The 72089-nt window shown below is 42.0% G+C and overlaps 1 protein-coding gene and 1 non-coding gene across 2 annotated transcripts; one reads left to right on the top strand and one right to left on the bottom strand.

Annotated features, from left to right (window-relative positions):
* The first annotated feature begins 33046 nt into the window (after window positions 1-33046).
* Window positions 33047-55419, top strand: VCAM1 (vascular cell adhesion molecule 1). The gene is made up of 9 exons (XM_075558822.1): window positions 33047-33206; window positions 33734-34009; window positions 36355-36675; window positions 37553-37819; window positions 42350-42625; window positions 45029-45349; window positions 46431-46697; window positions 48421-48687; window positions 54426-55419. The coding sequence occupies exons 1-9, from the start codon at window positions 33143-33145 to the stop codon at window positions 54581-54583; spliced, it is 2217 nt and encodes a 738-aa protein (XP_075414937.1). The 5' UTR covers window positions 33047-33142; the 3' UTR covers window positions 54584-55419.
* On the bottom strand, window positions 51253-51314 carry LOC142438343 (U7 small nuclear RNA). Its single transcript, XR_012782733.1, has one exon. It is a non-coding gene; the product is annotated as a U7 small nuclear RNA (small nuclear RNA).
* Window positions 55420-72089: the final 16670 nt, after the last annotated feature.

Raw genomic sequence — 72089 nt, forward strand, 5'->3', positions numbered from 1 at the left:
AATGAAATACAACACACATATGGAAGAGATCCTACTCCTCCTGAAGACGAAACTAAGGAATCCTGCCACTCTGATCTTGAGAACAGTGCACAGGGAGCTCCTGGTAGCCCACGCCGAGCTCCAGGAGATCGTCCTCGACAATACCGCGCCGTCCATGTCCCCACGCGGACTAGTTACAGACTCCGGGCACCCAAAGGGGATCTGATGCAGTCTTTGTCTCAAGGCCCTTTACACTCTAATCGGGGAAAGAAAATTAATAGCCCCTTTCTTGCCCAACCCAACCCCGATTGTTCTTTATATTTTTGAGAAATCCGTAATACGGCTCATTTGCCTTTGTAGGTAAAGGTTAAACAGTATAAGATTGTTTTTACTCTCCTCTCACCTTCTGGTGAAAGGTCAAAGACTGAAATGTGCTACCAGGTTACTTGTGTAAAGAGAGCTTAGTCGTATTTTCATGCTTTGTGTTTGGTTTCCTTCTCCTTCTGGTTTCCTCACTTATTGGCCCCAGTACGGGGTAGCCACGTGCTTTGGGGAGAAAATGGTAGTGTCCTTTTGGCGGCTCGTAGACCAGCTTACTAGTCTTTGATGGGACGCCCCCCCTGTTTTCTCACGACAAGGCTTAGCCACAAAATGTCCTTCCTCAGACTCTCCAGCCAGTAAGTGGTGTAACGATGAGATCTCAGCTGGCAAGCTAACGGGACTGCCCACTCCTTTGTCCCGCACTCAGGAAAACTCCTGGCTGGCATCAGTCCTGAGAGGTCATCGATTAGGAAGGACCCTCCGTTCCTCCCACCCAAAGTACCTTAATAATTGTTTTATTGAGAGATTGGGTTTTTCTCAGTCAACAATTAGAGCTGAAGGAAACCTTTTCTTTCTGTCTGTCTTTCACTCGTGGTTCAAAGGATGAAAAGCAGATTTGTAGCTGGTGCTGATGCGGGGACAGGAGGATGCAGAGACCGGAGGATGCGCGGACCAGAGGATGCGCGGACCGGAGGATGCGCGGACCAGAGGGTGCGGCCCGCACGGAGGGACCAATGAAGCGTTCCCAGGACGGAGATCTTAACCTGTGAGATGGGGAGAAGGAAGAGTTTACAGTGACTGCCTCGCAGTCTCTACTAAGCTTCGCCCTGCAGTGGATAGTGCACTCTGTTTACAGCCCTACATGGCGTCCAGAGGCACGTCGATCCACATTCTCCGTAGTCTGAAATCGCTGCCAATAAGCAGCCTCTGGAGCATAGTTCTACTCAGACACACCTGGGATCGCCATCAATGGGAATTGGGCGACTGGATTGGGGTTTTGGGGCATCTGCTGCAGTAACGTGGGGGGATGGTACTTGATCGATGCCTTGAGTCTACTTTAAAGTAACCCCTCCACGGAGACTTCTTATTCTCTCCTGCTCGCCCAGACCTGCCTTTCCCGCCCTGAGAGACAGCAGGGCTCTGGAGGCTCTTCAAACACCCGGGGAGAGTGCACACCCAGGGGATGCCGCTGCAAAGAAAGGCTGTGGCTTTGTTTCAACATCTGGTTTTGTTTCGTGCTTCCTGGGAAAGCTCCATGAGTAGGCAAGAAAAATATCGCTCATATTTTTCATACATTTCTTCTGAAATAGCGCATTGTGTGCAACGGTGGACGGTATAGGGCTTTCGATCCTTGGCTAGCAACTCGGGAAACTGATGTCTTGTTATGTTTATAACACCGGTTCTTGAATGCCTTGAAGTGCTATGCATGCTGCCTGCATCTCGAATTACTTCCTTATACTCTCCACAACTATTTAAGAATCAAGAGGACATTTCCTTTTCATGTCCCAATGCTGTCCAGTGTACCTAGTCACTGTTTTCTTAGCATGTTTATAACATATATTTTATTGGTGACTGTAGTATGTGAATGCATTTTATCATAGGTATTGGAGAGATGAGGGCTCAATATCAGCACTGTCAATTTCTAACTGGGTGACCCAGGTCAAGTTCTGAAATCTTGCTAAACCAATTTTATCATCTTTAAAGTGATGAAGTTCAAGGGGGGTATCCTCCAAACCCTGGAATGGTGCTGGGTGGAGCAGAATTTTTTCCATACCCATTTTTCCCATTGGAGAGCATCGAGCAACTTGCTCAAATTTGATGCGCTCAGTGGCATTGCCTAGGAAGGTTCTCTCTGGTCACAGTGAATTTTTTTCATCAAAGTAATTGTGCTTTAACCCTGTTTTTTTTGTGATAGCCAATTTAATAAAACTGTGTGGCTGTGAAATTTTGTTTCCTACTATGGGAAAAATGCCACAGAAACTATTGTGATGTTCATTGAGCATAGCTTACAGGGATAGCATTATGGAAAAACTCAAGTGTACGAGTGGTTTCCTCATTTCAAATAAAGGTGAAATGTTGATTGATGGACGTCTGTCAACTTCCTGAATGGACGAAAATATTGACTCATGGCGCATTTGGAGTTGGTTTCACCAGGTCAGACTATTAATCAAATTTTCTATTTAAAGGTTCTGAAAAGATTGTGTAACAATGTGCAACAAAAAAGGCTGCTTTGTGGCAGACGGGGGACTGTTTCTGCCACCACGACAATGCACCTGCTCATGCAGCCATCTCAGAGTGCCAGTTCTGGCAAAAAACAGCACGCCTCTCTTGCTCCGTGGACCTTATTCGCCTGACTTTTTTCCGTGTGACTTCTTTTTGTTTATGTTAATGGAGGGACACGAAAGGATAGCGACTTGAAGATGTAGAAGACTTGAAGAAAAAAACAAGGGAGGTGCCGTGAACCATCCAAACAGGTGAGGTTGAAAAATGTTTCCAAGAATGGAATCGCAGATTTCACAAATGTCTTAAGTGTAATGGAGAGTACTGTGAAGGTGATAAAATTGTTTTGTAAAAAAATTTAAATGCATAGCTTTGAAAAAAAATCTGGTTTCTTTTGAGGTTTCGTGAAATAGAAAAGCAGAGGGGCAGTGAAAAAAGGGAAGGGCCTCGGCGAGATGAATTGACACAGTGGCTCCTCATCTGTGCGGGTCCTTCTCCCATAGGAACCCAACAACGGGGGCCATTCTCCCACAGGAACAATTGTGAGGATGGTGCCGGACTGAGCAGTGTTTCGTTCTGTTGTGCACAGGGCGCAGGTGGTCACTGTGGGTAGGAATGGGCGCAGTGGCACCCAACAACAGCAAAGTGGAGAAACCAATACCTTACTCTTTGTGAGTGGTGGAAAATGATGGAAAAACATATACTCATTCAGTATTTACACACAGAGAACACCCAGGACCTGATAGTATTTTCACAAACAAGTGCTTTAATTTTTAGGAAGGTACCATGAAACAGTGAGCAAATTGCTGCCATAATGACAATAACAATGGCAGTAATAATAAGGTTAAACGGATGTAACATTTTGCCAAACATTTTTCTGTACATTCTCTTATTTGAGGTTTATCAATCTGGTATCAGAAAAACTGGATTATGTGAAGAAGAATTCAGTGTCGGTGATATGCAAATGATGCATCTTGGCTTGCTTAAAGTGAGGAGGACTTGAAGCACTTGCTGATGAAGATCAAGGATTGCAGCCTTCAGTGTGGATTACAACTCAATGAAAAGAAGACCAAAATCCTCACAACCGAGCCCCTAGGTAACATCATGATAAACAGAGAAAAGTTCGAAGCTGTCAAGGATTTCATCCCACTTGGATCCACAGTCAATGTGCATGGAGCTGCCAAGAGATCAAATGATGCATCCTGCTGAGTAAGTCTGTTGTGAAGATAGCAAAATGACACTGAGGATTAAAGTTAACGTGTCAGTTTGGCTGGCCATGATTCTCAGTGGTTTGGCAGTTTTGTAATGATGCAGCCATGTTCCATTTTGTGATCTGATGCGACCATCTTTCATTTTTGCATAGTATCAATTTTCACATTAGGACCTTTGTAACCTAACCAAATCAATAATGGGAAGTGGGTGCTTCCCCCCCCCCCATTTATTGCACTTAATACTTTCTCCTAGCCAAGTAGACAACAGTCTTAACAAGCAAACAAACCAAAGCTTTTGTTGTCTTTAATCTCTTTTTAAGGATAACCATAAACTTCAGTACATTTGTTAACACATGTAACAAATAGTTATATGTTGAAAAACATATTTGCATTTCTCTTAAAAAATATGAGTCTAATTTCCCTCCCCTGGAATGTGAATTGTATTAGGGACTCATTCCTTTGTTTAAAAAAAAAACAAAATAAAAAAAAGTTTTACTGAGATATTGAGATACAATTGACATATACAATAAGTTTTGACATATATACACACCTGTGGAATCAAGGTAAAAAATGTTGTCCATCACTTCCACAGTATACTCCTTTTCCGTCTTTACAGTCTCTCTTCTCCCTGCACCCTACCTCTCCCCAACTGCGTCTACAGCCAACCACTAATCTCTGTTTTAAAAACAAAATTTTCACATTTTGACCAATCTCTTATGTGTTTTAAAAGAATTTTAGATAAACTGTGTTCTAGAGGCTGTGTCTGTAGGCACTCCTTTTTCTCTTAAGGACTGAAACATGTAACTTGAGCTAACTTTATAGTTTATATGTTTTGTAGGTATTGATCAGTAATTCATTTCTTTTTATTGTCAAATCGGTTCCCATTGTATTGATACACCACAGGTCATCTGCTGATGAACTTTTACAAGCAAAGTTGTATTTGTAGTTAAGCCTTTATATGTTTCATTTCTCTTGGACAATAACTAGGAGTGGAATGACTGGTTTGGAAAGTGTGGGCTTCCCTTTTAAAGAAACTGCCAAATAGTTTGTTCCATTTTACATCCTCACTGGCAGCAGATGCAAGTTGAAGTTGCTCCATATTCTCTCCAGCGCATGGTAAGGTTAGTCTCTATCCTGGACACGAGTTTTTCATCAGATACGTAAGTTGAAATGGTTTCTTCATATGACACGCCTTTCATTCCGTTAGCATCAGCTTTCTAAAAGCAAACACGTTAAAATTGTGACGAAACCTAATATAATTCTATCAGTTTTTCCTTTTATGAATTACATTTTTGATATTTCTCTTAAGAAAGATTTGCCTAACCCAACTCACCAAGATTTGTCTTCTTTATTTTCCTCTAGAAGCTTTGTAGATTTTGTCTTTAAATTTTAATCTATGGTTCATTTTACTAAAAATTCGTAATAGAAGGTGGTATGTAGAAAGGTTTCTGCTGCCTCTCATTCGTCCTCCCCTCCCTTTCCAGCGTCTTTGTTGTTGCCCATGGATAACCAATGGTTATGCACATCGAGGGTGTTTCCAAATAAGATGACATCCTGACTGTTTCAGTCTTTTCCCCATTTGTCATGATGTTATCTATTGGTCTAGTTGTGGAGATTTTTCCTTTACATGATAAGTTATAATATATATTGAAGGCTGTCATCTTTGATCTTCAACAGCAAGGGCTTCAAGTCCTCCTCACCTTCAGCAAGCAAGCATGTGTCATCTGAGGATGGCAGGATGTTACGCCTTCTTCCAATCCTGATGCCACGTTCTTCTTCTATAGTCACACTTCTCTGATGATTAACTCAGCATCCAGACTGAATAAGTATGGGGAGAGGATGCCACCCTGGCGTACACCTTTCCGCATTTTAAACCAAGCAGTATTCCTTGTTTTACTCAATCACTCTTGATCCATGTACAGGTTTCACAGGAGCATAATGAAGCATTTTGGAATTTCCATTCTTCTCAAGATGATCCATAGTTTTTGTTCTGTTTTGTTTTAAACATAGTTTTTTTAATGATTCACAAAATCATGTGCTTTAGCATAGTCAATAAAGTACAAGTGAACAACTTTCTGGTATGCTCTGCTTTCATCCAAGATCCATCTGACATTAACAATTATATCCCTCATTCCATGTCCTCTTTTGAGTTCAACCTGAACCCCTGGCAGCTCCCTGTCAATGTGCTGCTGCAACCATTGTTGGATGAACTTCAGCAAAATTTCACTTGCATGTGATATTAATAATACTGTTCTACAGTTTGAGCATTCTGTTGGGTCACCTTTCTTTGGAATGGGCACAAATATGGATCTCTTCGAGTCAGTTTACCAAGTGGCTGTCGTCCAAATGTCCTGGCATAGATGAATGAGTGCTTCCAGTGCTTCATCAACTTGTTGAAACATTTCAGTGGGTATTCCATGAATTCCTGGAGCCGTGTTTTTTGGCTAATGCGCTCAATGCAGTTCCAACGTCTTTCTTCAGCACCCCTGGTTCGTGCTCATATGCTACCTCTTTAAATGGTTCAATATCAACTAGTTCTTTTTGTACAGTTACCCTGGGCACTGCTTTTATCTCTCCTTTGTAAGGCTTCTTGCATCATTCAATATCTTGCCTGTAGAATCTTTCAATATTGCAACTCCAGGCTTGAATTTTTCTGGAGTTCTTTTAATTTAAGATATGCTGAACATGCCATTCCATTTTGGATTTCTAATGCTAGATCTTTGCACATTTCATTCTAACGTTTTACTTTGTGTTCTTGAGCTGCCCTTTGAAAATTTCTATTCTGCTCTTTGGCTTACTTTCTTCCTTGTGCCTTAGCTCCTCTCAGATTTGGTGCACCTTTCAGAGTCTCTTCTAACATCCACGCTGATCTTTTCTTTCTTTACTGTCTTTTTAATGACCATTTGGTACTTTTAGGCATGATGTTCTTGATGTCATCCCACAAGTTAACGGGTCTTTGGGCACTAGTGTTCACAATGCCAAATCTGTTCATGAAATTCAGGTGGGATATACTCGGCCAGATTTTGGCTCTTGTAGACTTGTTCTCATTTTCTTCATCTTCTACCTGAATTTATATACGAGCAATTGAATATTTGTTCCAAATTCAACCCCAGTCTTGCTTGGACTAATGATCTTGAGCTTCTTCATTATCCTTCCTGTGTATTCCTTCTGGTAAGGTGTATGTATAGATTCATCCCTTGTTCATGTTGTTGTTAGTTCTGACATAGCAACCCTATACAACAGAACAAAGCACTGCTGAGTGAGATAGACTGATACGGTGACTAGAACAATAGCCTTATGCAAAAGAAGAGTTCGGAGGATGGCATGAAGGAGGCAGTATTGCATTCTCTTGTATACAGGGTTGTTATGTGCCAGAGCCAACCTGACAGCACCTGACAACTACAATACAGTATGCAATGGCTTGCTCCTATTTGATGTTATTAATACTGCGCTCATCTTTTTGAAAATGAATACAAGTGCTTATTTTATTTATCTATTTTGTTTAGTAGACCTGCATTATATGATATAGGTTTTCTTTTCTTTTTTTAAAAATCCTGGTTGAGGAAATTTGATGTGTCAATAGTTTACTTGTCAGCACATTTTCCGCTGAAGTATCAGCTAATGTTGAGGGAAGCACTAAATTCGAGACTCTAAAGGGCTAAGGAGGGATTTGGGAAGTTACACCCCAGAGTAAAACCAATACTCGTCCATACTTCTTTGCCATTTTCTCCTAATCCCAAGCAGTTGATCCTGTCTCCTAACAAACCTCACTCACTCATCTATCTAGGGGATTGGTCTTTCTAAAGTGTTTTCATTGATTGTCATGTGATGTTTCTTTCTATCAGTCTAGATTTGACTCAATCCTGTCTCTCTATCTATATTCACCCCTCCATTAATTCATTTTCCTATCTATCTACTACCTATCATCTATCTATCTATCATCTATCTATCTATCATCTAATTATCTCTCTTCAGTAAGAGGTGTGTCTCAGGGATTTGAGCTTTAACAGTTGAAGTAGCCGGCTAACCAGTCTCTGTAAAGTTGTCCTCATGTCTCATGCTGGAGTTTGAAGTCTTCAGAGAAGGAAGTCAGGAAAGAAAGATGGATTCAAAATCTGGCAGAGCAAATTCAAATGGAAGTCCATGAGCACCCTTTGGCACCCACACTAATGAAGTGGGGCCTATCTTAGTTCTGACTGCTTTCCACACTGAGGCACTGAGAAGTTAGAACCCCCTCTAAGCCAGGAGTCAGAGAAACTGAAGAACTTATCCCAGGGAGTCGGGACAGATAAGGTAGCTGTGCAGTAAGCTGAAAAGCCACAATGTGCATGAACTTCAAAAGTTCTTGGTTTTCCTGCTGTGGATTTATGGCCATATTTTTTTTTAAAGGCGGGCTAGGAACCGTTGAATTTAACTTTCCAATATGTACAAAATATGTCTTTCGACATATTTGGAAACATACAATAAAGTCTTGGAAATGTAGTTAATCTGGGGCACGTTGACACATTAAAAAGACACCATGACCTCAATCTATGGAAGGGGACGAGGCGAGGAGAAAGGTTAAGTGGAGCCCCCAGAAGCTGTTGCCCTGTCTGGGTCTACTGTTGCTGGATTTTCCCCAATGAGGATCTCAAATTGCCTGTCATTATCTGGTTGTTCCTCGGCAGTACTGCATTTGTGTGACACTTTTTTCTGTTCTACAGTAGTGACACAGGAAACGAGCACGTGTCTTTTAAGGCTAGAAGAGAGTGGGAACCCAGCACTGGAAAGCTTGTCCTCAACTTATTTCTCAGCCAGACCTCTTCAAGCCTGGACTAATTCTTTCCCCTCATCCTTCTCCACAGTATCCTCACCCATTGTAACACAATGCCTTCCAATCGGAGCTTCTCCCATGCCTCACATTGTCACTTCAGTTCCATTCTCCTCCCTTGTCACACAAGTGGCAACATCAGCGTTGTTTGAGGTAGGTTAGCAGCCTGGGCATATGCTATCCTATCAGCTCTGCTAGCATCGCAAACACAATTTTGGATTTTCATTGAAGTATTGAAAAGAACATACTTTTAAGAAAAATGGGTGCATAAGCAAATGTGGTGAAGAAAGCGGATGGTGCCTGGCTATCAAAAGATATAGATAGCATCTGGGGTCTTAAAGGTTTGAAGGTAAACAAGCGGTCATCTAGCTCAGAAGCAACAAAGCTCACAAGGAAGAAGCACACCACCCTGTGCAATCATAAGGTGTTGAAGGGATCAGGTATCAGGTATCGTCAGAACAAAAAATCATATCATTGTGAATAAGGGGGAGTGCAGAGTGGAGACTCAAAGTCCACCTGGAGGCAATTGGACAGCCCCTTACAGAAGGGATGTAGGGAGGAGACCAGCCAGTCAGGGTGTGATGTAGCAATGATGAAACTTACAATTTTCTTCTAGTTCCTAAATGCTTCTTTCCCCCACTCCCCCCACTACCATGATCCCAATTCTACCTTACAAATCTGGTTAGACCAGAGGATATGCACTGGTACAGATAGGAACTGGAAACACAGGGAATCCAGGGCGGATGATCCCTTCAGGGCCAGTGGTGAGAGTGGTTTTACTGGGAGGGTGGAAGGAGGGTGGGGTGGAAAGGGGGACTCGATTATAAGGATCTACATGTGACCTCCTCCCTGGGGTACGAACAACAGAAAAGTGGGTGAAGGGAGATGTTGGACAGTGTAAGATATGACAAAATAACAATTTATAAATTATCAAGGGTTCATGAGGGAGGGGGGAACAGGGAGGGAGGGGGAAAATGAGGAGCTGATGCCAGGGGCTTAAGTGGAGAGCAAATGTTTTGAGAATGATGAAGGCAACGAATGAACAAATGTGCTCTACACAACTAATGGATGTATGGATTGTGATAAGAGTTGTATGAGCCCCTAATAAAATGATTTCCAAAAAAAAGAAACGAGCATGCTTTTGAAACATCACTGCCTTTGTTATTTACTTTAGCTTTTCTGAAGAACTCTGTGGCATAGTTCGCTTTCTCTTTCTGATGAATCATTTTGAGGGAGAAGAGGTTAGCAGTGTTATTTGTTGAGTCAGATGGTTTAAAATGGTTGCCCATTCTTGACCCGTATGCCTGGGTAGAAATGCGCTCAGAAAAGCTGGTTGTGTCAATTCGTCTTAAAGTTGATGAGGAAAGGCTGCACCATGACCAACAGCTACACTTAATAATTTGGAATGTCATTCAGCGAGCTAATTCTTTCCTTTGGCTCAGTAAGCTAAGTTATAGGAGTATTTCCTTAGAAACCCAAAGAGACCAACAATGTCCTTTTGCCTTTAATTTCTACCCCTGGTTCATCACTGGTTAGAACAGCTGGCAACGTCCGACGTGGCCTCACATTTCTAGATGTCTGAGATGAGTTTTCCAGTGCCCTGCAATATTCTATTATAGGATTTCAGGCAAACAATATAGTGTGGGTTTTATGCTCACGTAAACACCATAACAGGATTTCAAACTCAAACCCAAACTCAGTGCCATTGAGTTGTTTCCAACTCATAAATTATAAGCTGCTTTACAGGAGAAAGGTGAGTCTTTCCACTCCTGTAATGATTTACGGTTTCAGAAACCCACCAAGGCAGTTCTGCTCTGTCCCATAGCATTGCTATTAAAACAGAATTTGAGCTCTTACAAATGACCAAAATTAAATTCAGCTTAAGGCAGGATACCAGAAATAATCATGGCTGAAGCATATTACTTGAGTAACCAACAACTCAATATATGGATCTTTTTGGAAGCTACAGAACAGACTGTCCATCCAATCATTTCAGAAATGCTCCGAAATTCAGTCAAGAAAAAAGGGAAGCGAAATGCTCTCATTGGTGAATGTTTTTCTTGTTCATTGTCTTTGGAAGTTGGAACGTTTTAAATTTTTTGAGGGGAGACCGGGTGCTATCCTCCTTCCTTGCCTTATAAGATCTGGGAGCTGAATGATCAACACTGAGCAAAGAATAAGAGAAGTGTCTGCCACATTTTAGATTTCATGAAGTTAAAGGACGGAGGCGATAAATGAAGTGACTTGATGTTCCTGCTAAAATACCAGTGTCCTGACAACGGCCAGGAGAGCCGGGTGACCCTTACCATGGCATGGAACAAGGAGTCAGCAAAACAAGGGAAAATGTTACAGGGGGAGTATAAGAAACACAAAAGGAAGATGACAAGGTGACAAGTTAAACATAATCCACAGAATAAGAAACGTCAGAAGCCTCCTCCGCAGCACACCTACAAACACCTGCCCTTTTGTTAGCACATAAAGAGAGCCTCTCCCTGTCAGCCCCCCTGCCCCCCCCCCCGCCCTTCCTTGGTGCAGGTCAATGAGGTGACTCGGCCAGGTGAGGGGCCTGGTGGGAGACTGTCCTGGGCATCTCTCTGGACATGGTATCTAGTAAGCTGTATTTGCTTTAATCAGCTTTTAATTTGTGACCTCTGAACCCTGGTAATTCAGTTCTTCCCATTACCTCATTCTTCCTTTGATTGCCCTGACAAACTCTCAAAGGAATTAATAGATTACAGCACACGGTTCACTGAATAATTCATTTGTGTGTTGTGGAACATAGGTAGGAGAAACTTCTTGACCTGAAAACTTCTGATTTGAGTTTTAAGAGAATCTAAAGATAAGAGAATCAGTCATGTGATATTTTTTCCTTAATTATATGGATCCTGTTCAATTTTTCAATTCACGGTTGGCACTCTCTGAGTCCACGACCTGGTGACAGTAGATTGCTCTCCTTCCCCACAATGGTTTGCTCATTTGCCTTAACATTCACCGGGAATGGGGAAACCTTTTATTTTTAACATTATTTCCTATCAGGGAATAAAAGATAATATTACTAATAGTATAAATGAGGCAACAGGCTACTTTACAAATGAGCTTTTTTACATCAATTTCTCTAATGAAAAAAAATGCAATGGGAGGGGACGAAAAAAAATCTTCAAGAAGGACTTAAAACAGAAAGAGTTTGTGATTGTGGAGTGATAATTAATAATGATCTTCTTGATAAATACTATTTGTTCAGTATTTTCTCCCTTCCTGGGCATCAAATGCAGACAATTGATTCAATCATCTTCTCAATTCAGGGCCCTTTACCATCACTGGCTAAAAAGAGACCCTTTTAAAAATTGCTTCTATGTCATCCTCCATTTCCACACATTTTAATGTAGTAAATATGTATCTTCCTGTTGGTTGGCTTGTAGTCTAGCAAAAATGTGTCTTGTTTTGTGTTCATTAATTTTCATAAATGCCATGATGCTATATATATCTTAATATATTTATTAATGTTCTTTTATTCAGAACGATATGTCTACATCCATCTATGTTGCTGTGTGTAGATCTATTCCTTTGCTTCTAACCACTACATAGTACCCACTGTGTATATTTTTCCTGCCCACTCTCCCATGACTGGCATCCAGATTACCTTCAGTTCCTAGACCCAAAAAACATTGCCATTAAATCAATTCTGACTCACAGTGGCCCTGATAGGCCAGAGTTAGGCTGCCCATAGTATTGCCAACGCTTTCAATCTTTATAGAAGCATTTTGCTCTACTCTCTGCACCAAACCATCTTTCCTCCACAAACTTGACCTATCCTGGAATTATAAAAAAAATTGGATTAGATTAGTTCCATTATGTTTCCTATGAACCCGCTAATCATTTTTCTCTTTGTGAATATGGTGTAATCAGTGACTCACAGAGCTGGACGAATGATGTAGGAGTATAAATTCTCTATCGGCTCATGGCAAACCTAGTGACCCGAGTGAACTTTTGTGTATGTATGTGTGTGTGAGAAAGAGGGAGGAGGGGTGTGCAGTAGGAATGATGCCTTTGTGTTGAAATCAGAGACAACCATATTCCTGCAATTTGCTCACAAACATCTCAGAAGTGACCTTCCATTGGCCCTCAACTCCAAGGCGGGGACATGTTGGCTTTGAGCTGGGACCCCTTGTAAGCGAGACAAAGGAATGGGCTGACAAAAAAACGAGTAATGGGAGACTGGATTAAATCTGCCGAGAAGAGAAAATGGTGCAATGCCACCTTGCGATGGGTTTCTCAAGAATACCTTGTAAATATTAATGATAATGAATCTGAATGTCAGGGCACTGTATTTTTCACTTCCCATAATCATGAGTAAACGCACTGCTATGTTTTGAATTGTTAGTCACACAAGAGACCCCACATTCTTCAGATACTGTCACTGCTGTCCCCGTGGCTACAATGCAGTCCCCGTCTTATCGATATGAGCTTCTCAGTCCCCGGCTAGCCCGACACTGTCATTCCAGACATTCCCACGCGGATATTTTTGTCTTTTACAAGGGTGTTGAACTTCGATGCTAACTCAAAGGATCCCCTTACAAGGGAGCATGTGCTTGTACCTTCTTTGCAATGATTTCCCATCCTTTTATTCCCTATGTCTTTGAGGACAATTTCCTCCACGACTATTTGAACAGTTACTTTCTATAGATCATGACATTATCACTAGTCATTTAAGCAAATAAGTTCTACACTGTCAGTAAAGCAAATTTTAAGGAACTAGGTTAAGTGATAGAGAACATTAGGATATTAGAAAGAAAATTCTTGGATTCACAATAGTCAAAAGGTAGAAATAACCCAAATGTCCATTAATAGATGGATGGGCAAACCAAATGTGTTATAGCCTTACAATGGAATATTATTCAGCCATAACAATAAATGAAATTCTGATATGAGCTATAACATGGCTAAACCTTAAAAACATGATACCTAGTGAGAGATTGTTGTATGATTTCACTTACATGAGTGTTATGAGAATGCAGATGGCCACAAATGTACAAATGTGCTTGACACAATGGATGGATGGATGGATTGTGATAACAGTTGTACAAACCCCCAATAAAATGATAAAAAAGAGACATATTTAGAAAAGGAAAATATATAGATAGAAAGAGGATGGAGTTTACTAGGGGCTAGAGGGAGGCGTGAACGGGGGGAGGTGGGCAGTGGATGGGTTATTGCTGAGCAGGCAGGCTTTCTGTTTGGGGTGATGAAACAGTTTAGGAAATAGTGGTGCACAACATTGTGACTATAAGCGATTCCACAGGATTATATTCTCAAAATGACAAATTGTATGTTATATAGTTAATCCAAATTTTAAAAAGAAATATTTTAAAAGTCTCTTCCATTCCTCCGATTGCCATGACCTTCATTCTGCAAACTGCAGGGCAGCTCATGGCGGTCGAATGGATCCAGCTCCTAGAGACCCCACAGGACCCAGCGGGGCAGCCCCACAGGTTCCCGAGACTGTCAATCTTCGAGGAAGTCAATCATCATCTTTCTCCTGTGGAACTGCTGGCGAGTGTGAGCCCACCCCCTACCTGTCAAGTAGCAGGTAAGCTCTTTCAGCAAGGGACACGAGTGGGCGATCCCGCAAGGAAAATAAGCACAGGCTTACTTCTGCTTACTTACTGATCAGTAGTGAACAATTTCATGTGGGTTTCACCCATGTGAAGCTGTTCACAATACAGATTAGTAAGGAAGCAGCAGTAACCCATGCTTACCTTACTCCTGGGGTGATGCTGCCATGGTGCCACCGGAGCTCTGTAAAGTACACTTGCCTGAAAAAGTGTGGAGTTAATGAATTTTGGACCATAAGTCTGGCCCCTGGTTGTGCACTCTGCTGGAAACAAGAGATGTGTCACAGAGTGTGGATCTGGAAGCATGAGGCTTCCTCTGCTCTGGGCTTTCCCTGGACTGGGCAAATGTCACGATCTTGTCCCGTTCAAACAAATCAGGCTATTAAACCTTCCAAAAGCAAACTCACTGCCACAGAGTCCATTCCAACGTATTGCAGCCCTGCAGTTGCTGCTGTTGGCGCCTTTGAGTCGGTTCTGCCCCGCAGCGACCCTGTGCGCAGCAGACGAAACCCTGGCAGTCGGCGCGCCCTTCACAGGTGCTCCCGTGCCTGAGCACGGCTGCAGCCACTGTGCCAATCCAACGTGCTGCGGGCCTTCCTCTCTTTTGCTATCCCTCCATTTTACTAATCGTGATGTTCTTCTCCAGTACTTGACACAAAGTCGCACCATCCTTGCCTCTAAGCAAGGAGCATTCTGGCTGTACTTTTTCGAAGACAGAAATGGTTGTTCTTTTGGCACTGCATGGTACGTTCCGTATTCTTCCCCAGAACTGTAATTCAAAGGCATGATTCTTCTTCTGTCTTTCTTAGTCAAAGTCCAATTTTCACATGCATATGAGGCCATTGAAAAATGGCTTGGGTCAGGTGCAGCTCATCCTTAAAGGAACATCCTTCCAATAGGAAAAGCAAGCATAGCAACCCGAGAGGGGGACGTTTGGATAGTCCTTCTCATTGCTCTCATTACCCACATCTTGACCCTTAATATAAAATGCTCTTTCCTTTCAGCTTGGCACGTCTTTCCATGGGATTTATTCTTTTCTGGAGTGAAACTATTCCTGCCTGCAGAGGTTCATGTCTGAGAAGTAGGTTGGGCCAGGGAAAAGGTTTCCAATTCCTTTCGTGGCTAGCCTCTGGCACCGTACAGAACAACAGCCCCAACCTCCCGTGGCATCAGAATTACACAGGTAGATTGCTGGACACTGTCTTCTGAGCTCCTGTCTCGGTACATCCGGAATGGGGCTGGGAAGCATCTAATGAGCTCAGGGTGATGCTGATGATGTTGATCTGGGGTCCACTCTTTGAGAACCACTGTTTTGAAGCATCATTCACTCAGCCTGGAGGCAATCATCCCAATCTCCCCATTTCAACCTCATCTGCAGGATATAATATGTGATAGGCTTTGAACTGATACTGGAAACCTTCTCTTTCTGATTCAGTAATGATCACCACACAGAGGAGGAAACTCACAATTGAGAATAAGGCAACTTCACGTACAGCCATTCAGTTTTATGGCTCAAAACTAGGAATGGACTAAGAAAGGGGCCCCTATCTGAGGAAGCCTGAGGCAGTAGCCTAACCCAGCAAATAGAAATGTAGGGTGCAGTGGGGGTGAATGAGTCAGTTTAGAGGCAGAGATCCAGTAATGTGATAGATAACAGTTGGTGATTTGAGATAAAACCCAAAACCAAACTCACTGCCATACAGTGGCTACCTACTTAGGGCCACCCTAAAGGACAGGCTGGCTCTGCCCCTGTGTGTGTCCCACACGGTAACTCTTCATGGGAGTAGAAAATCCGGTCTTTCTCCCGAAGCAGCTGGTGGTTTTGAACTGCAGACATTTTAGATGGCAGCCCAACATGTAAACCAATCCTTGTTTTTGTTTGTTTTTTTAAAACATTTTTAGGGGCTCATGCAACTCTTATCACAATCCATACATATACGTACATTAATTGTATAAAGCACATCCGCACATTCCCTGCCCCAATCATTCTGTGGCTCAGAACCACAAGGGCGGGTGACTTTTCAGCCCTCCTCCAACATTAAAATCCCATGTATGGCCTCAGAACTTTTATCTTCTGGACCTTTGGAGTGATCTTCCTGGATTTTCTGCTTTAGAGATGAAATGACTGCACAAGTCTTTGAAATTTTGTCCAGCTTGAAAGACAGAAAAGAAAGGGTGCTCCGGAGACACAGTGTGGGAATTGCACCTGACCTGATCCCACCACACCGAGGCAAATCACTGGGGGAGTGCAGCGGAACAGCAAGGGAATGGAGTGGCAAGGTCCCCAGGGAATGCTGAAAGTGGACTTTGGGGCCAGGGCGTGGTGCCCCAACAGACTGGACTGGAAAACGCTCCTAAGGGCCAGCAAACGATCCCTGAACTAACTACAAGCTTTTCTCTTGTGAACTGTTTTGTTCTGTTCTTTTTCAGTGGTTTGTTTTTGTTGTTTTGTTGTCTGGTTGTATACTGTTGCTTTGTTTCCCTCTGTCTTGTTTTCGTGCATGTTAGTGACTCCACAGGTGGTCTGAATAGGACAGGCTGGATGAACTATCTGGAGGAAAAACAACGGGACCCACAGTTCCGGGGGGACTTGGGGTGGGGGGGGTCGGGGGGGTAAGGAAGTGGTGTTAACAAACCCAGGGACAAGGGAAAAACATGGGACCCCAAATGGTAGAGAAGGGGGAGTGGCAGGCATGGTGGGAAATGATCAAGGGTAAGGTTGCTTAGAGAAGAGGTATACTCTAGCCCAGGTGGCAATGAAGCATGGTAGTAGGGCAGGAGGAAAGTCAAGGGAGATGGAGGAAAGAGCTAGGAGTCAAAGGGCACTCATGGAGGTCTAGACAAAGACATGTACATGCAAGTATATGTAGGAGGATGGGGAAATAGATCTATGTGTCTATATTTATAGGTCAAGTATTAAGGTGGCGGAAGGACCTTGGGCCTCTACTCAAACACTCCCTCAATGCATGAATACCTTCTTTTATTAAATTGGAACTCTATGATGCTCACTCTCCCGACACAACGGCTGGAGCCAAAGTGTGTGAACAAGTAAATGTGGTGAAGAAAGCTGATGGTGCCCGGCTATCAAAAGAGATAGTGACTGGGGTCTTAAAGGCTTGAAGATAAACAAGCGGCCATCTAGCTCAGAAGCAACAAAGTCCACATGGAAGAACACACCAGCCTGTGTGATCAAGTGGTCCCAAAGGGATCAGTTACCAGGCATCAAAGAACAAAAAATCATATCATTGACTGCACACCTCCATGATAGGATCGCTGAAGACAAATGGGTGCATAAGCAAATGTGGTGAAGAAAGCTGATGGTGCCCGGCTATCAAAAGAGATAGTGTCTGGGGTCTTAAAGGCTTGAAGGTGAACAAGCGGCCATCTAGCTCAGAAGCAAATAAGCCCACATGGAAGAAGCACACCGGCCAGTGCGATCACGAGGTGCCCAAGGGACCAGATATAAGGCATCATGCAAAAAAAAAAAGATATAAGTGTGTGTATGTATGTGTATATATGTGTATATGTATATATGTATGTGTATATATGTATATATATATCATATTAAATAAAGGGGGAAGTGCAGAGTGGAGACCCAAGGCCCAAGTGTCGGCCAATAGAGTTCCCCTCATAGAGGGGTTTAGGAGAGGAGATGGGTTGATTAGGGTGTGAGGTAGTACCGATGAAGAACACAGCTTTCCCCCAGATCCTGGATGCTTCCTCCCCCCAACTACCATGATCCGAATTCTACCTTGCAGGGCTGGATAGGACAGAGGCTGTACACTGGTACATATGAGGGTTGGAGGTACAGGGAATCCAGGGTGGATGATACCTTCAGGACCAAGGGTGTGAGGGACGATGCTGGGAGGGTGGAGGGTGAGTGGGTTGGAAAGGGGGAACTGATTACAAGGATCCACATGTGACCTCTTCCCTGGGAGAGGGACAGCAGAGAAGGGGGGAAGGGAGACTCCAGATAGGGCAAGATATGACAAAATAATGAGGTATAAATTACCAAGGGCATATGAGGGAGGGGGGAAGGGGAGGGGGGGGGGAAAGGACCTGATGCAAGGGGCTTAAGTGGAGAGCAAATGCCTTGAGAATGATTGGGGCAGGGAATGTATGGATGTGCTTTATACAATTGATGTATGTATATGTATGGATTGTGGTAAGAGCTGTTTGAGTCCCTAATAAAATGTAAAAGAAGAAAAGAGAAAAAAATGATTAGGGCAAAGACTGTACAGATGTGCTTTATACAATTGATGTATGTATATGTATGAACTGTGAAAAGAATTGTATCAGCCCCAATAAATTGTTAAAAAAAAAAAAGCAATCATACTATAAAAAAAAAAAAAAGAAAGGGTGCTGTAGCAATTCCCTGAAACGTAACTCTGAGGAGAAGACAAAATGCGTCCGCCTCTGTCATCTCTGCTACAGAAATCCGACAAGTCTGGAGAATATCAGGCTGGGTGGTGCCTGATGGTTTGAGAGAGTCATTGCCTTGGGGGCAAAAGTTGCCGCCCTGGGAAGGAGAGGAGAATGGAGTGCACTCTCCCTGAGGGGTACAGTCTCAGAAACCCTACTCTGTCCTCCAGGTGGTCTCTACATCAGAACTGGCTCTGTGGCAGCAAGTCAGTCTCTCAAATCGAGAAACGCTTTGAATCTCTAGGTGCTGCCTTCATTTTCAATCTACAGCTCTCCCCAGTTATTCATCGATGATCACTCCTTGGGATTCTTAAAAGACTGCCTAGGGAATTTTTAGAAAATATTTATAATCTCCTGAAGTATGATGCAATATTTGTGTTACATTTTCCTTTTTTAAATATCTTAATCATTTAGCATTTGCCCTATTTATCCTGGCAAAAAAGATGTCAAAAACAGGATATTCTTCTTAAATTTCATTTTAGCTATAATGTGGAAATCACAGGCAAGCTTGTGTGATTATTTATATGGGCGTCTTGGAAATTCCAATGTGGTCTTCTGGGCCAAGGAAAATAAATGGAGCTAGAAAGCAGGGAAATTTTAATTCAGGTGATTTACTTCACATTACCTTTTGTCGATGTACTTCCTTAAACGAGCCATGAAACCGAGTTTGATTTGGAAATGGATAACTTATTTTTGAGAACTCAGAGGGGAAAAGGTTATCTACAAAGCTTTCTTCGACAGCTAATGAAGAAAGGAGACCAAAAAAGGTCTGGGGTGGGGCTGAATTGAGACCGTTCTGGAAGTGGGCAGTGTCTAGGGTGGAAAGAACACTGAATGGGAAGTCAGGACGTTTAGCTTTGGGTCTTAGTTTTCCTAGTAGCTGCTTGCCTTCGAGAAAATCAGTTGACCTCTCTGACCCTCAGTTTCCTCCTTCTTCTAATGAAAAATAAAAATACACACCCTGCGTACTTCCTGGGATTGTTAAGAGATCCACGCTGAATAAAATATACTAAAATATTTTAAAATCTATAAAGCTACTTCATATTCATTTTTTAAAAACATTTTATTAGGGACTCATACAACTCTTATCACAATCCATACATATACATACATCAATTGTATAAAGCACATCTGTACATTCCCTGCCCCAATCATTCTCAAAGCATTTGCTCTCCACTTAAGCCCTTTGCATCAGGTCCTCTTTTTTTTTCCCCTTCCCTCCCCGCTCCCCTCTCCCTCATGTGCCCTTGGTAATTTATACATTGTTATTTTGTCATATCTTGCCCTATTCGCAGTCTCCCTTCCCCCACTTCTCTGCCGTCCATCTCCCAGGGAGGAGGTCACATGTGGATCCTTGTAATCAGCTAATCTTTGATCAGTGTTCAAATTGGAAGAGATGACAAGATTCATTGGGATATTTTAGTTTGTCAGCGCATGGAGCATATATAATTAGTATTTGTTGATACTCTTAGAAGACGTTCCTGCTATCTCTTTGAAGGAGGTTCAACAATATTAATGATTCAGTTACAGGATTGAAGGGAGGCCTACTGAGTTTTGACTCTTCTTGATGATAGCAGCCTCCTTCACATGACTTTGTTTCCCAAGCTCTCACAGGCTCCTGCAAAGACGGCTGTGATTTGCCTCTCTTACCACTGCAAACGGCATCCGCACATGCCACTAGAAAGATGGCAAGGATTGGGTCCATCTCAGACCATCCCCAGAAAGACCATCTCGTCTCTCCTTACATCCTTCTTGGCAAGTCCCATCATTCAGGTTCGTCATCAGTGACTGTCCATTCTCTATCCGAGCTGAGCCTGGGCCTTCCAAGCCCTTCACTGTGCTCGCTAGAATTAAAGAGAGGCTGTCAACAAAATCCTGCATGTTCTCCACCCCTTCACTAAGCCTTTGCTTCATCTTTTTATATTGATGGGATCTCGGCTTGGCTGATAACATTGTCACCGTCTCAGATGTCACAGTGTCACTTCCCAAGGAGCTCTCTTCCCCACTACTGCCCACAGTCTATCTCCTTTGGATAATCCTACTTGGCTCATCAGTGGTTTTGGCATCTAGTTTATTCTCTTCATCATTATTATTCCTGATCCCCCCCCCCACACACACACCTCCTGTTACTTGTATCACTGCATGTATGGCTTCAGAATGTCTTTACCTCAGCTTCCAATTGCAATTGCTCCCACCCAATTTGAATCACTTCTGCTCATGGCCATTCCTTAGAAAATTTCTTCATCAATGATACCTTTAACTCTGGAGCAATCTCAGGAGGCTCACTTTCTGACGCCTACCCCCTTATTTCATTTCCAATCTATTTGCTCTACTACCCTGATGACTAAGTACCTTTGCTCTGTCTTGCCATCCTTAACTATCCACAAAGACTATGTCCCAGCTCCATAACCAAGCCTTTGTACACATCTTCAACTCACATACACCACCAGTCACCACCCTCTACCCCAGCTCCATTGTCCTCACCTGACAACCTCCCCCCCTTCTTTGGTTAATCCAATTTTACAACTCACAGAAATGAGCGGTGACTACACCTGGCTGGTGGAAAACCAGGGAGTGCTTACATATGTGAGTCTTAAGAGATTTCTTTCCTATTACACTCCACATCACTGGACACAAACGTAAGAAGAATAGACTACAGAGAGGTGTGAAAGCAGGAGCAACTTCTGACCACTCTTGTTCAAGCACTTTGTGCTTCTACATAATGTTTGCTCGTCTCCCTGTCCTTTCTAATTTACCTTCCCCTCTGCTAGACCATCTGCTCTGCGTGTTTTTTCATTCCTATTAGAATTTAAAAGCCAGGAAAGCAGGAATGTTATCTTGTCACCATGATATCCCCAGCATCTAGCACATTCTTGATTTTAAAAACCTTACATTTGTGAACCACTTGGGCTGTGGTCCAAGAAGATGAGACTAGAGATGTCCAAGACTAGAGACTCAGAACCTCCTTGACAAGTGGAAACGTTAGGGCACACAGAGTGCCTGCAGAAACCAGGACCTGTAGTCAGCGGCTGGGAGCCTCATCCAAGCGTCATCAAGCAAGCAAACTGAAGCAAATGCAATGGCTTCCCGACCTGGAGCAGAATTCCCACAGAGGTCGTGAAGAGGAACGCAGGCCTCTGCAGGTGTCATTTTAATCAATGTGCCCAGAATCGCAGCTATTTGGCAAATTTGTCTGTGGACGGCCCATTATTGATCTAAAAACCTTAGTGGTACAAGAGAAGGAATTAATAAACTATCTAACCTGTTCCTTTCCACTTTACAGTTGAGAAAACTTGGACCCTAGAAATGAAGTCGCTTGCCATAGATTATAATTTACTGACACATGGGAGATAACCCAAGTTTCTTTACTCACAACGGTTTCTTTTCCTGCCTGAGACCCTGCAAGTCCCAGGCTGTGATTGTAAACAGCTTCACAGTGCAGTGGTAAGCTTCAGCTCTCAAAATCCCTCTAGGTTCCAAAGGAAAAATCTTATATGCTGTACATAAAACTTGGGGTTTAATTTAGCCTATCATGAAAATTTAAAAAGAGATTTCCAGAGGGTATAATACTTTGGGATAGGATGTAGCTAAATGACACGGAAAAGATGTGTGTGTCTTTTAAAATTTTGTTTTCTATTTAAAACTTGGATTGTTGTACATTACAAAATTGATCCCAAATTACATGAGTGATTTAGTAAGAGATATAATTCATTTTGGTTTTGAGTGATTTTCTTGGACAATAATTTCTCCTTTTGTCTTATTTATTTGATGCTATCTATTACAAGCCAAGAAAATGTCCTCACCAATCCTTTCCTTACAAATATAAACAGACGTTTAACAAGTTTTTTTTAAATAGGAGGAGACCTGAATATCCTCCTTGTTTCTTGTTTTTTGCTCATGTTAAATGAGCAATGAGAAATGAATTGGTTCCACCAGGAGCCAGGAAGGGTGGCAACACCATCTTAGGGGCTTGGCTTCCCAGGAAACTCCAGAGGGGCTGACTTTAGGCAGCTACAAGATCACGTGTAGGAGCTGTGTTTGGGTGCTAATGGATTCCTTCTAAGATTCCTTTTTAGAGATATAATTTTAATCTAATTCTGAAGGGCGAACCTGTCTGCTCACTCCTTGCCTTCTTGGATAAGTCTTGCAGCAGATTCCGAATGCACAACACAAGTCCCCCCAGTATGTCAAATTCCCGAATGGCCCTAAAGCTGATAGTCATCAACTTGAGGCAAGATGAAGTTGTCTCTTGGGTCACCTGTCACATTCATAGTAGCTGATTGAATTAGACCACACGAGCCTCTGTGTCTCAGTGTCAACATCAATGCTGGAACTAAAAACACATCCTTTCAACAAATACTGAGGTAAGTTGATGTAAGGCCACAAGGAGTGACCTGGGAGTAAAATTGAGCTGGTTTAAGATCCAATTGCTACTTCTTACTATCTGGGTGAGCTTGCTCAAGTAACTGGATGTCCAGTCAACACTATGAAGTCAAATAAATACGAAGTGCTATTAATAAAAGATAATTAATTTGGTGACTCTTCTGAGTCACAAGTTTAATTGTGTGAAAGTGGTTTCCTGAGAGTTTACTGTTCTTCACTCTGATATAGAAACTTCATATATGCTTTCATTTAAATATTCTGAGGGTCAAATGATGTCTTACAAATGGAAGTTTTTCCATAGCATAATGCTTGGAAATGATGACAGACACTGTTACTGGCTTATACGAAGCCCATTCTTTGCTTTTTGTGTTTAACAGAATCTTGGTCTATTTGGGGCAATAGTATATTCAGTTAAAATACTTGCTATCCCTCTTTACAATAAGAAGGCTCACGGAAGGCTTCGCAAGGAACACTGGGTATGATCTCTTGTTCTTCATCTTTCCCTCTTTTCCTTTGTTAACAGTTTCATTGGTCCTTCATCCACATCCCATAAAATCAGCCCTCTTCGTTCTTGCTTGAAATGAAAGTGCAGTGCCCTAAGGCAGAGCAGCCTTTTGGGATTATGAAAGTGAAAGACATGTGCTGAGGAGAATGGAATAGGAAACCAGATTTTATCTTTGTCTTTGATAGTTTCTTCAAGTAGTCGACCCAGTAGTTGAACTACATATCCCTTTGGGCCCCTGGTTGGGTACATAAAACCAAGCTGAGCCACTGAGGTAGGCACTTTGGGCCAGCCGAGAGTAGTGATTTTCAAAGCAGTAGAGAAGTTGAGATGTAGACCATACTGAAAAGGTTTCTCACTTTCCCTGCTTTGTCCTGATACGTTTTCCACACAGCGTTGTTTTTCTCTTCTTGCATCAGTAAGAACCACTGCGATGAGGAACCACTTTTGCTGCTAAAAATGTCACTTCCCTCCGATGTGGTAGGTCATCCCAGAAAAAAGGTTACGGGCTGTGATTGACTGGGTAGTCCTGACAGGTTTGAAACTTCAAGTACATCTGACGTGTGTTGAAGCCCAACTATATTATGTCAGGAAATTCTCAGAATTTTTATATTGTCAGTGAGAGAATTGTTGTTAGGCTACAAAGGAATAATATCACCGTCCATAAATAACAGAACCCTAGCTGCAGAGGGGAGGGTCACGGCTGGCCCTTTAGGGGCCATCCAGTTTGAATCTCACATAAAACAAACATTGACTTCTACCACACATACTCAAAGATGTCATCCAACTTTTGCTTGGACGCTTTTGGGGCTCAGGAGCTGTCAACTAACAAATGATTTCACAGATGAACAGATTAAATAGCTAGAAAATTCTTCTTTAAAATGAGCTTCATGCCAAAGCGGGTGAACAAGTAAATGTGATGAAGAAAACTGATGATGCCCGGCTATCAAAAGAGATAGTGACTGGGGTCTTAAAGGTTTGAAGATAAACAAGCAACCATATAGTTCAGAAGCAACAAAGCCCACATGGAAGAACACACCAAACTGTGTGATTGCGTGGTCCCAAAGGGATCAGTTATCAGGCAGCAAAGAACAAAAAATCATATCATTGGCTGCACACCTCCATGATATGATCGCTGAAGACAAACGGGTGCATAAGCAAATGTGGCAAAGAAAGCGGATGGTGCCCGGCTATCAAAAGAGATAGTGTCTGGGGTCTTAAAGGCTTGAAGGTGAACAAGCGGCCATCTAGCTCAGAAGCAATAAAGCCCACATGGAAGAAGCACACCAGCCGGTGCGATCACGAGGTGCCAAAGGGACCAGGTATAAGGCATCATGCAAAAAAAAAAAAAGAATATATATATATGCGTGTGTGTGTGTATGTATGTGTGTGTGTGTGTGTGTGTGTGTGTATACCATAGTGAATGAAGGGGGAAGTGCAGAGTGGAGACCACTGGAGATCCCCTCACAGATGGGTTTAGGAGAGGAGACGGGTCAGTCAGGGTGCGCTATAGTACCGATGAAGAACACAGCTTTCCCCCAGATCCTGCATGCTTCCTCCCCCCAACTACCATGATCCGAATTCTACCTTGCAGGACTGGATAGGGCAGAGATTGTACACTGGTGCATATGGGGACTGGAGGCACAGGGAATCCAGGGTGGACGATACCTTCAAGACCAGGGGTGTGAGGGGCGAGGCTGGGAGAGTGGAGGGTGAGTGGGTTGGAAAGGGGGAACTGATTACAAGGATCCGCATGTGACCTCCTCCCTGGGAGATGGATGGCAGAGAAGGGGGTGGAGGGAGACCCCGGATAGGGCAAGATATGACAAAATAACAATCTGTGGATTAACAAGGGCTCATGGGGGGGAGTGCGGGGAGGGAGGGGAAAAAAGAGGACCTGATGCAGAGGATTTAAGTGGAGAGTAAATGCTTTGAGAGTGATTAGGGCAAAGAATGTATGGATGTGCTTTATACAATTGATGTATATATATGTGTGGATTGAGATAAGAGTTGTATGAGCCCCTAATAAAATGTAAAAAAAAGAAAGGAAAAAAAAGAGCTTCACGTGGTTCTTGTATTTATCACAGAGTCCTGGTGGCACCGTGGCTAAACAATGGGTTTCTAACTACAAAGACTGGCAGCTGGAACGCACCCACCCAGCAGGCTTGTGAGAGGAAATCCTGTAGACCTACTTCTGCTGAGATTACAACAAGGAAAACCCTCTGGGGTAGTTCGACTCTGCCACAGGGGTGGCCTTGAGTTGGAATCCACTCAACAGCGCCCATCAACAGCAATATTATGACATGTGTTCTTGTAGCATTTTTACTACTTACGTAAGGAGATTTCTCATTCGTGATCATTTTCGGGTTGATATTCATAAAGATCTGGTGAATCACTTCAAATGGCCCAGCTATCCCGTTTTACACTTGTGTGAACAGGTTCAGAGAGGCTACATATAGTTGGGCAAATTTTCACAATTCCTAGGTTGGACTTCAATTCAGTTCTGTTGGTCTCTGAGTCAAGGTCTCTTTCAAATTCTTTTAATTTATTCATCCAACAGTATTTATTATTATCTACTGGCCTGTGTTAAGTGATGAAGATCCCAGTGGTGAAGAGGACAGGTACAGTGCTGTCTTTAGAGGACTAATAATCCAGTGTCCACATACCTAGGTGTATTACTCTTAGACTTTGATAAAACACAGAGCATACCAGTCATTCAGTTACCACTTTGCTTCATAGGCATTCCTTCTCCAGATAAAACATATCCTGTTCCTTCATAAGTTCTCACTAGATCAGGGATTTTGGAGTCATCTACTGTTCTTATCACTTTCCTCTGGGCATCTTTTCTTTCTTTTTTTTTTATGGTCAGTCTTTGCTTTAAGGAAACTCACTGCCATCGAGTTTGACTCATAGCAACTCCTTGTGGGTTTCTGGGACTGTAACTATTTACACGAGTAGAAAGGCCAGTCGTTCTCTCAGGGAGCTGCTGATGGCTTTGACCATGTAGATCTCAGCCCGACACTTAACCACGATCCCACCAAGGCTCTGTTCCTTTAGGGAATGGCACCTGGAATCAGACATCCTGCTTTCCAGTTGGGTTTGTTGACTGATCAAAGACCATGACATCAGGTGATTAAAAAAGCAAACACAAACTCATTGCTATAGTCAACCTATAGTGACTCTATAGGCCAGAGAAGATCTGCTGCTGCAACTTTCCAGGACTGTATATCTTTAAAGGAGTAGAAAGCCTCATCCTTCTCCCAGTATTTTGAACTGCTGATCTTGTAATTAGCTGCCAATGTATAATCCAATATGCCACTAGGGCTCCCTATCAGGTAATTAGAAGGTTAAATTACTATGAGTGCAAAATGAGCTTATAACTGCTATTTGATTGCTCAAGGATGGCAGCGCCAAGCCCACTTTATGGTCAACTGAAACTCTGACAGCATCTTCATGTGTAGTACTGCAAGATCTTCCGCATCCTGTACTCAAACATTTGATGGTTAATTTTTAAATGCTCCTTTTAATGAATTCCCTTTAACTTTCACTTCATTTTCTGGACTATAGCCTTTTGAGATAGTCCTGTGTCTTGGTTTGGTCATCTCTAAAGTTGGCTATCTCTCCCAGTCTGGCATTATAATACATTAGATAACCACGTCCTCTATTGCACTGATAAAATGTTCAACTGAATTAGTTCACAGGCAAAATGGTGTAACACTTCATCTAGACAATTTAGTCCCATTCTGTTAATCTGAAGATTTTACCTCATTTGACATATTTTAATGGGTGCATTAGCTAGCCTATATTCTGAGAAGGAAAAAAACAAAAAGGAAACCTCCTGAGCTTGCAAATTAGATAAGTGAACAGGTAAATATTACAGGTGTTTTGCAACAGCCATGCAGCAGCTGTAGTGAGGGCACAGGAGAGGGACTAATGAGCCCAATCAGATTGAAACATTTGAGGGAATTCAAAAAGCATTTTGCTAAATCCAAATTAATTAGGCATTTCTCCAATGTAACAACCTTGGAACAATATCCAAATTCAGAGTTGGAATTGTTAACCATAAGTTCATCTTAATGATGCTATTTTGAGACCTATTGGTCACTCATTTTTGTGTCTCAGAGAAACATCTTAAAACTCCATCATCCCTTGGATGAGACGATTTAACATTGTGAAAATGTGAGACTGTTTCTTCCTATTTAACGAATTTCAGTCATTTGTTGAAGATCAGTTACTTATTGGTAGATGAATTTAGTGTTGGATTCACAATCAAGTTTCCTTGGTCTATATGTCTATGTTGTGATACCAGTACAAATGCCATTATTACCCCCCACCCCCATCCGCAAAGGTACTACAGATACAATGCAATTCTGACTCGGATTCTAACATGATTTTTTAAAGAGATGGAAAAATTAATTACCAACTTTCTATGGAAAGGAAAAAGACCCTGGATAAGCAAAGAAAAGGGGGAGGGAATAAAAAGGCCTCATCCTTCTCAATCTAAAACCATGACACATCCTGGTACTGGTATAACAACAGACACAAAAAATCAATGAAACAGGACTTATAAACTAAAAGTAAATCCATCTACTGATGCTGGAGATCTCATGGTAGACCTCTTCATGGCAAACACCTTTTTTTCAACAATGCAAAAAGACATGTGGGTGTCTCCAGATAGAATACATGGTATCAAATATTAACTACATCTGTGGGAAGAGACGATGAAGAAACTAAATACTAAGAGCTATAACCAAGCCAGGGGTTGACTATGGAGCAGACCATTAATTGCTCATGCGTAAGTTCAGGTTAAAGCTGTATAAAATTAAAACAAAGCGCACAAGAGCCAAATTGAATCTAGCTCAACTGCATTTCCTGAACATTTTAAGAACAGAGCTGATGCATTAATGCTAATGACAGAAGACCTGATGAACTCTGGGAGGACGTTAAGAAGGTCATATGTGAAGAAAGCACGAGGTCATTAAAAAGACATGAAAGAAAGAAAAGATCAGCATGGGTCTCAGAGGAGACTCTGAAACTTGCTCTTAATTGTCGAGTAGCGTAGGCACATTGAAGAAATGATGAAATGATGAACAGAAAACTTCACAGGGTAGTTCGAAAAGACAAAGTAGAATATTACAATTAAATGTGAAAATACCTTGAGTTAGAAAACCAAAAGGTAAGAACACACTCAACAAATCTCAAACTGAAAGAATTCAAGCCTGGAGTTCCAATCTTGAAAGACTCTATGGGCAAAATATTGAGTGATGCAAGGAACATTAAAAGAAGATGAAAATAATGCACAGTCACGGAAACAAAAAGAACTGGTCAACATTCCATCATTTCTTGAGGGAGCACATGAGCAAGAACCAATCGTGCTGAAGGAAGAAGTTCAAGATGTATTGAAAGCACTGGCCAAAAACAAGGCTGCGAGAATTGATGGAACACCAACTGAAATGTTCCGATTTGGAATACAAGTAATGGGCCAACTTACTGGAAGAGATCCATATTTGTACCCATTATAAAAAGGGAATCCAACATAGAGCTAAAAATACATAGAACAATATCACTAATATCACATGCAAAGAAAATTTTGCTGAGGGTCGTCTAATGACAATTGCAATGGTACATTGACAGGAAGCTGTCAGAGGTTCAGGCTGGATTTAGAAGACATAGAATATGGGATTACATTATTGATTTCTGAAGGATCTTGGCTGAAAGCAGAGAATACCTGAACAATGTTTACCTGTGTTTTATTTACTCTGCCAGGACATTTGACTGAATGGAGCATAAAAAACTATGGACAGCCTTGAGAAGAATGGGAATTCTGTAACCCTTCATTGTGCTCATGCAGAACTTGAGCATAGGGGGTGATGAACACAGAATACGGGAATACTGCAGTTTAAATTAGAAAAGATGTGTATCAGCGTTATATCCTCTAACCATACTTATTCAATCTGTACGCTGAGCAAATAATTCAAGAAACAGGATTCCATGAAAAAGAATGAAGTATCAAGATTGGTGGAAGGCTTATTAATAACCTGAGGTATATAGATGGCACTACCTTGCTTGCTGAAGATGAGGAAGATTTGAAGCACTTGCTTATGAAGATCATGGATTGCAGTCTTGGGTATGGATTACAACACAATGTAAAGTAGATCCAAATCCTCACAACTAGACCAATAGGTGACATGATAAAAGGAGAGAAGATTGATGTTGTCAAGGGTCTGTCTTGCTTGAATCCATAATTAATGCTCCTAGAATTAGCAATCAGGAGATCAAAGGACACATTGCAATGGGTAAATCTGCTGCTCAAGATGTCTTTAGAGTGTTGAAAAACAAGAATATTACTTTGAGAATTAAGGTACACCCCACCCAAGTCATGGCATTTTCAATGGCCTCATGTGCGTGTTAAAGTTGGACACTGAATAAGGCAGACTGAAGAAGAACTGATGCATTTGAATTGTGGTCTGGAGAAGAAGGTTGAAAGTGCTATGGAATTCCAGGAGAATGAACAAATGGATCTTCACATAAGTAAAGCCAGAATGCTCCTTAGGGAAGACTTCGTGTCATGTGCTTTGAACCTGTTGTCCAGAGAGAACACCCCCAGAGAGGACACCCTGCTCGGGGAAGTCGAAGGGAAGTGAAAGAGAAGCAGGGCCGTGACAAAGTGGATTAATGCAGGAGGTCCAGCAATGGACTCAAGTATTAGAACCAGGTGGGGAGGGTGCCATACTGGGCCGAGTTTCACTCTGTGTGTATGGGGTGGCTGTGAGTCAGAACAGGCCCGATGGCATCTCACAACAGCAGTGTATGTAGGGTTGGCAGAGGCTATTTATACATGTCCATGTAATGAATATATATCCATGAATTTGGTGGAGCATATAGGGGGCCCCAAAAGAAAGGGAAAAAAGTCAGGAGTGGAGTGCAGCCTAAGATCCTGATACTGATCTAGATCCAGGCTATGGAGAGAGGTGACGTCAGGGATGACCTGAGAGGGTGAGAAGAGATGGCAGAGTAGCAGAAGCAGCTGACACCAGAGAATGGGCATGACAAAGGGGTAAGCTTCTCAGGCCAGGAAGCAAGAACGATCTGTGCCTTCAGGCAGGACCCTCGCTGGTGGAATGGAGTCCGTAGGGGCACTATCAGCAGAGCTTGAAGAGCTTTATACCATGTGTCCCAGGAGAGCAGAAGCCAGAGTCCCATGGCCAGAGAGAGGTGTGCCTGTGGGCACAGATGAAAGACGGCCATCCTGACTGCAGAGCTGGGTCCCGAGAATTTCTGAAGCTCCATTATAGTTTGCGATATCCGGTAATACCAGGAGGTGTCAAAAAGTCCTTGGGGAAATTAAATGAAAAGTTAATGAGAAAGTTCCACAAACTTCTTGAAGGCCCCTCATAAGCCTCATAACTGAAAGATAAAACAAAAGCACAAGCCAAACAATTCCATAAGCTCTGTCCCGGCGGTTCTGAAGGCAAGCATTCCACGTAAACGGTGCGGAGGCTATTCTCCCATGAGACCAGCATTATCCAGACCCCTCAGGTTGTCTTTCGACCAGTTAATTAATTCTTCACTGAACCGCTTTTCTGATTGCTCGGTGTTTGGTAGGTGAAGTCACACTTACCACAGTCCTAGAAGATTTTATCCCGTTTCTTTTTCTTTTTCACTGAGGACAGAATGAGCCACAGCAATATCCAAAGGAGGTTCAGGGGCCACTCTAGCCACGTATGGAGGGCTGTGAATTCCCACCCTGAGTTGTGGTTAGCTTTGAGTGTACAGCCCAAACATCACACGCACTGTCATGGGGCTCATGCTGGCTCATGGCAGCCCCCTGTGAGTCTCTGGCCCGGGACCTGCTTCTGGGAGTGGAGAGCGCAGTCTTTCTTTCTCCCAGGGAGCTTTGGTGGTTTCGACCTGGTAAGTCACAATGTGTAATGACTAGGCCACCAGGACTCCTTTCAGAAAAAAAACTGTGTCAATAAGCATGAGACCTTTGCTGTGGAGTACAGTGCTTGTTACGTATTCATGAGTCTGTGGGGTGTTCAGAGGAAGGTTTTCTCTGTCCTTGAAGCAGTGCCTGGGAAGCAAAGACCCCAAACCAAGTTTCCTCCAGTTGCTGCTCACTCCCAGCGACCCCAACTGCCCCTGTGAGTTTCTGAGACTGCAGCTCCTTCTGGGAGTAGAAATCCCGTCTTCCTCCCACAGAGTGACTGGTGAGTTTGAATTTCTGACCTTGAGAGGCAGAGCCCAACCTGTAATGGCTATTCCACCAGGGCTCCTTTTGGAAAATAATAGATATCATTTAATAACTAGATAAGCTTTGGTGCTTTCTTGTAAAACTTAGCATTCTCTCATGCAGCATGTTTACACTATTGCTAATATCTTGGAGGCTTCCTTTCCAAAACTTACATTGATAACATTGATTATGGCACTGTTTGCACATGCTAAATGGTGCAGTCGATAACAGAAAGCAACAGTTGGATACCACAATGAACAAGAACAGGGCCCTGCCTGGAAAGGAACGGATGATCTGGAGGCAGAGAAAGACATTCGCAAGTATAATACAAGGAAGTGGCTAATCCGGTTTCTTTTTGTTGGGCAAGCATTTTGCAAGGAGTTGGGCTATCAGCTAACAGTGCCCCTTGAGCTGTTTAAAAAGCCATTTCATGGAGTTGGGGTAAGAGTGAAATGGTAAGGGTGGAATGGAGCTAACACAAAATTTGTCTTCATTCCCACCCATATTGCACAACTACGCTGTTAATACGCTGTGACAGAGTTTGTCTTGAGAGCTGAAGAGATTTACCACTTCAGCTGAATTCTTCACATTTGCATTTGAATCTGCAGAAGATAGTGAATTCTCCAGCGCCTGAACCAGGGACCTGGCAACTTGTCTGAAACAGAGAGGAAAATGTATCCTCTTGTTTTGGCGGGGAAATTCAGTTACATTCCTTTATTCTCCACCCAAGAATGTCATTTCAAAAAACGGATGTCTATTGTCAAAAGAATTATATTTATGAATAAGCTGTATCAAACTAAGAAGTCACACAGCCGGCCTTTTGGAAAATGACTCACTAAAGAAAGGACTTTACTTTCTTTTTCTTATAAGAAAAAACATTCATCTCTATTTCAGAATTGCAATCACGTCTTCCTGAGGAACCAAAAAAATCAGCCAGGTGACAAACTTTTTAACCATTTCAAAATCTTGAGTTTAACTGACCATTTTTTCCTCCTTTCTCTTAAAAGCGTCCTATGGATCATACAGCCAAGTTCCGCCATCAGTATGCTCTTTTATGTCTTTCTAGAATAGATAACTACATATTGGGGCTGAAAGTCAACTCCTGAAGAAAAAAGTAAATAAATAGTAAAAGTTGGAATTTGATAGCCTTGTCCGGGTTTTCTTTTCCCAGGGCAGAGAAAGTAGTTTCAGCTCTGAGAGGGTTAATGCTGGGACTTGGCTGGGTGTCAATGAACATTTTTTTCCCTGGCTCTGCCTCGGGTTTCCCCGTGAAGGGATTTCCCTCCGCCCCTGCAACAGGGCCCTTTATAAAGAGCAGACTTTGGATTTCACTTCTCACTGAGCCTCGCTGGCTTCAGGAGCTGGACACTCTGCCCAGGCGGTTCCGGTGGGACAGAAAGTGGGATTGTGGAACCATTATTTTGTCATCACACAAGGGAGCGGCTTACAATGTGTGCGAAGATGGTCCTGATCTTTGGCGCTTCGAATATACTTTGGACGCTGTTTGCAGCATGTAAGTGTCTCTTCTTGATCTGCTGAAGTTACCAACGTTCCATTTTAGCCCTGGCTTTGGCATCAGTTCGGAAGCCAGGCACTCACTGGGGTTTTTAAACAGGGGGGAGACTTACTTTAACCTAAGTTTTTATGTGCTATTGTTTTGCTACACAACACCGTATGGTGGTAGTGGGAGCTGAAGATACACACACCCGTGCACATACATGATTGCTGTAGAACAAAGCACAGCTTGCTTAGAAAATTGCCTACGGGGGAGATTAATAAACAAAGCTCAAACTTAGGCTGCAATAAACAAATCTGATAAATAGATATAGTCAAGTGCCTAACTGAGAAATCTAAGTGGAAATGATTTCAACACTACCTTTGGCAAAGTGACCTCTGGCTGCTTTGCCTTTAGTCTGAGTGGGTTTAGCAAAGAGATCCGTCTCATTGTATGTGGGACATTCTGCTGAAACTGAGCAGAGTGAGAGCAGAATACCAAATCAACCAGTGGTGAGTTTGCTTTTTTTCCTTTTGCCTTGGCAGCTCAAGCTTTTAAAATCGAGATCTCTCCGGAAGACAAAATTCTCGCTCAGATCGGTGACTCCGTCTCACTGACTTGCAGCACTGACGGCTGCGACAGCCCGTCTTTCTCTTGGAGGACCCAGATAGACAGTCCCCTGAGCGGGAAGGTCAGGAACGAGGGCAACAAGTCCACCCTGACCATGGCGCCCGTTACTTTCGACAACGAGCACTCGTACCTGTGCACAGCTTCGTGCAGTTCTGGCCAAGAGGAAAAGGGGATCGAGGTGGAACTCTACTGTAAGTGTGGCAGACACTCTGCTTTGCTCTCCACTTGGTTTTAAGATGATGATTGTTATTATCTGTAGAGGTGGATGCTCATGATCACATGTTGGTCAGAGGCCATGCAGCCCCAAGAAAGCTAGAGACAGCCAAGTCAAGCACGAGAACTTTGCCAGGCACGTGGCATTCGTGAACACCAGTCAACCTTTGAGAGGCTCTGGTTTTCTTGTCAGTGAAATACAATCTTTAGAATTCTTTCTTTTTGGAAAAATGAAAACTCCACTTAAGTGTGCCCTAACAATTTTTATTTGGTTGTGTGTACACGTGATCCGTGCAGTTCATCCTTTAGGGGCTTTCCATTGATGCAGTTTTAGGCAATTTGGTGTTTAAAATGAGTTTAAATATTAAATAGAAGATCTATAATGCAGCTTTCCCCCTAGAATGGAGAAACACATCTGCAAACATTTCATTTATTTGACTTCGGTGTAGGTAAAGTTTGGATTCATTTATTTACTTTCATTGGCAGCTCACGAATATTTATTTATATAATGAGTTAGATTTGCCTCCTACATGAGTAGTACCCTTAGTTTATTATAATTTAGTAGTTTAGCTTACCCAAATGCTTCTTGATCCAGGCTCAACTCAGCAAAACCGAGTTAGCAAGAGGAGTAAATGCTAACCTGAAAGAAATTACCTACTTTTCGATACTGGTGACCACTCTCTAAAAAACAAACAGACAAACAAAAAGCCATGTCCATGTATGGTCATTTCCTCCTAAAAACTTCATTGTTTACCTTATAATTATGTTGATTCTTTTCCCTACACTGGAGCCCAGACAACTTGGCCCATTCATAAAGGACTCATCAGCAAGCCCTAGGCACTGCTCATGCTTCACGAGAAACCGTGCCTGTGCGGCTGCTTTCAATTAGGCTGGTCCTGCACGGACACGTTCTAGCTGCCCAGAGCCCCCCTGAAAGACCCCCTTTATGTAAATATAGGGAGAAGTCGCAAGTTCTTATATTACCTGACGTCAGGCTGTGTGGGTTACAGGCACAGTTCTTCCAGCATGTTAGGATCAGAAATTCTCGTTGAAGAAAAGGAAATAGACGGTGTTATTTCGGCAGTAGCAGTCCTTGCAATCCTCCACCATTGCCCGCAAATAACGGAACAAAAAACAGTTGAAGTTGTAAAAACGAAAAGACCCTTCTGGATTTAATTATGTTGCCTATGGCTTTTCTTCAAGAATTTCTGTTTCTCATTATGTTGAAGAGCCCTGCTCCCCCTGCACTTTTGATTCTATTATTCTTTAGAGTTGAGGCCTCTCTAGTCTTCTTACTACATGAGGCCCTGCATCCAGGCTCTATGCGAGCATCCCCGTGGTTTGTGATGCTGTGGTTGAGGTCTCCTAAGAGATCACAGGGGACTGCCTTGGAGCTAGCAGGTCCAAAGGGAACAACGGTTGGGACACTCAGCTAGGCATTTCAGACTGCAAGCCTGCCTTCTGGAATTTAAGATTGCTCAACAGTTCCTGTCTGGACGGCAAGTGTCCTGTCAGAGGCGACATTCTTAGAAGCCAATAATTTAAAGTTGCTCTTTCTTTCATTTCTTAGGATAGCTTATTTCATAGCTCCTCTTGGCAATGACATTCTGAGCTCCAGAGTGTAGATCTGTGAATGCAAATATATCTGCTTTGATTCAAACAAGAGAATGCACCTGCAGCAGCAACCCCAAATAGTAGCAATCCCAGCTCTCCCTACCTGTGTGACCGCAGCTAGGTTACCCAAAGATGCTGAATCTCCATTGTATAAGTCTCTGAAAAGTAATCTCAATCTTTTGGTACTATTGAGGAGGTAAAACAAAATCTGTGACTGGCCCATATAAGTATTTGAAATGCATAGCTTTCGTGGCTCTTCTTGGATTCCAATGGCATACCCCCTGAACGCACAAAGAGCGAAAACAAAACGAGGCCAGTTGCCTGTCTAGTCCATCTGACTCCTGTGCTCCCCAGGTTCCCCCAAGATGTGTCCTTTCCATAGCAGCGCTCCGGACCTTCTTCTGGGACACTGTTTTAATGGGTTCCAAGAACCAACCCTTTGCTCAACTAGTTCCCAAGGTTGCTTAACTAGTTGCGCAACCTTGGGAACCAGTACACAGGGGGAGCCCTTCTCCCGAAATGGCTGATTGCGGGACTTGCTTTTTGAACCCATCTAAATGCACAGAGGCTGTTGGAAACAATGGACTGAGCAGCGCAAAGCCGGTACTGACCACAGCCTTAGGCATGGTTTGTTTTGCATTAAACCGTAAGGAATCTTATTTAACCGGAGCAAAAAGCCCATTTACTTCTACTCATTTGGTCTTTGCAGCTTTTCCTAAGGATCCAGAGATCCATTTGAGTGGGCCACTGGAGGTCGGAAAGCCGGTCAGAGTGAAATGCTCGGTGCCTGATGTTTACCCATTCGACAGGCTGGAAATAGATTTACTGAAAGACAACCAGCTCGTGAAGAATCAGGAATTTCTGGAGGATTCAGAGAGAAAGTCCCTGGAAACCAAGAGTTTAGAAGTAACCTTTACTCCTGTCATTGAGGATATTGGAAAAAACCTTGTGTGTCGAGCTAAATTACACATTGATGAAACGGATTCTGTAGTCACAGAGCGAGAGACCAGGAAGGAACTGCACGTCCACAGTGAGTAGATGTAGCCTGGCCTTTATGCAAAGTTGGATTTCGGTGAATAGCGATACATTTAGCAATTAGTTACAAGAAAGTACTTATGGTCTCAACTTCCCTTTTATTCAGTGTGAACATAATATTTATCATCTCATAATCCAATGAAAGAGCACAGGATTTGGGTTGAGAGACAGTTTAAGTTCTGGCTCCACTAACTGTGTGGATTTGCTTAATTTCTCCAAGTCTTCATTTCTACAAAAGGGGAATACTGCCTGCTTGGATTGTAGTAAGCAGGCACAGGCGAGAAAACATGTTGAATCGTGTTTTGTGAACTCTCATAAAATACTTCGAACGACTAGCTGCACAGCTAGAGAGAGAGCTTTGCGGAGGTCAACACTTGCTCCATGCGTGTGCCTGTGCACGTGTGTGTACGTGTGCACACACCCCACATGTACATCCAGGTGGGAGAGAGATAGGGATTTGAATGCTCCCTGGCTCCGTGAGACTGTCCACAGATCCCATTCCATGCTTTTTCCGGTGATGGGTTGCCACTCCCTGTCAGAACTGAACCTGACTCGGATGAGCAATTCAGTAGCAAGGATGGGTGGGGCCCCCACTTTAAGTGGGAGATTGAATTACCTAACTCCGAAGGCTCATCTAAATTTCTAAATCGTTGACCATCAGAAAACACCAAGCATCCAAAAAATATATAAATCAAGTCACTCCAAAGTTGACTTGGCGATTTTTTAATGACTCAGCAGTTCTTTATATTAATTTGGCAGCACAAATTCACCCAATTGTTGGAAGCACATAATATACTATGAATAAAAAACAAACGTATTTGGCGGCATCAAAAGAACTTCACAATGGCTAACACTGTGACTTACCTTTTCAGTCTCACCCAAGAACACAGTTATCTCTGTCAGCCCTTCAACAAGTCTGCAAGAAGGTGACGCTGTGACCATGAAGTGTTTCAGTGAGGGGCGCCCGGCTCCAGAGATTTTCTGGAGCAAGAAGTTAGATAATGGGAACCTGCAGCTCCTTTCTGGGAATTCAACCCTCACCTTAATTGCCATGAGGATGGAAGACTCTGGCGTTTATGTGTGCGAAGGGGTTAATCTGATTGGGAGGAATAGAGAAGAAGTGGAATTAATTGTCCAGGGTAAGTAGACTCTGTAACAGGAATAGAGAAGATGCTGCCATTGGTATTAGAGCAACAGGGAAATGACTTCAATATGGTAACTGCTTCCGCTTGAATCTACTTTTCTGATTCTTCCCCCATCTCATCATTCCTTCAAGACCCCTGGTTGCACTGTGCATTAGGTGTTGGGCTGATAACCCAAAGATCAGCAGTTCAAACCCACCAGCTGCTCCATGGGGGAAAGATGAGGCTTTTTGCTCCTATAAAGATTTACCAACCCAGAAACCCCAGGGCAGTGAGTTTGGTTTGGGCTTGGGTATCATGGCTTCACTGGTTCATGCTCTCCCACTAGCCCCTTGGGGTATTGTCAAGTTTTCATCCCTGCTCTTCTTGCGTTCTCACGATAAAACCCCAAGATTTGAACCAGCACATGTTGGTGACTCCCCATTCATGCTTTAATCCCAAATGGTCAAATCAGTTCTACCTGCGAACAAGCCCCCCAAATCAACCTATTTCCCCCAATCCTTTATATCCCAGAGTGATTAAGAACAACTAGTACATAGTGTGAATGTGATATTTTCCAAAAATTCTTCTTGCCACCTTCCTATCTCATTGACCTGCAGCAGAGTTACATTAAGTGCATAAAACCTGAGGCCAGGTGTAGTTCATAATCTGTGTGGGGTCAAATATTTCATTTAGTGACCCATTTTAATACAAAACCACATGGTGCTCAACTCTAGCAAGTTGTCTTCAAATGGGCTCCCTGCTATCAGTCTATCCCCCAAATAATCAATGTTATGTGCTACAACCAGAGTTATGATATTTAACAAAAATCTTCATTTTATGACTTCAATCAAACTTTAATTGCATATACATTAAAATGAACATTTCTTCAAATGGCCACATAAAACTCTTCAGTCTAGTCAGAAACTATCCTTGCAGTTGCACGGTGACCCTAGACCTCACTGCATGCTATTCTTTCAGTGTGATATGCCTGTTCCCTCCGGACCTGGCAGAGTTTCACCCACACTTCAAAGCAAAGTTCGTGTCAACCTCTCAGTTCCAGATTCTCCAAGGCAAATTCCTCCTTTGGTGTTCTCTAAGGCAAAATTCCTCTTCTTATCTATGTATTTCTGTTCATTGGAATATGATTCGGAGCCCTTGTTTAAGAACCAAAGAATTGTGGTTGGCGCTGGAAATCATGCTCAAACTCACCGCGACTTCCCTGCACGGGGTGGGATAACATTTTTGGAGAGAAAGCCACTTTGAAGATATTTTAGTCAAGTGCCCCAAATAACCTATGTTTGATTTATTAGTGTGGTTTGAGTGAAAGTTTATGAATTGTCCATTTAGTAATTCATACACCCTTTGCCTCCTAATAATTTGCAAGTCCCTCAATGGAGCAGTAATCTTTTCAGTTCCTCCCTCGCATCCTCTATCTGTTCATCCCTCTTTCTTGCTCCTTACCGCCTCACCAAATGCTGCCCTTTGGTCTCGAGTGGTGGATTATTAATAGGAGCGTATTCCCTTTCAGGGTTATGAGTCACTTAGGAGGATTGTCTGTTGTTTGACGGCAAGGTAGTCCCTGGGGTGCGGACTGTCCAGGTTTGAAGGCCACAGTCTCAGGGGTTTCATCAGTCTCTGTAAGACCAGCAAGTCCTATCTTTTCTATGATTTTGAATTTTTTTCTCCACCCCCAATTCTGTCTAAGACCTTCTGTGAGCCTGCCCAGAGTTGTCCGTAGTAATAGGTAGGCACCATCTAGTTCTGGTGTCAGGGTAGTGCAGGTTGTGGGTCAAGTGGTCCATTAGCCCTTTGCACGAATTGTTTCCATGAGTTCTTGATCTCCTTCATTTTTCTTTATTCTAGATGAGAAGAGAACTTTAGTTGCATTTTTAATGACTGCCCACTAGCTTTTAAGACCCCCCAGTTGCTACTCACCACAATGAGGTGTAGACCATTGTCTTTGTGAACTATATTCTACCTATTGATTTAGCTGTCCTTCAAGACTGTGGTCCCAAGTCCCCATGCTCCATGTTCCATATCCACAAGGCGCTTGGTTATGGCTAAAAAGCTTTCATAGGTTGATAGTCACTGTTTGCTCTATTACATACATGGATATATTTATAGCACATACAAATATACATGTAGAAATCTCCTCTGCCAAATCTATATATTGTTGTGAGTGCCGTCCTGTTTGCCTAGTCATACCTGTTCAGCTTGCATATCTGCCTATGTATTTACTCATAGACTAGTCTTTGATATTAGTGACATTGCAGAATTGTGTATGTGATAGTAGTTACCTGTGATGTCTATAATGCTTATAAATGTAGTTTTCATTGAACAGTAAAATCCTTAAAGCCAGGATCTGTGTGTGTGTGTGTGTGTGTTAATGTTTGGGTGTCTCATATAGTTCCTGGCCTGTAATTGGTACTCAGTGAATATTTGCTGGATTAAAAAGACTGTACATATGGACAATATACTTTTATTTTTAAAGAGGAGCTTTTAGTTTAAAAATGTTTAAACAGAGTGCTAAACTTGGATTGCTAAAAAAAAAAAAAGATCTAAGGTCATTATGAGTCAATTGACACAGTGGAGTGTTAGCTAACATTTCCAAGAGACTGGGAAAGATATTAGACTAATAAAAGGAAGTAAAGCTAATAAAAAATCCTGAACAATTTCACTCCCTACTAGACTGCCTGCCATTTCAGTGGTGAAAAGGAAATACATTTTAGGGTGGGAGAGTGGAGAGCGTTGCTTTGCATTTTATATCACCGTGGCTTATAACCTCCTTAACTTCTGCAGATAGAATGGGGAGAATTGAACTTTCAGAGTGCCCTTTTCAGTGAGCTACAAGAGACTCTTGTAGGAGCCACAAGTTTACCTTGTAAAGTAAGCAGCTACAGGAACTAATGATCTGCCAACTGTCCACAAGCAGGAAGCTGGCTGTTTATAAGACCTTTCCTTTCACACCCCAACGTATAAAGATTTAGGAAACTCGGTTTCTGATTTCTGAATGACCTCTCTCTTTCAAAGTATAATAGCATATCAATTTATTGAGGTAATTTGAGGAGAGTCATATTTGGAGGATACTACGGTGTCACAATTAATCAAGCCAATAAAAAAAAAAAAAACTTCTCCTGGCACAGACACAAACCTTGTGAAATCCCGTGTGTTAGGATTATTTATTGAGATTTCCTTCCTCCCCCACCCCCCAGCCTGATATTTACAATAAGGAAGATTTTATTTATTTCCTGTGGAATCTCATCTGTCCCTTCTGGCACTGGCCAGTCACTCCCAGTTTCTTCTTCAGGGGAACAGAGCCAGGTTTGGAATTCCTCTGCCCTTAGGCAGCAGTCATCCAAAAGACGCCATGCACCCGGTGGGGATGGGTCTGTAGCCGACCAGCTTTGCTGGATATTTGAGCCTTGGGAGTTTGCCCGTACATCTCAACTTTCAGCCCCTGAGTGAAAGTTAAAGCCCTTTTCTGTTGCATTAAACAAACATCGGAGATAGTTTGTCTATCACTTTAATGCCTTTCACCTTGTTTTCCGCTTATCCATGTGCCTTTCAAAGGGCGGCTTTGCAAGCGTTCAAGTGGAAGCTGTAAGTGCTAGTCTATTATAGGTACTGATAAGCGGAGGTTTCAAACCTTCATGGAAAATGAAATGTAAAGACAATGCATCTTTGCCATACATTTTTGAAGTCCCCTAGCAGAGCCTGAAGACATCTTTTTCTACTTTTCTAGTAGCTCTCTTAAACAAAGAGAGCCCAACTCACTGCCGTCGAATCAATTCTGACTAATTTCAACCCTAGGTTGGGCCCCTAAGACTGTGCATCTTTATGGGAGCTGATAACTTCATCCTTCGCCTGCGGACTCTCTGGTGGCTTTGAACCTCTGACCTCGTAGTTAACAGACCAATGGTTATTCAACAGAGCCACTAGAGCTCCTCAACATCTCTCTTAGACCCTGGGTTTTCTCCATCCAAGAGTGACTTGGTTAGTTGTCTTAGTAACTGCGAACTTTGGACCTTAAATCACACTCACCTGGCTTTAAGTCTTAACTTTGCAACTTGCAAGCTCTGTAAAGCTATTTAACATTCCCAAGCTTTAATGTCCTGAAAGAGGAAGAAAACAAATAACATTATGTATTCAAACAAATGATGATGGTGGCCCAGTAAGATTGTCGCTGTAAAGCGGTGTGTGCAGGAGCTGACAAGCCGGAACCACTTAGGGTGTGTGCGCTATTTTCACCATTGTAACGACTTGATCGACTACGTGTGAGAAGAGACTGGATCATTGCTAGGAACAGATGCCAACTTCTCTTTTGACAAACTTTTATCTACATTCCTTCTATTGGGTGAATGAGGCTCATTCTTAAAAGATGTGGCTTCCTTTCTGGTAGTTCCACCATGGAAAAAAGGGAGTTCTTCTTGGCAGAGATATTAGCTTGAAGGAAATGGGTGGGGAGGGGTAATCATAATTAAAATACGGCTTAAAAAGAAATTCATCTTTTTTCTTTTGCTTTTTTTCCTCCCCTGCCTCTCCTAGAGAAATTGTTCACAGTTGATGTCTCCCCTGGGTCCCGGATTGCTGCTCAGATTGGGGACTCAGTGGTGTTGACGTGTAGTGTCAAAGGCTGCAAATCCCCATCTTTCTCTTGGAGAACCCAGATTGACAGCCCGCTCAGTGGGAAGGTGCGCAGCGAGGGAACAAAGTCCACGCTGACGCTGAGTCCTGTTAGCTTTGAGAATGAGCACTCTTACCTGTGTACAGTCACCTGCGGGCACAAAAAACTGGAGAAGGGAATCCAGGTGGAGCTCTACTGTAAGTGTTTCTACAGAATTCTTTTTATTTTACTTTTTTAAGTTCGGCTAGAAGAAAAAGAGGATTCGATAGCCAGTGCGATCCAACTGGTTAGCAAGGGAATTTGGCATTGGGCATGGCTGCTAATGGGCGGTGAGGTCTCCAGGGCAGAGTTCTCGTTTTCTGCGCGGCATCCTCGTTTAATTCCAGGCAGTGCCCTCCTGTGCAGCCGTCACCCAGCTGTCAGTGGAGATGTGGCATTAGTGCCCGTTCCTTGGACGCAGACAGGCTTCTCAGGAGCAGGAGCTCCCTGGCTAAGAGGCACTAAGAGGAAAAGGCTGGTGATCCCGTTTAGAAAAACTCTATGGGCCCTGATTCCACTGCGCATGCGGTCGCCATGACCGAGGAGCCCACACAACGGTAGCTGTTAACCACAGCAACACGGTCCCTAAGTCTCAGAATCAGAAGTGCTTGAAGTAACATAATCAGCCTAAATCTTAACTATATATTACGTATATACCCAGCGTTTACAACCCTTAGTTTGTCTCGTCAAAATGCTCCTCTGTGCATATTGGGTGAGAAGATGTAGTAAGGAAGATGTGTGTGTGTGTGTGTGTGTGTGTGTGTGTGTGTGTAGGAAATTCCTGAGCACTACAGAGATTCCCCTACAAATGCCCACTCAAGGAATAGCCTCCATGCAGATAAGTGGATGGGACAGTGACTGCCTGCTCACTCAGTTGAGTTGGGATAAAGCCTGAACCTAATGACTTCATTTGGAAAGCTGCAGGCAGGAAACGAATAAGACAATAAGGTGCAGAAGAAGGCCAAATATGAAGACAAGGCATTAGAGTGGAGATGCAGGTGTCACGTGACAGCTCAGGTGAAATGCTCTAAAGACTCCCTCTTACTATTGATAGACGTGGAAATTTATAATCTATACTTTGCTGTTTTCTTGTCGCCTTCGTAAAAGTCATTTACAGCCTCGAGTCTCTAAGAAGTTGACATTGCTGGAGTCTTCCATTTGTAATGGATGAAGAACCAACAAGGAAAATAACCACAAAGTTATTTCTTTCAGAGTGCTATTCTGCTTTATTTCACTCAGCAAAATCCAAGGAAACATATTGTACAGATTTTTCCACCAGAAACCCTGCCCAGACTTGTGTTACCCATCAGGATTTCATTCAGAATGAGTTAGAGTATGCCTGTATAGGGATTTGAGGCTCTCAGAAGAAGGGCAGATTTTATTGCCTGATCGTATTTCTTAGCCCCTAGGATCTGCTGATGTAGGCACATTCCAACAGCAATGAGAGCCAGCAGTGAAGTCTTATTGCAATATGGGAATATTTGAGAAAGTATCACTTTAACAGCATTTTGCTTGTTGTAAAAAACATGTTAGCATTATTCTTACCCTTAGTAACCAGATTAGTTTAATATTATTGATTTATATGGGCTATGTATATCATTATTTATGAACTAAGTCTTTTATACATCTTTTTATTTTCCAGTTAAAAGTACTATTGGAGAAATATTTTAAGCTTTCTGGAAAAATATCATCATTTGGAATGAAAGTGCTTAAGATGAGAACTGTCCTGTGTGTCTTATCTGATCTGGAGAGGCTGCATAGCTCTGGGAATCAGAGTGTGGGCTCTGAGATCGGAGAAATATGGGTTCTGATCTAAACTCAGTGACTAACCAGCAGTGATGCACGATTAAAGTCCTTTATCTTCTGTGTGTCTCGGTTTTCCTAGCTGTAAAGTAATTAATTAATACCAATTTTATCAGGCTGCTTGGAAGACTGAGATGATGAATAATAAGAAACTAGCACTCTTATACTGTTAATTTGATAAGCATTTAAAATACATACATAGCTGGGTACGATGGTAGAAGCTGACAATTTTTAGAAAAGATCAGGCCCCGCTCTCAGCAAGGCTGCTTTACTGAAAAGAGGAAAGCAAGAAGCGTGTTTATGACTCAGATCTCTGAGTGGTCCCAATGGCTCACACTTCACTCCTAACCCCAAGGTTGCCAATGCGAGCCCGCCCAGTGACATCACAAAGGAAAGCCCTAGTGATCGTCTGTAAAGATGTCAGTCAAGAACCCCTGCCACCCTTTAGCTCAGGGGGTGCCCATGAGTTAGAACCAGCTCAGTGCCCAGGGGTTTTGTTTGTTTGTTTGACTTTAGCAGTTGGTGAACTAGGTATTTCTTTTGTTCCTAGCATCATTTATATGTATTATCATTAATAAGTTTTTGCATTTAATGTCATTGTTTATATATATTGATAATCACCTTTATATTGCTTATCTATTGATTTTTCTGGTGAGGTACAGCTGTCATTTTGAGGTACAACTGCTGCAGTTAATACAGATTAGTTCGTTTTTCCTTGAAGGCCACAGATAAGCATCATTTTTGCTTGATGTTTGCAGCATTCCCAAGAGATCCAGAAATTGAGTTGCCTGATGTGCTCGTGGTGGGAAACCCTGTCACCGTGAGCTGCAAGGTTCCTGATGTGTACCCTTTTGACCGCTTGGAGATTGAATTACTGAAGGGGAAGAGTATTATGAAGTATAAAGACTTTTTGGGAGACCTGAATCGGCAATCCCTGGAGACTAAGAGTTTGGAAATGACCTTCATCCCCACCACCAAAGACTTCAGAGAAGTTCTTGTTTGCAAGGCTAAGTTAAATATTACTGAGCTGGACTTTGAACCCAAACAAAGGCTGAGTTCGAAGATACTTCATATTAATGGTAAGCACATGTGTAGTGTGCCCACAATTTATATGGATTTCATGATCATGTTTATCAGTCTGTAGTTAAACCCTCTGGGAAAAGAAACACCCAGAAATGAAATATCAAAATCATGATGATTACAACTCCCCAAACTGAAAATAACACCCTGATATTTACTTGTGACTATGAGTAGGCAATTTGAGAAAGGGTCAATTGGACAGTCCGTCTGCTCTCGGTACGGTACCGGCTGAACCGACTCATGCATTCTGTCAGTCAGCGGGTTGGGTCAAGGTTGGTTGGTCCCAAGTGGCCCCAGTCATGTGATTCGGCCTTAGCTTGGAATTTTCCCGCCTCCTTTCTCCACGTGGTGGCTCATCCTCAAGAAAACACACCCGCCTTTGCTCCCCACAGCTGTGTTTGTGTCCAGGGACTGCTCAGGAAAACTGCTTACTTTATAAGGTTTAGTTAGCTTGGACGTCCTACCCCGTTACTTCTCCCCTGTTTTATGGTCAAAGCAAGTCAGAAGGCCAACACAGATTTGCCTCAAGAACAACCCAAACCCTACTGCTTGTCGTTTCTTGCATTCCGAAGCGCGGCAGCTCTAAAGCACGGAGTAGAATGGCCCCACGCTTCCAGAGGCGGCAAGTCTGTGTGGAAACAAACTGCGTTACGCCTTCCTCTTGAAGAGGAGCTGGTGGGTTCAAATCCTCGATGTCTTGGTCACCAATCCAACACTGAACCCGCGGGGTCAGAGGGTCCTTTAACTGGATTCCAAGGGTGGAAAAGGAGATCACACCCTTTGGAGAGAAGGATGAGTGTGCTCATGACTCATTTAGCATGATAGCAACACACGCTATTGCTGATCGTTCATTCTTTAGTCCCAAGGGAGTTTCTATAGAACTTCCACTCGAGAACATTTATGATGTGCATATTCTACTCACTGTCATTCTACGAATATAAATCGTAAACAAAGGACAGAATCCTCCTAGGGTAAGGGGATCAAAGTTTATAAACTATTGTAATCTGTTGCAACGTTATTAGCACTCTTAGAAGCTCTGGGTATAAGGGATTAAGCTAACCAATGCCTTTACCCTTTCAGTTGCCCCAAAGGATGCAAACATCCTAGTTAGCCCCTCTTCCACCCTGGAGGAAGGTAGTTTTGTGAACTTGACCTGCTCCAGCGATGGCCTTCCTACTCCGAAGATCCGTTGGAGCAAGCAACTAAGTAACGGGGCTCTCCAACTTCTTTCTGAAAATTCTACGTTCACCTTGATGTCTGCAAAGATGGAAGATTCTGGTATCTATGTGTGTGAAGGGATCAACCAGGTTGGAATAAGCAGAAAAGAAATCAAATTAATTATTCAAGGTGAGGAGAGTGTTATTACTAATTATTATTGATATTTCTGACTATGAGCAACAATCTATTTGAAAATAATTTTTTAACCAAAAAAAAAAAAGTATTTATGGCTTTGAAGAGCCCTTGCCGGGAAAGCTCCTGAAATAGCCCTTTCCCATGAACCATGCCAAAATCACTTATCCTGAAATTCTGTCCAATCTCAAATGGAAAGCTAGCTCAAGGAACTATGCCAGGAATTCCACTTCCACTTATGAGGTGGTGATTATCTTGCTGAAATGTCCACTATAGATGTAGGACATATGTATTTGAAAATGATCTAGGATGAAATCTATCTGGCTTAAGTGGACTATGAATAGAAATCTCCAAAGGGCTCTGCTTGTAATCGCTTGGAAGGCTGCTTGGGCATCTAAACCTTTTGTAAATTCTAAGATTAAGGGCAGCAGTTCCTACACTTTTGGGTTCATCTGCCTGGTGACAACCACGAGAGTGAATTGAGCTGTCAGATGAAGACATGCTTTCTCCAGGATGGAAATTCAGTAGTGAAAACAACATTGTATCCTAGGTGGCAGGTTGAGGCCAGGCTCAATAGGGGTTTCCCTGATGCCTTGCACCAGAAACCAAACCCAATCAAACCAAACCAAACTCACTGCCAGCAAGTTGATTCTGACTCTGAGCGGCCCTATAGGGCAAAGGAGAATTGCCTCTGGGAGTTCCGGAGACTTTCACTCTTTACCGGAGTAAAGAGTTTCCTCTTTCTCCCATTTCCTTTCTTACCCCCTTGATATTATTCGCATTGAGACAGCACTATCTTGTTATCTCGAGGGAGACCTCTAAAATATAACGCCACTTTACAAAGGAAGTTCAGGGTGAATGTTACGGTACTGTGGGCCTGGGTGAGGAACGATAGCTCAAGTCATGTCGCAAGGGAGATGATCACGATAGGAATCTCACTAGGAAAAGGTGATGGAGCATTTCCCTTTGAGGGATCATGTATTAATGAAGATACCGTATGTCAGGAACTACTTGGCAAGTTGTAAACACAGTTGTGGTTGTTCCCGCCAGTAAGAAGTCATCTCTATGTAGCTTAATTTCTTGACCTTGGAGGCGCTAGCTCAAAGTTTCAGTCTGTAAAGGACTTAAGAAGCCCTGGCGGGGTGATGGGTTACGCATTGAGTTGCTATCCACAAGGCTGGTAAGTAGTTCTAACCCACTAGCTGCTCTGTGGAACAAACATGAGGCTGTCTACTCCTGTAAGATTCAAAGTCTCAGAAAGCGGAAAGGGCAGTCCTCTGTGCTAGAGGGTTGACAGGAGCCAGATTCAACCTGATGGCAGTGGGTTTGAGGGAAAGGGCTTCATACTTCAAGGAAAACTTTTATGCTACCGCCCACCCCATCCCCACCCCCGACACCTCCCCAAGTTATAGAAAACCTGATCCGATTCTTCACATTTTAATCCTATATTTCTATTAAAACCTTGTGAAAAAATCAGAGTGGCTGAAGCATTAAATTACGGGATCTGAGAGAAGTCTAAGATATATTCTGCTTTTCTTTAAAGACCCACTCATTGAAACAATCAAGCAAATGCTTGACGATTTAACTCGGCCTTCTGAGCATTCAATGCAAACAGCATACATAATTAGCTCCTAGGCAGTTTTAGCTTCTGTCATCCAGGTAATATGGAATTGGTTTATATTTCATTTAATCAACAGCGGTTTTTAAATTCTCTTTACAGTTCCACTGAAAGACATACAACTTACAGCCTTTCCTTCTGAGAGTGTCCAGGAAGGTGACACTGTCACCATCTCCTGCACGTGTAGAAACGTGACCGAAACGTGGATCATCCTGAAAAAGAAAGCAGAGACCGGAGACAAGACTCTAAAGTCTATAGGTGGGACATATACCATACGTGAAGCCCAGCTAGAGGATGCAGGAGTTTATGAATGCGAATCGAAAAACGAAGTTGGCTCTCAGTTAAAAAGCTTAAAGCTTGATGTTAAAGGTTAGTATTTTTTTCTTTGTTTTTTTTTTTTAAACAGCGGTTTGGTGGATTATAAAGACTCCCTAGAATTAAATGAATGAATCGTCAAAGTGATTATGAATTCCATGTTGATTGTGGTTACTTTTATGTGCTTTTAAAAATAATCAAGCACATGTGTTCAACATACGGCATTTAGCCGGAAGTTGACATGAATCATTGGTGGCCGTGGCATTGCCATTTTCTCCTCTCCAAGCTGACCACGCAGCGTTGGTTTCTGAGGTCTTGCGTTTGATAAGTGCAAGCGTTTTACAATCTTTGTAACCTTTCCTGGAGGACATAGGGGCACGAAAATAGTAGGAGTCCCTAAGTGGCACCAGCAATGACTGCTTGACTGCTAGCTCAAAGGATGCTGCTTTGAATCCCCACCCCACCCCCCTCGAGTCACCTCCGAAGACAGGCCCTTGATAACCCTATAAAGCAGGAGGTGGTAAACTTTTGAGATGGAAGAGCCAATCCTGTCCAGCACAACAATTGAGAAATTATTCAAGAGCCATAAATATATTTTTATAGACAAGTGAAATCAACATTATCTGAATAATATCCTTAAAATTTTTTTTAATTTTACCTCAGAGCCACATATACCTACAGAAAAATCCACATATGGATCCTGAGCTGCAGTTTGCCAACCCCTGCCCCCAAGCATTTTTCTTAGCTTCATGCCTGGGGGTCACGATAAGTCAGCATCGACTCAAAAGCCAGTAACAAAACAAGCAGTGAAATACACACGCAGGAAAAACAGGGATTCTACCTAGATCTTCTAGAGGAAAGAGAATTTTCTAGCTTCTCTTCTTAAGATGATAAATTATCTGAGGTGGAGTGTTTAATGTTTTATTTTTTTCTTTTTGAAAAGTTTTATTAGGTCATAATCCAAGTGTACGATTCTATAGCTCCATCATATTAAGAAGTGTATAATTAGTACCCCCATCAATTTTAGAAAATGTTCTTATTTTGTTATTAGCTCCCCATTTCCTCTAAACCTCTCCCACCATAGCCTCTTAATCTTGACTAATATATAAGAATCCCTAAACTGTAGAAGGGGTCGTTGGGTGAGGGAAATGTTTAACATGGATTTTTGCTAACCAAAATGCTGGAGGTTCAAATCTTACCCCCATGCGTCTCAGGGGTGGGGAAAGGCCTGGTGATTTACTTTGAAAAACAGAACAAAAATATACTCTGAAAGCCTCTATGAAACACAGTTCTAGCTGAAACACGTGGGGTCACTATAAATCGAATTTGACTCTTGGCAATGCTTTAGACACTGAACAAACCAACCAACTACTCTGGAATTGATGATCCTCACGTTTCCTTCATCTCCTAAATGCTCTCCCAAATTCACGGAGGAGCTGTTGAGTTAAGTAGAATATGCTGCCCTTACCAATTAGGCTCTAATTTGCATGTGAATGAGCTCCGGTTGTGTCCTGGAAGCCAAATGTGTCAGTGCAGTGAGCAGCTGGACCTCATTGCTAGCTCCATAAAGAACTCTGGCACCGGCTGCCAGAGTCCGTGACCAATGGCCAGTGTCAACCAAATTTGAACCGAGCTCAGAATGCAGGTAACTGTTTCACTTCTCCGGATTGCAAGCCCTACGCGATGTTTTCTATGTTCGATGCATCCTTTGCACGACAACGATCTCACCACATCCATCTATAAATGTTAAAGGAACAGTAAATAAGATGATTGCGTGTAAAACATTTAGTCACCTCCCCGCTGTCATTATCCTGAAAACAATTCATCTGACCAACGATGACCCGTGTTCAAAGAGCGGAGCATCTGCATTGAGTAATTTCCCTCAAAGGATCAGTTTAGTTGGGGCTGATTCTGCGTGGACTGAGAGCTGTTCTGAGTAGATACAATTCATTCTTTCCTATTTCTGTAATCTCTGATGCCTCAGTTTGTGTAGGCTGTTGACTTGATTCCTGTTCGCAGTGACCCACCCTGTATGACAAGAGTAGGACTGGCCCATAGAGCCCTACACTGAAGCCCCTATGGAAGCAGATCGTTAGATCTTTGCCCCGATGAAGGTGCTGGTGGATTTGAACTGATGAGCTTTGTGTCCCCAACTGACCACATAACTATTGTGCCACCAGGGTTCTAGGCCACCTTTAACTGAGCCTCGTTCCAGAAAATGAGCTCCCTAATATTTCTGTCTGTAGTTGATTATTTTCTTTTGAAGACACAAATGAAGGCTCTTTTTCCTATTTTTTAACACTTAGATGTCTTTTCTATGAACTATTAAACTATTGAGTTACCTTTACCACTTCCACATATTACTTAAATAAGATCAAAGAATATTGGGTGTTCAACTAAAAATTCAGGCGCTCAAGCTAAGTATAGTTTAGAATGACTATATATGAATAGAGACAAAATTGTCTTTATTTTGATTTATTTATTTGTATTTACCTGTGTGTGCCGTGTGTGTGTGTGTGTGTGTGTGTGTGTGGTGGTGGCTTGAGTGCATTCCAGTAGTATAGTTGAGAATTTTTAGGATTTTTGTTATTTATACAGCTAATCAAAAAAATATTTGGGGGGGGTGTTCCAGAAAAAACCAGAAAACATGTTAGACAAATTCTAAAAGAGCTGTACCACTCAAAAATTTTATTTTAAGGTTGCCCCAGCAACTGACTCAGCAAGAATTTGTTTTGCCGTAGGCACCCGAAGGAAACTGAAAGAGTAAAGATAATACTTACTAAATTAAAAATAACCAGTAAGTGCAGAAATACTACTGGTACCAATATTGACGTTCAATAAAAATCATGATTACAGCTGACATAGAGATAAGACATGACCCTTACACTTCGGTTAGTTCTACTTTGGCAAAGAAAAGTAGGAAACCGAAGTAGTTATCACCATGTGAAATGCTTTGTAACTTCAATCTTTTGAAAAATTGACTCCACATGACGTGACTCTAGTGATTCTATTCTAGTTGTGTGATCTCCAGTAATTCTATGTTTCTTTCTTCCCTATTTTTAAGAATTTTTCTTTTAATTAAAAAAATATTATTAATTGGGATACATATATCATATAATTCCATAGTTCAACTACATCAAGCATAATAGTACAATTGCCACCACAATCAGTTTCCAAACATTCTTTTTCTTCCTGGACTCCTTGACATGGTCTCCCTTTCACTTCCCCCCGAAACCCTTTTTCTACTTGCTGTCCCTATAGGTTCACTAATCCTGGGTTTTTATACCGAAACACAGAAAACCATGTGGCGTGGCATTATGGTTCTACAGTTCTTATGGCATGGCCCTAATCTAGACTTGCCCTTATGAAGAAATCATGGAAGATATGGGTGCTATAGCAAAATGTGGTGAAGAAATCAACTGGTGGATGCCTGGCTGTTAGAAAGAATAGAATCTGGGGTCTCAAAGACTTGTCTTAAAACTAACAGCCACTTATGTGAGGCATCAACTAAGTCTCTGTGGAAGAAGCACATCAGCATATGTGATCTAAGGACTGTAAATAATAAAATCCAAATCTAGAGGAAGGAATTGTATCACAGTGTAAATGCTGGGCCACTGGTTTGCAGGAGGCAATGGATGGCAATGAAAGCTCAAATTCCATTTGTAGGATCCCTGCAGGATCAGCCTCTGTTGAATCCCTCTGACCATGTGGAGGGATAGGCATGCTGCTCTCAGACAGAAAGCATTTTGAAGTCGATTCTGGGAGAGGTAGTTAGGTTAAAATGTAACAACCTTATCATGTGATCTCCCTTTTGCCCCATTTTAAAGGTGTTTCAGTTTTGAATATTTTTTGCTTTCTTTGTGACTGATGTTTTTCTGTTTTGTTTTGTCATTGTTGTGGGTGTTTTTTCCTTCTTTCTGTTTGTATGGTTTTCTGTAAATGAAATCCATGACATGTAAATCTGTGGAGACAGTAATTGGATTAATAACTATCTAGGGGCATGGCAGGGGAAATTGGGGGGGGGAATGGGGAACTAACAACAGTGAGCACAAGAAAGAAGAAACTGATCTAAAATTGATTCTAATGATTGCACATCGCTTCTTAATATGACTGAACCACTGAGTTTGATGATACGTGAATTACATACTGATAAAACTATTATTAAAAAGGTCAAATATCTACCGGTATGGAAGCAGCATATATACGCTTGTTGTTGTTGGGTACCACTGAGTCAATTCTGACTCTTAGTGATGCCCTTTGTCCTAGGCTGTCCCTAGGGACAGGTCACCAAGCATTTCTCCTGTGGAGCTGCTGGGTGTGTTCTGCGAGCTGTCAAACACTTACCACGGTGCCACCAGGGCTTGATGGCATGCTCTCAGTGAAACGTGATACTTATGGGATCATATGACGCGGTGTAAAATAAGGTTAAATAGAGGCAGGTTTCAAAAATGCCCTGCTTTCTTCTTCAGATGTTCTTATAGGTTTAGGATTTTAAGAGTATTAGAGCTCTCAGATCGTTTTTAATTATAAAGATTTTGTATATTATCCCTTGTGTACTCAATTTATAACTAAATGGTAAATTGTACGACGTAGAAAGAAGAATATGCATTATTGTTATTTTTAATATCCATCATTTGTCAACTAGACCAAACAACGAGCTAGGTACTGACTTCTCAGTGGCAGACCAAAGTGAAAATAGTCATAGAAACCCCTAGAGTCTAAAGGAGAAAATAAAAGATAATAGATAATCATACAAAGAAATGGGTAATTACAAATCATGATAGTGGGTTATGAAAATGTGTTGGGGTTTCTAATTTAAAATACGGGAAGTGCATGGTAAGGAAAACATCTCTGAGAAAGTGATATTTAAGATGAAGTAATCAGGAGGCCCGGTGGTGTAATGGTCACGCGTTGGACTGCTAACTGAGAGCTCAGCAGAATTTCTACTCCTGTAAATAGTTACGGTCTTGGAAAACCATGGGACAGTTTTACCCTGACCTCCAGGGTCACAGTAAGTCAAAATTGACTCGATGGCAGTGAGTTTGAGTATGATACAAACCAAAGAACTTTATCAAGAAATGGTATCAATGCTGAAAAAGAATAATATACATGAGATGCCCTATTTCAGACACATAAAATGTAAAGTTTTCTATATACCTCTGAAAAATGCATAGCTAAAATTTGTTTGTCTTTGTCTTATATTTGAGTATGTTGGCTGGAAGTTTCTGTGGGATGAGATAGGTTCACACGTAATTACTAGCCTAGAGGTTGGCAGTTTGAATCCTCTGTGCCAATATCTGCATCCATAATTATTAGTCAAGTAAACCCTATGGCTCTCTGTAGCATGTGGGGTCCAGTCCACTTAGGACAAAATGTGTCCTGGTAGCAGTCTAAATGCTACGGAGATCTGCTTGGAGAACTGGCTAGTCTCTTCAGTTAATGGTCTGTAGGGTCACAGTTCTCTTGTAGAAACGCCTTTCCCCAGTGCCTATTGTGCAAATTAACATACGACACTGCACCCACTCTACAACTCAACGTGAAGCCGCTTGAATCCAAGATCATGGAAGCCAATGAGCATCATCTTCAGAACTGTAAAGACCTTAACAACGACCTGCTGATTATTTGGAACATTTAGAGAAATATGCGCTTTGGATCCAATGTCCTTATTGCTGCTTTGATTCACTTCTCTGGGGAGAACTACTTGTACTGTTATCATAGAGTGTATTGCTATTATTATTAAATGGTTCCATTTTGCATTAGGCATTAATTGTATCCATTTCCTTATTTTTCAGGAAGAGAAAATACTGACTATTTTTCTCCTGAACTTCTTGTACTCTATTGTGCATCCATCTTAATGATACCTGCCATTGGAATGATCATTTACTTTGCAAGACAAGCCAACATGAAAGGGTCATACAGTCTGGTAGAAGCACAGAAGTCAAAAGTGTAGCTAATGTTGAAAACAACCAGAGACAGTATTTATCAGTTCAAATCCTCAGTATTGCTCTTCATTTCATGGGAAAAACAACTAGCTGAGAGTTCAGCGTTCCTTGACTCTGGAAGAAAATGGCTGTCGGTGCCGCTGGCTGTGAGCAAAAAGTCAAAGGAAAACTTTCTACCTGAAAAACTAGGCACTACCATTGGGATGTGGTGGCTGGAGCAGTTCCTTGTGGTGTGTAGCCGAGAACATAATATGTAAATATGTAAAATAAAATGATTCCAGAGAAGCACTGCTTGGAGCAGCGCTCGGTATGGCGATCCCCAAGATAATCGGCGCTCCTTGGATTGATTGTTATAACTTAATGTATCTTAGAGAAACGTAACGTTAATATTGACTGGCAGCTGACCTATGTCACCTTTCTTATATTGTATTTCCTATAACAAAGTTTTATTTCTGCAAAGGTCACTGGCAATCATTTCAGATTTTGTGAAAACGACAGTGTTTTGTATTTTTATAGGAAATGATCAATCAGGAGGGTATGGGGTCAACTTTCAGGTACTAAACACCTCAACCAATAAAGGTATAATGGTTGACTGGATTCCTCGGGATGGTACTGACATGGTACGGAGATGTTTTATGGTGTGGCTTGCTCACAAGATTTTTGTGTAACTTTCCTGAATGGAACTTCTTTTGATTTTCCTTTGTAAATGCTCAGATTTGGAGTGAGTAAAGTGATGACTTCTAAAACTGAACACCTGTGTAATTTTAAAAAAATAAATTGTCTCTTTTTATCACATTGTAGCTCTTTTTGAAAGACCACGTTCTAAGACTGAAGAATCCAAAATAAAAGTAATAATAATAAAGATACTCTATGGAAATGTGATCGTTCTGATTTCTGAGTGCCATCCTAACCTAGTGAATTGAGGTATCTGTTTTTGGTCTCTTAGAATCTGTAAATTTGACATTTTGAAATATAGCATGCGTATTAAAGAGCAATAGATGAACACCTATGTATATGCCACCACAACCAAGAAATGCAGTATTATAATTCCCCAGAACCTATTAAATGCCTTTCCCTGTTCATAGCTCCCACCTTTCACCTAGCAATAACCAATAACCTGAGCCATAGATTAACCATCGCCTTGCATTGCATTTGGTGGTTTTCTACCTCTGTTGTCGTGTGCTGTCTAGCTGATTCCAACTCACGGCGGCTGCATATGATAGAGTAGATCTGCCACATGGGGTTTCGAAAGCTGTAGTCTTTATGGGTGCAGACGTCCCTGTCCTTTCTTCTTGGAAACCACTGAGTAGTTTCTAATCATAGACCTTTCAGTGAACAGCCAAGTGCTTAACGTTTTTGCTACCAGGATTCTTATCCTCATTCACTACCATCCAGCCAATTCTGATTCATTATGACCCATAGGACAGAGCAGAATTGCCCTTGTGAGTTTCTGAGACTGTAACTCTTTATAGGAGTAGAAAGACTCATCTTTCTCCCATTAAACAGCTGGAGGTTTCAAACCATTTATCTTGTGGTTGACTGTCCAAAGCTTATGCCATTAACCACTAGGGCCCCAAAGTTCCTATAAAACCCCAACCAAACTCACAGCCATCGAGTCAATGCTGACTCATAGTGCCCTTATAAGGACAGGATAGAACTGCCCCTGTCCTTTCCAAGACTGTAATTCTTTAAGGGAGTAGAAAGCCCTATCTTTCTTCTTTAGAGTAGCTGGTGGTTTCTAACTGCCGACCTTGTGGATTGCAGCCCAATATGTAACCACTGCATTACCAGGGCTCCCAAGGTTTCTAGATATATCCTCAAATATATATTGTTTCGTTTTACAGCTTAGTTAAATAATATATATTTCCCATGACTCTACTCTTACACACAGTTATTTGTTTCATAAAACTCATTATACTTTTGATGAAATAATACAATTTTATTCCCTTGACTTGTTACTCCAGTAAACAAACATATAACATACGGAGAAAAAGTGTCAATCAACCAGAGGGTGGCATTGGTTTCAGCCTTGTGTTATGCCCCAAATTCCCATGAGATAGTCTGTGTGCAATATGCAATTCCTGAAAATGTTCAAGTGTCCCGTCCAGCGGGACATCAACAATGTGGACCTGAAAGAGGGACTGGGAATGAAGATGGGCAAGGGCGCGAAAAGATGGAGGCAAGACAGGAATCTGATCAAGCCTCATTTATTGAGTTGAGAGCAGAGGTTTAAATAGCCAGCGAGGGGCTGGCACCATTATGTCACATGTAAAATAAGGTACAGCTGAGGTAGCCAATAGTCGTGCATCTCCAAACAAGGAAGGAATGGCGGGCAGCTGATCAAACAGGTAAGTATGTTAAGGAAGCATCCCTGGTGAGCCTCGGGGGAGATGCCACCAGTCATGTATTGACCAATGAGCATAGCAGCTGCTAGTGAAAGAGCACCAGTCCTAGTAAGGGTCAAGGCAGCCACCCTCTGGCAGGAATTGAGACAAAGGGCAGTAAAACCTCAGGGCAGTTTGTATGGCAGGAAACCGAGAGTAAATCCATGGCTTAAATCCAGGGTAGGGAGACACACAGTTCCCTACATTCAAGGAGTTGAAAGTATTGTCAGAATAATTGCTGTAAGTTCAGCAGAAATGGAAAGGAGTTTTTCAAAGATGAACATAATCTATTCAGAGAAGAGAAGTTGACTGTTTCTAAGTTATCAAACACGGTGACTATTGTCTAACCGGCCATCCTCCAAAGGAATGGGATCGCATTCTTCCAGAGAAACGATGGGCATGGAGCGGATCTCCGGATCTGGGGTGCCTGTCCTGAGGATCCCTTACATACAAAAGAGGACCATAGGCAGCAGCATGGGTTTGCCTGCCCACAAAGCGATTGCTCAGTACTTCAGGCAGGAAGTTTTCTGGTGGAGTTAATGAATTGTTATATTTGCTAGTATAGTGGGGATCCTGACTGCTGAACGACTGAGGATCCTGGCTCAGTCAAGTTGACACCAACCCTAATTAACACAATGATTGTGTTGGATAATTTCCTCATTCTATTGTGTCAACTTTGTTTTGGAATGGGTAGAAATATGGATCTCCGCCAGTCAGGTGGCCAGATAACTGTCGTTCCAATTTCCTGGCGTCGTTGAGAGAGTGCTTTTAGGAACTGAGCAGCTTGCTGAACAGCATGAGGTACTTCCTGAAAGTTCGGCCCTTCTTGATAACACATCCTAAAATAAGGGAGACAAAGGCTTGTCTTTCTTTGCTTCTAAGAAGCTCTCTTGATGTACTTCTTCCATGACAGATTTGTCCATTCTTCTCACAATTCATGGTGCAGTCAGTATTCTTCACAAACACTGGAACTGAATGCATCAATGATTCCTTATCCAGTTTTCACACGCACGTGAGGTGGTTGAAAATACCCTGACAGGGGACAGGTATAACTAACTTAGTTCTCAAAATGACAACTTTGCTTGTTACCACTTCCACATCTGATTGCACATTTCTAAGATTTTCACTTCTGGACTGCCATTTCCATGGATGCTGATGATAGATCCAAGGAAATCGAACCCTTGACTGCTCAGATCTGTTTTCCATTTATCTTGATGTTGCTTATTGGCCCAGCTGTAACTCTTGGTTTTCTTTACATGGAGTTAAGAGAGTCTCTGATCTTTGGCAGTAAAAACTTCAAGCTCTCTTCATTTTCAGCAAGTAAAGTTAGGTTATTTGCATAGCACAGGTTTTTAATGAGCCTTCCTCTAATCCTGATGCCAGTTTCCTCTTCAGATAGTTGCTCAGCAGACAGATTTAATGAATATAGTGAGTGGATACAACCCTGGCACACACCTTTCCTGATTTCAAACCACGTAGCATTCCCTTGTTCTGCTCCCACAGCTGCCTCTTGATCCATATACAATTCCACATTATAGCCTGCAGCTAGAATCCTGTTTTAGAGGGGATTCTCTGCTATGGGAATAAAGTAGGGTTAAATCCTGCTCTTAGTAGAGGGTATAAACAAAGTCACACCCTTTGTTTCCTTGGGGATACCTTTAAGACTACTCAAAATAAGAGTGTGACTTAAGACACCACCCTTGGGAGATCGGTTGGCTGAAAACAAACCACGCATCCATCACAACCACTCCTCAGTATGTAAGAGCCTCTGCAACACCAAATTGCAAGACTGTTTGGAAAAGCACATCCAAGAGCTCTGTCTGCAGTGGAGGATGCCGACCAAACCAGACACACCAGAGCCTGTCACTCCGAGGAGTAATGGCAAGATCATGGATATCTGACCCAAGACACGGGGCTGTGACACAGAGGGGCAAGTGGGCTGACTGTCAAGTTCCCTGAGGCCAAAGTCAAGGGACCACATAGCTGACAGGCCGAGAACAGAAAGAAACTTGGCTAGTGGCTGAGGACGGTGCTGCTGCAGAGCAATGGCTATGTCTGTACTTACTGATCTTGCTTGTGGGAACCTCTTACCGTCTCTAGTCAATCCTAAACTTCTAATAGATCTCAAAATTGATCATGAATACTGTCTGTGAGCTCTGTGTGGCTGTTGCAACAAATCATAAAATTCAACAGGGATACAAAGTCATGTGGGAGAACATGCTTGGTGTCAGATAAGTAAAGAAGGATGGCCTTGCAGAGGGATAATGGGGAGGAGATGAGTCACTCAGGGTTCAGTGTAGCAATAACGAAACTCAAAACCTTCCTCTAGTTCTTGAACGCTTCCTCCCCCCCAATTATCATGGTCCCAATTCTACCTTGAAAACCTGGTTAGACCAGAGGATGCACAGCAGTGTAGTAGGGAACTGGAAACACAGGGAATCTAGGACAGATGAACCCCTCAGGACCAACGGTGAGAGTGGCGATACCAGGAGGGAAGGGGGTGTAGAAAGGGGGAACTGATCTCGGGGTTCTACATATAACCTCCTCTCTGGGGCAAGGGCAACAGGAAAGTGGGTGAAGGGAGACGCCGGGCAGTGTAAGATAAGATAAAATAATAATTTATAAGTTATTAAGGGTTTGTGAGAGAGGGGGGAGTGGGGAGGGAGGGGGAGGGGAAAAAGGAAAATGAGCTGATGCCAGGAACCCAAGTGGAAGGCGAATTTTGAGAATGATGAGGGCAACGAATGTATAAGGGTGCTTTACTCAATTGATGAATGTGTGGATTGTGATAAGAGTTGTACGAGCCCCAATAAAATGATTTATTAAAAAATAAATTAATTAAAATAAATTTTTAAAAAGAAGAAGGATGGACTGTGGAGGCAAGTCTGACACCTGCCGCAAGGGAGCAGGGAAGGCAGAGAAGGTCAAATATGGCCACCCCACATTGTGTATAGCTAATTGATTGAAAAAGTATCATGGTGCCCCACTTCTTGTAATCATTACTGTCACATTTTTCAGTCTGGGTCAATGATGTCTGGAAAAATGAAATAGAAGGCAAAATTCTTTGTAGGTAAAAGGCCAGATGTACAGGGCCACAAAATTTAATGAAATGTCAGTTCAAATAAGTGTGTAAAATAAAATCCTTTTTTTATGAATGTACTTTCCATGCTGAATACCCCCAAATGTCTCCTCTGCTTTGCCAATTGTAAATTCTAGGAAGAAGCTAATATCAAGCATTACTAGGCAAAGTAATGGGATCAATCTCATTTTATGTTAAAAAGCTTCAACCTTCTGTGCAAATGGGAGGATTTCAACTAATTGAACTTTAATGTCCCTTTCAAGTCTCATGTAAATGAAAATTTACTTATCTTCCTTGGACAATTTTATTTTACTTATTTTTCAGAATCTCTTTTTTGTGTTTGGCCAAACAAAAGGCTGCGATCTTTTTATTATCCTTTACCTAATCAACTTTAACTGTGTCTTGAGAAGAAAAATAAAACATTTCTCTGAAAATTAATCTGAACGTTAGCAAGCTGTTCCTACTAGGATTTTATAATAGTCATTCTAACCTGCAGAGAGGAAAGGAATATTTGTGAAGTCCTTTAAAATGTCTTTTGTTTTAACCATAGAAATAGTGATTTTTTTTTTCCTTCCTCAAAAAAACTGTGTGGAGTGAATTTTCAGTCTCTGTTCCTTTTCAATAAATATGGTTTCTCTCAAAAGAGACTATAAGTTTTACTTGAGAAGAATATACTGAATTAAATGGAACTAAATACCTGGCTGCTCAGTGACGGACAGTCCTATTGAGAGTCAATATGCATTGTTGTTATTTCATCTTTCATTGGCAAGGACTCCTGGGGCACTGCAGGCCAGTAAAACAAGTTGATTCAGTAATTGAAAGCAGCAATTTTCAGAGTTGAAATGAATTAGGAAAAGACAACACTGACTTTGTTTGAGATAGGGTAACCATGATGAGTCACTCTTAAAGTGAACTGCATTGTAAAGAATTTCAACTAACGTTCTCAAGTGAAAGTTTCAGTCCCTGCCAAATTCTTATCACAATTTACAATTTAAAATGTCCTGACCATCATTCTCTAACTTGCATATAGCTAAGTATCGTTCATTTCTAAACATTGAAATCTACCATGATGACAACCCAAGAACAATTAATAGTAATACAGAACTAAACGTTGCATTAAAAAGCATGATTAAGTATAGAAATTTTAGACAAAAGGACTGTATTTTTTTTAAAATAATTTTATTGGGGGCTTGTACAACTCTTTGCACAATCCAGACATCCATCCATTGTGTCAAGCACATCTGTACATTGGTTGCCATCATCATTCTCAAAATATTTTCTTTCCACTTGAACCCTTGGTATCAACTCCTCATTTCTTCGCCTCCCTCCCCTACCCTCTTCATGTCTCACCAGGCCTACACAGCAAACAATCCCACTGTTATCAAGTCCATTTCAACTCATAGTGGTCCTGTATAGGGTTTCTGAGACGACATTTTCTACAGGAGCACGCAGCTTCATCTTCCTTGTATAGAACAGCTGTTGGGTTTGAAGTACTGGGTAAGCAGCCCAATGCCTCTCCCATAATGCCACCAGGAATCCTCCTCAACAGGCCTCCACTTCCCACCTGAGATAGTTTATTGTGCCAGCCTGGCCGAAAAACACAAGTGGGATTAATAGAAGGGCGGAGGGATCAATGGCTCGGTGAGCCTCGCCTTTCTTGTCTCTCGCTCTTTAATCATCAGACCAGTGTGCAGCTGCCTTGTTTGTTCTGTGCCTCAATTTAAAGGACACACTACCTGTGGGACGCCTAGCCTATGGACTATGTTGTTGTAAGTTGAGGTCCCTTTAAGACACACGATTGAAATTTACATCTCCGGAGCTGAGAACTGACAGTTGGTGACCTGGCTGACGGTTGGTGACCTGCCTTGCAGTTTGCTGCCTGTGCTGGGATAGCCTAGCTCTCCTCTTCTACAGAGGACTACCTGATGGCCCTCAAGACTTGAAGGACTGCTAGTGTCTCACAACTCTCTCAAGGGAGTGAGTTGCACTGAGCTATTTGTACTGCTTTATAATTTAACTCTTCATTTCTTGTATTATATATCTGTTTATAATTTAACTGTTCATTTCTTGTGTTATATATATATATACATATATATATATATATAATTATCAGCAATCTGGTATTATCTCTCTAGAGAACCCTGTCTAATACACCACCCCAAACAAAAACTCACAGACATCGAGTCAATTCCCACAGTGACCATATGGGACAAGGTCGAGTTTCCCATGTGGGTTTTTGAGACTAGCTCTTTATAGGAGCCGAAAGCCTATCTTTCTCCCATGGAGCAGCTGGTGGTTTCAAAGGGCTGACCTTGAAGTTAGCAGCCTAATGTATAACCACTATGCCATCAGGCCCCTGTTTAACAGGGGTGATACTTCTTTATTTGTCCGCTTGTGTATACTCTGGACCCGCTCTACACAATAGGTGTCTTCTTGAAACCCTGGACTTCCTGGCATACATTACAATTATCAACTGCTCACAGCATTAATTCACAATCTCAAGAATTAAAACCAAGTTTCCCTGAGCTCCTATACCAAAGGAGTAAGGCCTCTGTTGAGTAATCTTTCAAAACCCAAACCAAACTCACTGCCATTGAGTCAATGCCAACTCACAGCAGCTCTATAGGACAGGGTAGAACTTCCCCTGGGAGTTTCCAAGACTAACTATAACTGTTTACACGAGTAGAAAGCTCTGTCTTTCTCCCCTTAGTAATCTAAACATTATAAGTTCAGTCTTCTGCAAGAGTCTTTTCAGTCTTTTATTCACTGTGCACTGCAAATGAAAAAATTAAAATCTTAAATGTTGTTTTTCAATGGGAGTTGCTGTCTTTTGCTTTTTCTCTACCAGTCTTTGCATGATTGAGTACAGAGGACAGCAGATATAAAATTTTAAATATAACTAGAAAGGATGGGGAAATGGTTTTCCCTTTATGAAATATTTGGAATCCTTTATCTAGTTATACTGTAGTGTTTATAAAAACTCAGAGAGCATTGATTTAATGCTCTAAAATACAAAGCAAGGCCTTTGGCTCTTCATATTCAAGGTAAGATACCTATTGTCCTCTTGCTTTATCTCTCACACCACTCACTGCCTCTGTGATAAGAAGAGAAGGACGAGCTGAGCTGCTTTCCTGGAGAAGTCGAACTCATTCCAAGCGGCGAGTGAGACCTTGGCAAAGAATGCTGTAAGTGTGGTCAGAGCAGTGTGTCATAGAATGCTGGGTGATGCAGGGTGATGCAGGGTGATGCAGTGTGTCGTAGAATGTAGGGTGATGCAGGGTGTCGTAGAATGGCCACTGACCGAGCCTAGTGTCATTTTGAACTTGAGGCTGAAAAGTGTGGTGGCTTTTACCTTTCAACCAGCTAATCCAATGAGTGATAGTGAATGGAGTGGCTATTTCTTCAAAGATCTCTGGAGACCACAGTTACGTCATTCTTTGATTGGAGTTAAAAACTGCTAACATGGTCTCTAAAGATTTTCGAATCCACGTTAGATCGAAAATCCAGAAAATCTGGGCTTTAAGCCCTCCATGTTCTTGTATTTCCCAAATGTGATATGGATATCACAGGGGAGCATCAAAAGATTAATTATTGGAAAATAGATGTCTTTGGCCCATCCTCTTTCTAATGGTATATCTTTGTCATATATATACATGTTGGATTTTTATGTACTTGTCTCACAGGTATTGGGAAGCTATAATGACACCAAGACCACAATTCTGCTGAAAACACATTATTCCCTAACTTAAAAAAATGAATTTAGGTTTATTTAAATACAAACTAGGAAGTTTCAGTAAGGACATTTATGTAAAGAGCTCAGCTATTGAGTATATGGCAAAATAAAATGAAGGTTGTTTGCAAATGGCCGACATTGGAGAAACACTGATAACAATTTGCACTATTGAGTTCTTATTATGAACCAGATATGGCACTAAGGGTTTTGCATATAGTAAACGTTGGATCCTTATAGCAAATCCCTGAGGTAGGTGCGACCAATTTCATTTTACCAATGAGAAATTGAGCAAAGAGAAAGTCAAGCAATTTGTCTTAGGCAAAACAGTAACAGGTAGAGAAAGCAACAACAACAACAAAAACTCACTGTCATCGAGCAAATTCCAACTCACAATGACCCTGTTGGACTCATTCACCACCACTGACTAGCTGTTGGCTAGTATACCCTGTAGGGCAGGATAGAATTGCCCCTGTGGGGTCTGAGACTGTGACTCTTTATAGGAGAAGAAAGCCTGTCTTTCTCCCCTGGAATGGCTGGTGGTTGTGAACTGCTGGTCTTGAGGTTAGTAGCCCAACTAGTAAGCAGTATGCCACCAGTTCTCATCTTGTAGGATAGAGAACTTAAATCTTAGTGAGTTTGCTCCAAGGTCTGGTGCACTTGGTCTTAAACTAGTGCCATTGCTTCTGGGGTGTTAAATAAACCAGACTATGAGAAAAACAAACAAACAAACCCCAGTGGCAGTTACATAATCTGTCAACTTAAGTGAAGGGGTGGAGTCTAGACTATCAATTAGGTCATAGCCAATGAGGTCTCTGTGTGGGTATGGCCTTCGCCTGAGGATTCTGGGAACTCCTGTATTCCTCCCTGGCTGCAGGACACACACTCTCTCTGCTACACTTTCCTGTTGACAAGCCATATGGAGCTTTGCTGATGGAGCCCTGGAGCTGCAGGAACCATGTGAAGACCACGTCGGCGTGGACATGTTTCCATTTCCACTGGATCCACAAGACTTTCCACCCACTGGCCTGTGATCTTCCTGCATTTGGCATCATTGTATGTGTTGCTTGAGTCCAAAGAGCAATTTATCAGACATGTGGGCTAATATCAGACTTAGGGACTTGATCTGGACTGAGATGGGATGTTTTCTTAATGTACAATTACTCTTTGATATGAAGCTCTGTCTTATCTACATATGAGTGTCTTTGGATTTATTTCTCTAGTGCACCCAGACTAATGCAAACCCATTGTGTAAGTGTACCCTAGGTCTCTGCAGGATCACTTTCACTGAGTTTGGTTGTAAACGTATATATTTACTTTTAGAAAAATCAACTCTGTTCAGTTTTGTTGGGGCATAATTGTCACACAATAAAATGCACATCTTTAAAGTATGCAACTTGATGAATGTTGTAATATGTGCACACCCATGAAACTACTACAGTCGTGATAATAAACATATATATTGTCCCAAAGGTGCATCCATGCCCTCTTTGTAATCTCTTTCTTTTACCTGCCCAATCCCACTATTCCTGCAGACAACCAATGATCTGTCTGTCTCTCTATGCTACTTTGAATGCTAAAGAATTTTATATAGATGGAATCAGACTCCATCATATTCTACACTCTATTTTTGTCTGTTATCTTTCATTCCCATACTGATTTTAAGATTCATTAGGGCTGTTGCAAATATCAATTGCTCTTTATTAATGAGTAATATCCCAATGTATAATATAGCTAGACTGTGTTGATCCATTCACTTGTTCATGGTCATTTGGGTGGCTTTCAGTCTTCAGCTATTTAAAACACAATATGAACATTTGTATAAAAGTTATTGTGTGGCTGTGTGCTTTAATTACTCTTAGCAAATAACCTAAGGGAGGAATAGTTAGGCCACGAAGAAGGCAAATGCTTCACCTAGAACAAATAAATAAACAAACGGAAAATCTGCCAACCTCTTTTGCAAAGTAGTTGCATCATTTATGTTCCCAACAGGGATGTGAAATTTTGGATATATATGTATATACTAGTAGCCCTGGTGACTTTGTAGTTTTGCATTGGACTGCTAACCACAAGGTTAGCAATTTAAAACCACCAGCCAATGTGTGGGAGATAGAAGAGGTTTTCTACTCTGTAAAAAGTGCCAGTCTCGGAAGCCCACAGGGACAGTCCTACCCTGTCCTGTAGGATCCCTGTGAGTCAGAATAGACTGGGTGCCACTGAGTTTGGTTTTGGATGCACTTGCTTGTATGTCAATAGTGTAAGGGAATTTCACTTGCTCCATGTCCTCACTGATTGATATGATTAGACTTTTTATGCTTTTAGTCATTCGAGTGGGTGTGTTATGGTATTTTATTGTTGCTTCGACATTTTCCTAACAATGCTATTGAACATTTTTATAGGCTTATTTGCCAACTTTATATTTTCTTTGATTAAATGTCTGTTCAGCCATTTTCCTCATATGTTACTGGACTGTCTTTCTTGTTATTATTAAATTATGTTGTCTTTGGTGCTATCAAGTTGACTCCAACCCACAGCGACCCTAAACACACCAGGATGAAACACTGCACGGCCCTGAGCCATTCTCACAATGGTTCCCATGCCTGAGCCCCTTGATGCAGACACGGTGTCCATCCATCTTACCTATAGCACCTTCATCTTTTTCACCCCCACCAACCCCGCTCCACTTTACCAAGATTGATGTCCTTCTGAGCAACTGGTCTCTCCTGGTAATATGTCCAAAGTACGTAAGACGAAGTCTTGCCATCCTTACTTCTAAGGAGCACTCTGGTCTTATTTCTTCCAATTCAGATCAGTTTGTCCTTTTAGTGGTCCATGGTGCTGTTAATATTCTTCTCCAGCTCCACAATTCAAATGCATCTACTCTTCTACAGTCTTCTTTATTCAATGTCCAACATTCACAATTACAAGAAGTCATTATATATTCCAGATACATATAGAGTATGTAATCCACTATTGGATAATGCATTTGGCAAATATTTTCTCTCAGTCTATGCCTCGTCTTCTAATTTTTTCATTTTTGAAGACTGAAGGTAAACATTTCGATGTATATAAGTATATATAACTTTATTATATTTTCTTTAATAGCTTGTGCTTTTGTGTTGATTTAAGATATACTTCTTAAATTCAAGGTTGCTTAGAGTTTTCCTAGATTCTTGTCGAATCTCTAGCTCATATTTAGCTTGTGATGCACCTCAGTAGATTTTTAAGGAAAATTAAGTAAAATTTTATTTTTGCATATGACTATCCTATATTTATGGTACCATTTGTTGGGAAGGTTGTCCTTTTCACCACTGAGTTGACTTGGTGCCTTTGTCAAAAGGATTTATTTTTGAGCTCCATTTTTCTGTTTGTCTAGTTTTACATACTACTGTCTTGACTTCTGTAACTTCATTGTAAGACTTGAAGTCCAATAACAAAAACTTGTTATCAGGTGGCATCGAGTCAGCTCTGATTCATAGCAACCCCATGTAAAACAGAGCCAAACACTGCCCAATCCTCCACCATCATCCCAATTGTCATCCACTGTGTCAAGCCATCCCATTAAAAGTCTTTCATTTTTCGTTGGCCCTCTAGTTTGCCAAGCATGATGGCCATTTCCAGAAACTGACCTCCCTTAATAACATATACAAAATACATAAATCAAAGTCTTGCCATCTTACCTTCTAATTCGCATTCTGACTGTACTTCCAGGACAGATTTGTTTGTTCTTCTGGGGTCCATGGTACTTTTGATATTTTTCAACCATGCCATAATTCAAATGCATCCATTTTCTGCAGTCTTCCTTCTTCATTGTCCAACTTTCAAGTGCATGTTCAGCAAATGAAAATATCATTGTCTGGTTCAGGCATAACATTGTTCTCAAAGAAACAGCTTTACTCTTTAACACTTTCACTGAAGACAAAGTGGGTGCATAAGCAAATGTGGTGAAGAAAGCTGAAGGTGCCAGACTATCAAAAGATATAGCACCTGGGGCCTTAAAGACATGAAGGTAAACAAGTGTCCATCTAGCTCAGAAGCAACAAAGCCCACATGGAAAAAGCACACCAGCCTGTGTGATCACAAGGTGTCAAAGGGATGAGGTATCAGGCATCAAAGAACAAAAATCATATCATTGTGAATGGGGTGTGTGTGTCGGGTGGGGACCCAAAGCCCATCTGTAGGCAACTGGACATCCCCTTATGGAAGGGTTGAGGGGAGGAGATGAGCCAGTCAGGGTGGAGTGTAGCAACAATGAAACGTATAACTTTCCTCTAGTTCTTAAATGCTTCCTCCCCCCACTATAATGATCCCAATTCTATCTTACAAATCTGGCTAGACCAGAGGCTGTACACTGGCACAGATAGGAACTGGAAACACAGGGAATCCAGGACAGATGAACCCTTCAAGGACTAGTGGTGAGAGTGGCGATACTGGGAGTGGGGAGGGAGGGTGGGGTAGAAAGGGGGAACTGATTACAAGGATCTTCATATAACTCCCTCCCTGGGGGACGGACAACAGAAAAGTAGGTGAAGGGAGATGTTGGATAGTGTAAGATATGACAACATAATAATTTGTAAATTATCAAGGGTTCATGAGGGAGGGGGCAGCAGGGAGGAAGCGGGATAAAATGAGGAGCTGATGCCAGGGGCTTACGTGGAAAGCAAATGTTTTTAGAACGATGAGGGTAACAAATGTACAAATGTGCTTTATACAATTGATGTATGTCTGGATTGTGATAAAACTTGTATGAACCCCCAATAAAATAATTTTTTTAAATAAAAGAAAATATTGTAGTCTGGTCCAGGCATACCATTGTTCTCAAAGAAGCAGCTTTTCTCTGTAACACTTTAAATAGATCTCAGACAGCAGACATACCTGATGCAATATGTCATTTGCTCCCTTGACCGCTGCTTCCATGACAATGTAGGCCCAAGTAAAATGAAGTCTGTGGCAGCATCGATCCCTTCTTCAGTTAGCGCGATGTGGTCCCTTGGTGTGGTTGTGAGGATTCTGGTTTTCTTTACATTGAGTTGTACTGAAGGCTGTAGCCTTTGATCTTCCTCAGCACGTCTTCAAGTCCTTTCATGTTTCACTAAGCAAGAGGTTGTCATCTGCTTAACAAACTTTCCTCCAATCTTTATGCCGAATTCTTCTCCATGTAGTTCAGTCTCTCAGATGATTTGCTCAGCATACAGATTTAATAAATATGGTGAAAGGGCACAACTCTTTTTCTTAACTCCCAAACAATTAAAAATTTTGATCAATCAACACAATTTCTGAACATAATAAAATACCAAGGATAGGGTACAATGTGCTCTAAAAACTGAAACAGAAAGGAAGATGTTGGACAGTGTAAGATATGACAAAATAATAATTTATAAATTATCAAGGGTCCATGAGGGAGAGAGGAGCCAGGGGGAGGGGGATGAGGAGCTGATGCCAAGGGCTTAAGTGGAGAGGAAATGTTTTGAGAATGATAAGGGCAACAAATGTACAAATGTGCTTTACGTAATTGATGTATGTCTGGATTGTGATGAGTTGTATAAACCCCCAATAAAATGATTTTTTTTTTAAAGAAAGAAATGTTCCCTCAGCTCTTATTGGGGGCCTTGGTGAGTTTTCTTATATGGTACCATAATACAACATACTTACCATTTTGCATCAGATGTAGACTTGAGGAGAATCTTTGGAAATCTCTCTGTATTGCTCTCTCCTCTCTGAGATACTCTCCCCACATTCTAGTCACCTTGGCCTCCTGTGCTGCCCTCCTCCACATCCTTGATTTCAGGAAACCACCAGGTTTTGCCTGTGATCCCTCTGCAAGAGTTACACTCTAGAAACTCTCTTTGAGCAGGAATCTGGATTTAAGAAGGCTCACTTCGTTATCTCCATTCTTTCAGATATTGTCTTTTGCTTCCTCACAGCCAATAACTAAAACCCATTGTTACAGGTATTTTGACTGATTTCTCAATTGTTGCATGTGGAATGACAAATCTAGTCTCTGTTTCTTCATCTTGACTGGAAGTGAAAGTCTGAACCCACGTTTCAATCAAAGAGTACTACTAAGAATCACCATTTCTTCATTTGTTGTAGGGACATTTTTAAGGTCACTGTGTTAGGCAGGGTTCTCTAGAGACACAAAACCAAGACACTTATGATGAAATCTATATAAGAGGATAGGCTTATATCCTGAGAAGGAACATAATAGCCAATTGGTCTACACAGCAATGCAGAGGGCTCAGTTCAACTCACTTTCGTGGAACAGTTAATATACCAAAACTCCTTCAATTCATGTGGGCTGCCAGGTCCAAGGTCCAAGAAGCAGACAGTGTAGGCTTCCCCCCATCAAGGCAGGCAGAGTCAGCTCACAGGCAGCAGATAGCAGGATGGGTCATTGTGGCAGCCATGTAATCTGTCAACTTGAGCAAAGGGGTGGAGTCAAGCCTGTCAATCAGGTCACAGTCAATAATCCTGCGTGGGCATGGCCTTCTCCTGAGGATTCTGGGAATTCCTGTCTTGTTCCTTGGAGGCAGGACACACACTCTCTGCTCATCATTCCTGATGACAAGCCAAATGGATATACACTGATGGAGCCAGATCCCTGGAGCTGGAGGAGCCATGTGGAGATCCACACTGGGTCCACAAGACTTTCCATCCAGTGGCCTGTGGTCTTCCTGCATTCGGTGTCATTGCATGTGTGTCAGGAGTCTGAAGAGGGATTTTAAAGACTGATCTGAGACATAGGAGCTAATATCAGACTTATGGACTTGATCTGGACTGGGCTGGGATGTTTTCTCAATCTATAATTACCTTACTCTTTATATAAAGCTCTTTCTTACACACATGAATGTCTATGAATTTGTTTCTCTAGTCAATCCAAACGATCACAGAAACAGTCAGTAGCTCAGGAGCTTAGTGAAGCAAGCCCGATGGGATCTAGAACTCAAGCACAGCAACATGATCCAACAGCCTCAGGCTCAAGCAATGTACGCACCAGGAGTATAACAAAGCAGGTCTCAAAGGAGCCTCAAGCTCTAGCTACACAATCCACAGATTGGCTTGGCCCACAGGTAGTGTAACACAGAGGTTGAAACAGACAGCTAGCCAAAGCAGCAGCACGCTGGTCCAATCACCATGGAACAAGAGCAATACAGGATACCATCAGTCTTCCTTTATCTCAGTGGCCCTTCAATCAGGTATGATCTAATCAAACTCTGCCCACATGGTCCTATTGGCTGAGTTGGCACAATAAACATAACTATCATAGTTACTATATCCTATTTTTCTGTTTCATATTCTAGAGACTCATGAGAAAATTGGTTTTAGAATATAAATGCAAAAATATTTTCCCCCAACACCATTTTCTTGGGAAATCATACAGATATCATATCGTGGCCAGACAGCCTAGTCTAATTGGTGTCAATAAACCATATATCATCTGCTCTAGGTATGTACCTTGAAGGTCACTTTGGCATAGGGCTCCTCGAGATATCATTTGGGACCAAATTGTCAAAGGAGGCAGAATGGATATTGACTACTGAGTGGCTGTCATGCAAAGTTATGATGAGGTCCCTCTGACCAGATAGACATACTTATCAGAGGGATGAGGGATACTTATGGGAAAGTCAAGTCAGGAGAGGGGAAAGGGAATAAACAGGTCTGGGGGAAGATAAATGCATGACTATTGGTAGGAAAAGTGGGAGGACCAACCTCTAGGTGGAGGGAAAATAACTGAAACAACTTTGAAGAACCCTAAGGAGGGAGCATCCCTGGTAATATGCACCAAATAAGCCACATTGGCTCAAATGCCTGTGTACTTCCTGGGGATCGAGGAGAAGTGCTGTAGAACACTGGGGCCTTGGATCTTGGATCTTCAAGGTGGACAACATGCTCCAGACCTGCACTAGTGAGATCCGATGAGGAAACTCTACTACATGAACTGGTGTCTAGTTCAAACACACTTGCAACCTGAGGCCTTAGGACTGAAAGACAAAGGAGAAAGGGTGACCCGATCATAATGATCTACCTATAACCCCCTCCCAGGGGCTCGGATGACAGAAAAGTGGGTGAAGGGAGGCATCAGTCAGTGTAAGACATGAAAATATATATATAAATTATTGAGTTCATGAAGGAGGGAGGGAAAAATGAGGAGCTGATACCAAGCGCTCAAGTAGAAAGAAAATGCTTTGAAAATTATGATAGCAACACAAACGTACAAATGTGTTCGACACAATGGATGGATGGATGGATGGATTGTGATAAGAGTTGTATGAGTCCCCAATAAAATGATTAAAAGCAAAACAAAAAGATGACTGAAAGAC

Source organism: Tenrec ecaudatus, chromosome 1 (genome assembly GCF_050624435.1).
Source record: "Tenrec ecaudatus isolate mTenEca1 chromosome 1, mTenEca1.hap1, whole genome shotgun sequence".
Classification (NCBI taxonomy): domain Eukaryota; kingdom Metazoa; phylum Chordata; class Mammalia; order Afrosoricida; family Tenrecidae; genus Tenrec; species Tenrec ecaudatus.

Bases quoted from the DNA above. Each gene is read 5' to 3' on its own strand.
- VCAM1 (XM_075558822.1), top strand. From the start codon at position 33,143: ATGTGTGCGAAGATGGTCCTGATCTTTGGCGCTTCGAATATACTTTGG. The intron at 36,676-37,552 runs GTGAGTAGATGT...TTACCTTTTCAG, and splicing joins GAAGGAACTGCACGTCCACA to TCTCACCCAAGAACACAGTT. The intron at 48,688-54,425 runs GTTAGTATTTTT...CTTATTTTTCAG, and splicing joins CTTAAAGCTTGATGTTAAAG to GAAGAGAAAATACTGACTAT.